The sequence below is a fragment of the Netta rufina genome (assembly GCF_964035555.1).
Source record: "Netta rufina genome assembly, chromosome: 6".
In the NCBI taxonomy this organism is placed as follows: Eukaryota; Metazoa; Chordata; class Aves; order Anseriformes; family Anatidae; genus Netta; species Netta rufina.
Genome location: NC_140129.1, coordinates 27,272,430 through 27,343,571, shown reverse-complemented (window position 1 = coordinate 27,343,571; position 71,142 = coordinate 27,272,430). Strand labels below are relative to the sequence as shown.

Below are 71,142 nucleotides of genomic sequence, written 5' to 3'. Positions count from 1 at the left end.
TGCTCTACAGAACTGATGTTTTCATTTGGATCTGCAAGAGAGATGCAAGGAAACAGTATTTTATTTTTTTTTTAATGTATGTTACCATTGTTAATGACCAGTCTTTATTCCACTGGCAATTTCAAGGATGTAGGGTGATGTTCTGCACAGTTGGCACTTGCAGTCTGGCTCTTGGCTTACACTAACTTCTGGAAAACTTTATCTAACTCTTCTCACTATGTAAATTATGGTAACATTAGTGAGGTTAATGAGGAGGCATACACCTAATGGCATTCGAACGTATTTTCTAAATTGCATTATGTTTTCAGGAGGCTCTACCAGGGAATAATCTGTCTCTCAGGCTTGAACCTGTACAGTTTATCCTGGTTTCCTGAAGAATAACAGTTTGCAGGAGTGTATCTCTACCATTCTTTCTTCTGTTTGAATTTCTTTGACACAGTAGAAGTTTCAAAGACCTCAAATTCCCATACATTTTGCAAAAATAAGAAAAGATCAGAGAGACTCTATTAGTGCTTTGACCCAGAATAAAGAGTGGAGCATAAACTCATCCTTGATTACACATCAAAGCATGTACTTGGGAGGGCAGCTGGAAGACATAAGTCCACAGAATCACCATCTCCTTTTGATGTGCTACTCACAAAATGACATGTTATTCTTCCCTATAAATGCAAAGACAAAGGGACAGAAAGTGAACATCACAGGTGGTTCTCACACTGCTGTAATTTCCTAACTTGAGTCATTTTTGAGTCATTGAGGGTCATGGCAATACCCTCAAATTGTTATGATGGAATCCTGGAAGAATCTGTGCTGCTTTTTAGATCTAGATGATTCTGTTATCATTTCTGTTTTACAGTTCATTGTAATGAGAAATTACAGACACTGAATACCTATGATTCTGTATTTATATTGTTATAAATATCCACAGAAAGAACTCTTCAGGATAATTAAATTGTTCATGTAAGGCCAAATAATGTTCCTAATGAAAAATAGCCTACCTAGTGAGTGGTTACAGTCAAGCCAGCTAAATAATTTTGGAACAAAATTGCCTATTACCTATAAGTAATAGAGAAATCTTAAAATCAATTCAGCAAAAAATGTATCCAAACAAAGAGCATGAGCAAAGCCATGTACCAGAAATAGATGTGATAGGCTACCAGAAGACTGGAAAAGGGGGCACCTGTATCAAATCATTCTTAGTTTTGATTCATTTTTATTAGTATTCAGATCTTTTCAATCATAGGTTTGTGAGTCATGAAATAACAGGATGAACATGCCCACACTATATGCAAGCCAAAATAGGTTATTTCTCTATAGCCATTCATGTTCTTCTTAGCTCATTTCACCTCTTCTCCCTACACTGATTGTCTTTATCAAGTCTTTCTTTAAGTCTCTGTTCTTTGGCATTTTTTTCAAGTAATAAGTGTCCAGGGTTTCCATATCAATTAGCAATTCAGTCAAATCCATCTAACTTCTTTTTTGCTTTTGGTTTTCTTTCTCTTCCCAATTTCATCTGCTTTTGATTACCTGAAACAACCCAGCTTAACTTGAAGATCTTTTTTCTTACTATTAATGCAATGGCTCATTAAATTAATCTCTGTTTAAAATTCATGTCCTTCTCTCTCACCTCTCAGAGACAAACACTGACAAGGAGACACTCTGATGTGTATTTGCTAGCTGCTGAAGGTCACTTTCTAAAAAACCCATTTCCTTCCACAAAAGTCAAAAGATTCAGGTTGAATGGATTATCCATTCCTCTTCATTTATAGTTTGTTGATTCATGTTTGAGGTGGTTTTTTTTTGTTGTTGTTGTTTTGTTTTTTGTTTTGTTTTTAATCAATAGAGACTTAGAAATGCTTGCTGGAGTTCAGTGTTTGTTATTCAAACTGTGCACGCCAATGTGTCATGACAAAGCAGCTGTGCTTTGAAAATGATGGCATTTCTACCCTCCTGGACTAGAAAAGGAAACTCCTGTCCAGGCTCTAAAGATCTCCAGTGACATTAAAAGAGATTTTCATGAAGTGGAAGGCAAACACTATTAAAAGCTGCAATTTTTGCTCTTAAGAAATTATGCATATTTAACAGGATGTCTTTGAACTCATGCCACCTAAGTAGAAAAACAAACAGCTTTTTTGAGAATTTGAGGATTATTTTACACGAGAATTTAATTTGTTTAAATGGAAATGAATATGGATGAGGATATTTGAATAGGTTCCGTGTGTTCCTCAGTCACAATTGCCAAGCAGGGACTAATCTTGGTGATTAGTAAGGGTAGTGATAAAAATATGCTTGTACCCTGTATGCCTCCTGATTGGCAGTTTATCGCTCTTAGAGGACCAGATGTCAAAAGCCATATGCTAATATTTAGCACAGAACAATCCTTTGGTTTATGCTCTGAAATGCACCAATGGCAGCGCTGTTGAACAGTGAGCTAACAACAGTCCCGAAAGACAATAACATGTTCAGGAGATAGGAGCATTTGCTGCAGCAGTTGGCAGAGAGGGAGCGATGGATTGAGGGGATGCTCTGGGCTCTGCTGCCAATTCCCATGATCCTATGACAATGATCAGGGAAGGGCAGATGCAGTATTTTACCTAAACTGCACTTTATACTATTTAGACTAGAAACTATTTTCCCTTTGTACAGTACCTGGCACAATGTGGTTCCACCACATTACTGGAGATGCAGCAATGAAGTTATTAAATCAGAATACAAGAGAAAAGTGCATTGTGCACAAAGTGCATTTAAAAAAAAAAAGAGAGAGAGAGAGAGAAAAGCAGATATCATCTACTTTAATTTTCTCGTGTTTATATAGGATTTCAGTCCTTGATTTTCTTGAGCTGAGAAAGTTTATTTTTTACTGAAATGGTGAGTTTAGAATACAAAATTAACAGGGGATTTTTTTTTTCTATCAACAGGAGCCTTTAAAGATAGTGCCAAGTGATGACCCAGGGGGAAAAAATAAAAAAAATAAAAAATAAAAAAATGGAGGGAGGGGAAATACAGCCTTGAATAAGTTAATTCATACAGAGGCAAAGCCAGTTTCTATCTTCAGTTAAACCTGGCCAAAGTCAAAGTTACACAAGGTATGGCTGAAGGCAGTATTAGGCTCTGCTTATTCCAGTACCATTCTAGTGGTACCTCTCCAGCACCATGTGCCCAACAGATTTATTATAACAGTTACTGGTAATGTTTAGCTATAACACCAAGGAGAAGAGTGCCAAAGCCATCAGCCTTCCACCTGATCAGAAAAATGGGGTAGCCAAGGGGGCTTCTCTTCCTACAGGAGGCAGTGGCAACCCAGAGAAGTAATGAGATTTCTTGTCTGCAGCCCCATCAGCCATTGCCAGTAATAAGCAAACCCACCAAGATGTTATTGAAGGCATTGGTGTTCTGCAACATGCCGCTGCAGTTTCCTTAGGGTTATCCTGATGTTTCAAGTCCTGGTTTCTGAAGAAAAAACTTTTCTCTTTCAAAGATCAGCTGGGCTGAACTGCATTCACTGTGGCTGTTCTTAAAGGCTGTTATCTTAATTTTATATTCCATTTTCTCGTACAGAGACTAAGATGAGCACAATTTTGTGCCTGCATAATTTCATCTGCAATTGCATCTACTGTTATATCATAAATGAGAAATATCTCTTTGATTCGTCTCCATTACAGGCTCTCTTTGATGCAATGCAAGAATAAAAGCCCTACACAAAAAAAATCACTCAAGTTCTTTTAAGGCAAATAGATGGGTTTCTGTATCTTGGAAGAAGCTTCAATTTCAAACTTGTTTTGGGCACTTGCTTTTGGGGAGTTGGTCTGGAACATATTTAAATTGCAAGAGGAGATACAGAGTTATTGTCCTGCTCTTGTACCAGTGTTGTACATCTGGAGTGAGCTTTCCCTTCTCACTAGGACTGCTTCATTATTCTTCCTTCTACAAGGTACTCCTGCACCAAAGAAAACTGTTAACATGCTCTGGGGGAAGGAGTTATTAATCCAGTTCTTATACTATCTCCCTCCCTCTTGCTTTTTTCAAAGCAGAAATACAGTGAGATCATATGTTTTTCTATAACATTCCTCTCATTTGCACCATTTTATTAAATTATTTTTGATGGCTTGTGTAATTCCACAGTAATTAAGGAGGGCTTAATAGACCATCACATCTCCATTAGCTTCACCTTTTGTTACTCTTGGAGGGTGTGTCACACCCAGGGAAGACTTAGAGGAAGAAGCTTGATGAGGGAAAACAAGCTCTCGGAGGAAAATGGTTCTGTACTTCTGCCAGGGACAGTTGCATTAGAGAACTTGGATATACTTGGATGATCGTAGTCCTTAGTATGTGGATTTTGCCTTTTTGATTATTATTTTTGGCTTTGTTTTAGTTATGTTGGGAGATGGTGTTGGAAGGATGTCATCAAGAAGTATCAATCAGTGTGGTGGTGTTTTTTGTGTTGTGGTGCTTGGGAAAAATACAAAGAATAATGCGTTGAAATATCTTGCAGGACTTTGAACCAGGGTTGGTTCAGGGCCTGACAGCTGGGAAATGCAGGCAGAGTTAGAATCCAGATCTTGTGCTAGACTGTGTACCCTGTCACGCTTCAGCTTTAATGTACTTCTTGAGAGCTTGTTTAATATTCTACTAAAAGCTTTGATAAGGTGAAACTTCAGTAAGCATGAAAAGATTTGCCTACTATCTCAGGCTGGTGAGCAGGATGTGCTCTCAGTTGGTCTAGCATGTTTGTAGGGACTGTTTCTGTTCTGCTTGAATCCTTCCAGTGTTTTTCTGCCTAGTAGTCTTATTAACTGCTTTTCTAATACTATAACTCCACCAACTGATTTGGTTCTGGCTGTAATATTGACTCAATGAGTGGTGTTCCACAGTCCTAGTTTTTAAGGATGGTAGTTAAAGAGTTGATTGAAAATACTAACATAATTGGTTTGTTTATGGGCAACGAGATTTCAAAAATGATTCAGTCTAAAAGTTTTCTTCCATGAAGTAGAACTACTTGTAGTTTGCTCTTCTGTTTTATGAGAGGGGAAAAAATAATTGTCCCCTGTTGAAACTTCATAAGGCTTTCTCTGTGATATAGACAAGAAACATTGAAGCTTTCTCCCAATGCATTAATACTAGTCCCTTAAAATTATTTATGTTTATGACAAGCTTTGTATAGGCACTAAAAGTCTGACTCTTCACAATGCTGTCTGGGTCAATAACTCTAATTCAGGCTGGTACAAGAACAAAGGTAACTCTGTCAAAGATGCAGTACATGAAAGCTCTGACTTGTGAATGGAGCCACTTGGGTTTTGTCCTGGAAATGGTTACCACAGCATGACTTCATCGCTCATTATACATTAATATCACAAGAATACAAGTGCTGTTAACTTTTCTTCTGAGCAGTCTTCAAAACCAGAACCCTGGTTATATCCCTTAATGCAGTTCTGTGGGATATAATTGTCATGGCCTGTGCAAAAGATGTGGGAAAACGAGTTCTTAAACAAAAAGAAAAAAAATATAGCAAATTCTCTTTAACTAGGGTAGTTATAGAAAGTAAATACCCCATGAGTTTTAATTCATGCAACAAATACTTATTTTAAAAATCAAGGTAATTTTGGAGAAATTCTCTTATTCAAGGCAATTTGCTCAGTGCTTACACTCACCACCATCCACGTGTTCCAATTAGTTCACTATGGAAAGCCTCTTCTGAAAATTTGGCAATGGAATCTGATCAAATGATCAAAAATCAATGACTTAAAAGGTCCAAATGCATTGCATCTTATTTGGCCTGGTCCCTGTATGTTATGTGAGAAGTTGCTTAAAATCTTGCTGCAAATCACAACTGGTTTGCCCTTCTAAGTACATGGATAACTAATCTAGTTGAAAATCATGAGCTAGCAAGCATCTAAATGTTTGAAGGACTCCTGAATTTATCCTACTACCAGGTTGGATGAAGCTTTTTAAAGATGTAGGACTATAGTTATGATTATAACTTTACACAGAGCTAATTATCTCTAGAGATGTTAATTAATTTCTGCCTGCTAAAAATCACTTGACTTTGAACTTAACAAGGATGAAACTTCCCTTTCATTTGTCACAAGGGTATATGTTCTGCAGCATTAACACTAGTATAATAGATATGTTTTATGTTTTTATACTCTAAGAGGTTATCTAATTTTAAAACATCTAATGCCTCCAAACATTAAGATTCTTGGGAAAGAGTCTCACAGGTTTGGGTCACTGAATCTTACCAAGTAATGCAGACACAAGAAGTCATGGCCCAGTAAGCCCTTAGTTTGCAAATCTTTTGAAGTCCCTTTCTTATGTCTGAGTCACCTTGTTAGCAAGTGCACTTGGTTGAGGGAGGATAGTACTTTCTAAGGGGTTATCCAGGGTCCATTTGTTAAGCTGACTTAGAATGACCCTGGCTAAGATTTTCTATATTTACTTGAAACCCCATTCTTTATCCTTGCTAAACTCAAAGCCTACTTCACAAACAGAAAAAGGCTTGCTTGTGTCACTTTGAGGGACCCAAAAGAGATTATTATTTAAATGGGAGCTGGGGAAGCTCTGTGTGCTACAAGAGTCATGGGTTGGAACACCTCCAGCAGCTCCAGAGATGCATTGGGCTGTAGTGGGCTGCCCAGGCTTCTGGCTATGTAAAGTGGCAGCAAATGAAGTCAAATGGTTGGGGCAGGAGAAAACTGAGCTTTGTGTGTTTTAATAAACATAGCTTTTGCTGTTGGAAACAGTACGCTGGTATTCTGAGGAATGCCTACTCAGGGTAAAACTGAGAGCATGGCTGGATATTGCTGGGCTTGGTTTCCAAAGGGATTGTTCTGAAAAAATCAACACTGGCCAGACAAGTTGTGGTCTCATCTTTCTCCTGACATCCTGCTGACATCTCTACCTTAAGGCCTTCTTTCCTGATCTCAACATAATTCCTCATGGGATCTTTTGAGAAGCAGCTGCCACCTTGGCCTAATTTTTCCTGTCACAGGTGACAGGCAAGTGGAAGTTCAGAGTTTATTTTCTTTTTAAATACCGTACATGAAGAAACTGATGGCTTCTGTGGCCAAGAGTGGCTTCTGGCCAGGCCAGAAGCCTAAACCTCTGTTTGCACTGCATGTAGCCCAAGTCCTAACCTTTAAGAAATGACCAGCAGCTCAAAGTACAAACACAGAAAGAGCTTGTTTGTGCTTTATGAGAAAGGTTTGGTGAGATGCTCAGCTGTAGGCAGGAGCTATGAGTGAGAGGTAGAGAGCTGGCTTTTGTGGGTGTCTTCAAGGTATTTTCTTCTCACCAAGTATTCTGTAGGGAGCCTTGGCAAACCTGGACAGCACTTCAGTCCCTATCTTCTTCTACATATTTAGCTCTAAATGTGTCAGAAAACCAAATCTTTTCTAATTTTCTTGATTTATTTTGCTGAATTTATTCTTGTAATCTGTGTCTCCTAATTATAATAGTAATTTAAATTTATTAAAAAAATGAGGAAAGGGGAGTCAGTTTATATATTGGCTCACTTTCTCTGATTTCCTCACATTGTCAGCAGAGGCAATAATTTTTCAAGCATAGCAATTACAAGGCTAGGGAAAAGTTAGAAACATAGCTGTACCACCAGAGTTCAACTGAATTGCTTGTGTTAAAACTGAGCTTTTCTAAGTGGACTCTGAAAATTAGCCCAATGCTCTTGCAAGGTGTTGTGAATCATCACACGACGGCCTTAATTTACTAGTGTAAGTACTTCTCATCTCTCAAGCCCTGCAAAGCTGCTTCTATGGCAATTCCTGCAGCTTTTGGAGAGTCAGAGTTGATACTGGAGTCAGAGCAGTCTTCTCCCCTTCCTGAGTTGTTCTTCCCTCATAAGGACAGAATCAGAAGCCAGCTAGATGAGAGTTTAAATTTTATTGCTTACTAATGCCAGATGTTTTCTCTAGCTCCAGCTAGGCTGTTTCCTCCTTGCCTGCAGTGGGAAGTGCTTGAAGTTAAAGCACTTGCACATTAGGTGGTGCTAAACTCTAATAAATGCATGCTAAGTGATTACTATTAAAGTGATCTCTTCCCATCTTACCTGGTGTATGTGGCAAGACCCTGCGCTCCTCTTCACGCTGCTTGTACTTTTCTGATGCACTGATAGCCAGTTCAGAGGCTTGCCAGTTTGGAGTTGAGCTTGCCGTCAAATACTGCTTGATTTAAAAAGCTTCCTGTCTAGGTATTCTTCTAAAATTACAGCCAATATTACCAAAATTAGAAAACTGATTTTCATAATTTTGGAACATGCCTACTCTCAGGGCTGCTCACAGGGTTGGGAATAGTTAGTTATATGGTGTACGGGATGTCATCTTCAATTTGTCAGAGCCTGACAGTGCTCTTCTCCCTTCCTAGAAAAGGTGGTCCTTTTGGCTGCTTCACTTAATAAACTGTCACCAGTCGTAACTAAAATTGACCTTGAAATTAAGCCCCAGCCAGGCAATGTTTTCCTAACCCAGATACAGGATTGAGGGGTTAGTCTTAGAGATGGCTCCTATAATTTCCGAAGTAGAATGTAATTACAACCTTCTTGTGCCTATTTAAGTCATTACAAGGTTGAAAAAGCAGACTGGGTTCCTAATTGAAAGTTTGGAATGGATAAGGGTGGTGGGGTGTGAAACTCTATTTAATTAATAGGAATATGAACATTGTTGAGTTGTTGGTCACAGGGAATCCTAGTTCAAAAAGCTGCTACTGAGCAAAATTTGCAACTTTCATCCACAAAACTATATTGACAGTTTCAAACAATCTACTTAGCTATCAGAGATGACTTAGAACTTCAATGGGAGCTGACAACTCTCAGAAACTACCTCGCACTTTTAAGTTATTTCTCCACGACTTCTCTCATAGGCATTGAATGGGACCTGAAAGCAAATCTGTCATGTCCCTTGAGTAACAAATCCTGTGTCTTCTTACTTTAAACTTCCCTAGATATTATTTGAATAAACCACCATTCCACATGTAACAGAGTCTAAGGGTAAGTTTTCTACTTCCCACACATAAGCAAAGTGGATGTTCTGTCTGGCTCTGAAAGTAGCAAGAAAAAGTCCAAAGACAATGTCTCTTGTTTGGTTCAAGCATGGCACTCATAAAAGATCTATTCTAATATCTGTGTTAGATGAGGAAGACTTTTGGAAGAGGTTGTATATGCTGTCATGTTTACATGACTAAGGGATACATGCTTGAATTCTCTTAGGTAAGATAACAGTAAACTGCCAGGTGGAGACCTGGTAGAGATAGAGACCATTCTGCAGAGCCTGAAGAGAGGAAGATATCCATGAGTCTCCCCACATCGAGCACCATTTTTTCATGCTTCGTGCAAACCTGAACAAGATTGTGAGTGCATGACAGGTAGTGGGACACAGTGATGGCTGGCATGGAACACACTGTACTTGCAGCCACCACTGTTTTACCAGCAAACTCTATCAGAGTTTGTTTCAGATAGAAGAATCACAGAAAGACTCCTTTGAGTTCTGTTGCATGCTTTGAGTTAGGCGATCAAGACCTTACAGGATAATCATAGAGAGCATTAGAAATGAAGGCATATAAAATAGCTGAAGAGACACTTTGAAACAAGCTGCCAAATAATGAATAATCACAGAGAATTTAAATGAGTCCCATAGTACAGCCTTTTGTTTATCAGTCAAGCTACCTCTTGGACTTTTTTCTTCCTCTGAGAACAAAAGGCAGAATCAATAAGCCAGTCAATGAGACTACTGGAAACCACTTTGAAGTTTGTGATGAAAGAGAATTTTTCTTCCTGTTTGAATTGCAGATTCCTTAGCACAAAACATGGCTGGTTCACTTCCATCTCACCAAATCCAACTGATGCATCTAAGCTCCCATCCTACCCTACTGCCCAACCCTTCAGAGTGCCATTCCATTGAGCAAGTTCAATCAGTTGTAGTCTATATTGCAGACATTGCTTTTCAAATAGGAGTTGGATCTGTTTCACTGACCTAGCTCTCACAAAGATTTGCTGTGGCCATTTTAAAATCTTTATATTTTATCAGGGAGATAAAAGGGAGGGGTAGATAAAGCTCTCCAGCTTTTAGATCTTTGCTTTTAGTTTTTGTCAAGCATCAAGAAAGGTGCAATAGCATTATAATCATTAGTGGTAAAGTAAATGTAAAGCCACATGTAAATTATAGCTTGATAGCCTCAAACAGCTAATGAGCTATCAGTTAGAAACTGCTAGGGGTAGGAAAAAGCATGATTCTTAAATATGAAAAAATCTGGATGCTGGGAACCATACCAGTCTTATATTTAGCTTTTTAACTATATAACAGGATAGGGATGGACCTCTTTAGGCTTTATAGCTCATACCTGGGTGAAAGTACCACTTTGCATCCGGTAGCAAGGGGAAGTTTGCCCCCTACTTTATGGTGCAGTTTCTCTTCAGCAATTTCAGAACTGTTCAGTGGCATAGCATCGGTGAAATAACTAGTTTATGGCTATCTATGATGGATTATATTTTAATTTACAAAGGGCAACTTTTTTCCTTCTTTGCTGTCATTAAGAGATATTACCGGAGATATGGGTCTTTACTACTGTAGAGTTACAGAATATGAGACTGTCCCTTACCAGGGCAGCTCTTGCTCCAAGTAGTCAAGACAGGGATATCTTCTGTCCTCAGCATGTTCGCAGTAGCTGGCTGTTTAATTCATGGTGAGGCTCTTTCATATAGTCACTAATTCATATTTTATCCCATTCAAAGATGAGTGCATGAGACGTTAAGCTTCTAGTTAGAGTAGAAATTGGTGGAGCACAATTTAGGTAAGATTTCTTACCCCCAAAAAATTATCTTGCTAACACTGGGTAGTCGATAAGTTCTTGCATCTTGCTGCACAATCATTCAACCTTCAACCCACCAGGGTCTGCTTTCTATCTGCAATGGTTTGTATGCTAATTTAGTGGGGCCTGGGAGACCCAGCCACATTCCACCTGGCAATTCCCTGTAGAGATCTTGGGTACTTCAACTAATCTCCCTTTTAAAGAGGAAAGGAAGAAAGACGAGCCTTCGTGCCTTATTCTACTTATGATAAGTAAAATGCACCCAGGATGAACAGCACTTCAGAAAGGCCTAAGAGAAGACACCTCCACCTTTCATCAGCCTCTCCCAAATGTACACCAAATGACCCAGGTATTCTCCAAGGTTCAATAGAAGACCCTTAGTGTCCCTGACATTGCTTCATTGTTCACGGAAATCTAATATCAACATTTGTGAAAGAAGTTCATCCAACAGAAGTGCTATGTTACTGTAAGGTGTCTTAAATACTCAGGTTCCCTCTCAACTGGGTAAAGCAGCAGGAATTCATCTTCAAGTGGAGGGTGAGGAAGAAAAGGGTAACCAGCTGACTGCAAAACAATTCACTTAACTGAAGGCAGGGAGGCACACTGCATTTTTTATGGTCTGGGAGAGAAAAGTGTACAGTATGTGACATTAATGCAGAGTAAATGTTTCATGAGTTGGCCTTCTAATGGACACACTCCTGAGAAGGGGTTGGCATGGCAGTGACAGCCCCGGTGCCTGCAGGAACATGCCATGAATTCTCTGATAGCTGGCACAGTTCCGTCAAAACCTAGTTTTTTATTTGTGTTTTTCCATTGAACTTCCATAGCTACTTGATAAATAAAACTGTAGCCTCTTCATAGCAGAAAGGTGGAATGCATCTGGCAGACAATGCATTGACAGATTTCTCCTGTGAAGAACGGCTGAGAGAGCTGGGCTGTTCAACCTGAAGAGAAAGCTCTAGAGTGACCTTATTGCAGCGTTTCAATACTTAAAGGGGGCTTATAAAAAAGATGGAGAGCAACTTTTTGCTCATGCAGACAATGACAGGACAAGTGGTCCTTTCATTGAAAACACAGTAATAGCATTGGGAAAAACCTGTGTGGGAGAGAGGAGAAAATTATTTGCTTTTATCAAACTTATTATTCTACCTTTTATGCTATCTCAGATATGTTGAAGAAACACAGGTGAGAGAAAAGTTGTTATCACACCTTGCAGTGAAAACAGCTGGTGTGGTGAAGGAATGGGGGAGAGAGGGGAGGGGAGAAAGGAACTTAAAAAATTATAATTCTGTAGGATACTTTGGCAAGTATTTAAAACTATTGGACCACCAGGGTATTGTTTCAGCTTCCTGGTATCTAATATGGATGTCTTTTTATCTAAATACATTTTTAGAGTTTAAAAAAAAAAAAAAAAAAAAAGTCAATTTCTCCATATTCTTCTCCCAGAAAACCACTTTTCTTCACTTCAGCAGGGAAGGATGAGGCATCATTTCCTCCAGCTGATGCTGATGAATAGGTCTTCTCCCACCACCAGAAGGTGCTAAAAGATCTTTTTACCGACAACAGCATAGTGATTATCACTACTTCTAGGATGTACAGGTCAACGATTTTAATGTCACACTGGGGTGACTCAGTGAATAAGCTGAAATATTAAGCTGGTCAGAGCACTGAGTTACAATGAAGAAACCAGGCTTGAAGCTTGGAAGGACATTGCTTTTACAATATGGCTGTGGGATTAAATTTTGTTATTTATTTTGTACAAAGCTTGAGCAGGATCTCAGTGTGCTTGTCTGGAGATCAGCGGTGTTACTGCTGCGCTTGTGAATACTTGTGCGACTGTTTTGCTATTTGGTCTTGTCCTTGGCAGCTCCAATGGCTGCTAAAATCAAGGTATTTGTTCCTGGCTTCCTACTGCTAAGGGGAGCTGCCTTTTACCAAGATCCACCTGGAAGCTGCCTCGGGCCGGAGGGTGTTATTATACAACTCTCCACTTAGTGTCCTCGCTTGCTTTGTTTTTGCACCAGCTAGGACAAGCAAGCGATCTCGCTTCAGGAAGGACAGGCCTAAGTACTAGAAGCCTAAATATCCACAGGCTTTGAATAACGATTTCAGCTTCAAAAAACCTTAGGGTTGGCAGCATCTGCCTTGATGCCCGAAATCTGTCAAGTTTGGCTTCAGGATGCAAGCCACACTTAGCAGGCAGTGTAATGCACATTCTAGGGCTTGGCCTAGCTCCTCTGAAGCCTGTGGAGTGCTGCAAACTAACTGGCAGGACCTGATAGAGAGTTGAGAATCCCTCCTGATCCACCGGCCCTGGTGACCCTGAGCACAGCTGACCCATTGTGGATTTCCACACCATATCTGCTAATGACTTACTGAGCAGACTGTAATAGTCTCATTTTGGGCCCTGGTTCTCTAAAATATGTGTGCACATCACACTAAAGGCAATTCCTCCTTCCACATTTCCTGTAACTAAATGGCCAATTGGGAAACCTCAGGTAGTTCTGTTTTCATTTCAAGCTGAAATAAATGAGAGCTATTTGTCTTTTTTTTTTTTTTTTTTTTTTTTCTTGACTGTCCTTGTTAAGCTAGTAATAGAGTATCTACCTTTAAGCTTCATATAACACGTTAATAAGATCTTATTTCCTAGATACCTAAAGCTGGAAAGAGTAAGGTCTGTGGCCACTAGGCCGTGTAGTGGAGGCACATCACAGGCCTCTTGACGCCATGTAGAACTGCAGAGGAAACTCCTCACACTCCACCCTCAGCCAACTCCTCAAAACTGAAATGGGTCTCTTTGTAATGGACATTATTTTAATAAACCCGATAAATGAATTTGTTGCTATTTAATAACTTCAGTATGATAACTATTGCCTTAAAGAAACTTCTTTGCAGCGTTTATATTATGCAAACAAGGAGGGCACCGAACAATGGGGCCTGATCCAAATGTTTTCACCAGCTTGGACAGAGAAGGGATTGATCCAGGACCCCATGTCGCAGATCAGCCCCAGGCTTCGGCCTACTAATTGTTGTGAGGAATCTTTCTTTTCTGTCTTTGGAACTGTGGAGTCCTGAAAGCTTTACTTCTGTAGCTGGGATGAAACAAAAACCTGTTTCAAAGCTGAAGCCTTTCATGAAGGAACAACATTGTATTACAGATGATCCTAATTTTACCAAGTTCCCCTATTTTAAGGTCAAAAACAGTGGGGTTTTTTTGAGATCTTATACAAAGGCATCTTGTCTCCATACAAAAGCACAAATGGGAGAAAATCCAGCCTTTCCATCAGGGATTTGTTCCAATGATAAACACTGACTTTGGTTTAGAATACTTTGCCTTATTTCTTCTTTGAAACTTATCTAGCTTCAGTTTGCAGCAAGTCACTCAAGCACTGCCATTCCTGCCAGGATAAACCCCAGAGAGATAAAATTTCCTGTTAATGGCGAATATTTGGACATGCCAATTCATGAGTCAGACTTTCACCCAATAATTCTACCAACAGTTTAGTAGCTTGATAAGATGATCGCCTCCTTCATTCTCATTTCTGCTTCCTTAACTCAATACCCATCAATAAAAATTCTTCCAATTATTTTCTAGGGCTTCCAATCTTTATTCAATTGATCATTGGCTTGTCCACTTATATGTTACAACAATTTAAACCTATTTAAATCCAGCTTAATTTGATCTTGCTCCTTTATTATAAAATTCTTGATTTCTTTCTTTTGTCCAGCCAAATCTCAGGACATGAACCTCTAATTTAGTCATTTTTCTTACGAATACTCAGGATCCAGCAGGCCATTGTGGCTATTGGGATCCAGCTGGCAGAGCTGTTTTTGTGTGGAAGGACAGGAGAAGATCTGGGGAAAGGAAAAAAAAAAAAAAAAAAAAAAAGCAAATATACTCTGAGAGCATCTGCGAGCAGCTGGAAGGTTTGGTGTGTCACTTGTGTATTAAGTGTTGGATGACTGCTATCTTTAACTAGGTGAATCTCTGACAGCAGAGCCTGTTATTGATGGTACCAGCAATAGGACTGCATCAGTGGCCCAATTTTCACTGTAACTGTAAATCACACTGCATTTCTTTGTGGAAGAGAAAGCCCACTGAGAGAACCAATTCTATTTAGGTGAGTTGTACTGAAGCAATACTGCTATTTTCGAAACAACCATTATTGGTTTTGATTTGATGTGGAATACAATAAAGCCCAAGCTGAATTATGCAAGGTTACTATAATTATTTTGAAAGCTCAGCATGGAAAAATTGGTAACAGCTCATGTGCTCACATCAGGAATCATTTCAATTTTACCCTCATGAGCAGTTGTTCATTCATTGCTGATTGCAACAATCTTTTAATCAAGAAAACAGCGTGGATATTTTATTCCAGCTGGTAATGGGTTGGGGGAAATGGTGAGATTAATTTTACAAGCTGAATTTGAGAACTGAATTTCTTCAAAGTAACAACACTTGCTAAAGAGAATGAAGTAGCTTTATAGCATCTTGAAAAGAATGATGGTGTCAAGTTCAGTCTTGACACCAGCAGTGAGCTGCAAGTGTGCTCTGATCCTAGAAGCAGCAGTGGGAAGGTCTGTGGCACAGTCAGTCTACAGAGGTGGCTTTTCCCATTGCTCTTCATGTGGCAGCAATGGACTGGAGCTCTGGTTTGCTTCCACTAGCAACAAATGATAAATCACTAAGTGAATGAGCCAGCACACGGCAAAACAGCTGGAAGCAAGGATCTCCCCGTTCATTCTCCTCGCTGCCCAAATTAGCTCATTTAGTGCCTGATTTCTCTTCAGTGCCCAAACCCAGCATCTTACTGAGTACCTTAAAGGCTGACATGCCAACAGAAAAGGTGGATGGATGCTGCAGCTGGATTCCCAGACAGGTCGATACAGGAAGGGGATCAGATAACTCTTTTCTGTATTTTCAAAATCCTGTTTCCTTTGCAAGTTACTTGCTATCACAACTGTCTGGGAAGGAACTTTCATTATTTTCCAACTCCTAATGTGAAAGGTGGGAGAAAGGCAGCCAGGTGGATCTCCTTAGCTGTTGTTAAAATGTTGGAGGGAAAAAGTATTGAAGGTGTCTAGTAAAAGCATGAGAATTCTTGGTGAAACCTATTGCATGTTTGTTTTGTGTGTGTGTTTTTGTTTGTGGTTTTTTGTTGTTGGTGGTGGTGGTTTTTTTTAATCAGGAAAATAGTACTTCTGTGTGAAAGAAAACCAGCTTTTCTGATCACTCTTTGACCAGCTCCAGGACTACAACAAGTCCTTCAAGTCATGTTTAAAGTCTGAGAGTGTTTTCCACCATCATTTTTAAGCAGGGTTCGTCCTGGTATGAATGACACAAGCAACAGTACTTGTGTTGCAGAATTGTCTTGAAGAAGCACCCATATGGGAGTCAGCAGTGCCAACTGAGTGTTCAACCTTGGATCGTCGCATGGCTTAGTTGCCTGATCATGCCTAATCTTGCTCTGACACGGACCAGATTGGGTCCATGCTTCCTCATGGGGACATGGAGACACCATTCTGAGAGTAGGATGCTAGTTATATTTCTAATCATGCAGCCCATCTGAGGAGACACAAGAGCAAATGAGAGTTTATCGCATGAACTTCACAACTGGTTTCACTTACCAAGTTTGGGAACATGTGAAGGAAATACCCAACCTGCAAGAATCTGGTCTTCAGACTACTGCAAATAGGCAGGTATGGAATAGGACCAAAGCCCTGCCAAGGTATGCAAATAACTATCTGACACTCAGGAGATGATTAAGTAGTCTATGCTGAAATTGGGTGCTTTGCTTTTATAAGGGATTCTTTAATCTACTTAGCAGAGGGAAAAACTGCATCAAAGATATGTTTTTAACAGTGAAGTGGCACAATTAAGTTATGTACAGTTTAGGAGCTTTTTCTTCAAGTATAAAAGGGAACAGGCAAGACATTTTTGTCCTTTCTAGGCACAAGTGGAGTGACTCCAGATATCCGAAGGTACAACTGAGAGTTTTCCCACCTTCCTGCCCCAGAATTCTCTTAGTGGTTTCTCTGGGAATCTTGCGTACCTGAAGAATTTGGGTTTGAGCGAGATTCTGTTAGTGCAAGAAGAATCAGAAGGGAAAACCCTATTTAGGTATGCCATTACTACCTGTTTTCCCACCTTACTCTTCAGATATATAGGGCATCAGGGGTTGGTTTTTTGATGTGTTTTGTTTGGTTGGGTGGTGGTGGTTGTTTTTTGTTTGTTTTGTTTTGTTTTTTAATATTGCAGCAAGCACCAAGGAATGCTTGTAGGGAGATGGAGACTTGACCCTATTCAGACTGATCCCTGGAAATTTCTCATACATTTGTATATTCAGATCATTCCATAATCAGAAAACATATGGATTTGTTACATAAAATCAAGCCAGTTTGATATGGCATGCTTTCCCGTTCCCCTTGCATTCTATATGGAGAGGGGATAAATTTACCTCTGTCATCGTCATATATTCTTTATCATTTTAGTAGCATAAACACAGGCAAGTAAATCTTCTGTGGAAGCTCCTAGCACAAAAATGAAGCAGAAATATTTAATTCCCATGGAAACAGCTTATCCTGGATGGAGGATTTTCCCCAAAATCAGATTTTGAGCTTCCAAGAACACATCCTGGAAACAGTGATTTCACATCAAAGATGAAAAAGACAGTGGGAGGAGGAAAGAGGAGCTTTTGGGGAAGGGGGGGTGCCCAACTGCTAGCCTTCACCCAGCCTGTGCAGTCTCAGCCTATGAGAGATAAATCCTGTGGATTTAGTGTACATGTGAGCACTTCCACAGATTTTAAGCACTCCAGGCAGAAGTGCCATTGTCAGGTATTTAATCTGAAAGCAAAGAGGATCGCCTTTCTTCCTTTCAAATCAAAATCCCTTGTTAGCTTAATTTCTTAGGAGAAAAACACAATCAGATCTTTCTCCCCTGAACATAATTGAGAGTCAGTCTTTTTTCTTCTTTTATTTCTTTTTAACTCCTGAAGAAAAAATAGTGGTCACAAAAGAATGCTTACTTTTTCTTGTAGATTTTTTCTGATCAAGTGCATGGGATGTGTCAGCTCCTTAAATCCCTTTATTCTGTGTCTGAGTCTGTATTCTTCCAAGCATTTTATTTTCAGTCACTGTTGCTTTCTGCTTTCCTCAGAGGTTCTTTTAATTACAACATTTTAAAACTTGACACCTGCATATTATCATGTCCAGACCATCTTCTCTGATCTTAGATTTCTCACTCCTGTTAGTAGATCTGTACTTCCATGAGTGAACTAGGATCCCCTGCCCGTGTGACTCAGCATTTATTTTCTTCCTGCAAATGACTGATTTTTTTTCTCATGCTTTGTTATGATATGTCCCCAAATGTCACTTGCACTTAATTTTTCTATAGTTTACCTGCTCGAAGAATGCTGCTTAGGCTCACAAATTATGTAATTCCTCATGATCTTTGCATAACTGATGGTGACTGCATACGTCCTGGTTAATAGCCCACTTCAGAGCCTTTTATTTCTGATCTTCCTGGTTTGGATCTTGGCTGGGTTCTGAAGAAAAAAAAAAAAAAAAAAAAAAAAAACATAATTGTTTGACAGAACACAATTTGTTTTCTAAAGGTGCATAGATGATATGGAGTACTGGAAATTTTTGGTGACACATCAGTAGAAAAGAGTCCAGGGACTCAATTAGCGTGCAATCTTATTTACAGGATCATGCTAAAGCATCCGTTCAGATCAAATAAACTTCTTATCAGGGCAAACAGCCTCCATGGGTTCATTCAAGACACCCTTTAGGTTGTTCCTTGGAACCCAGACTGTCACACAATTCAAAAGATTATGTTCTCGGATATCAAGACCCATGCAAGCAACATGCTTTATCCAAATGGATTTCAGAGTACCAGTATGCTAAAGTTGGAACCTTGATGCTACAAGCAACTTTTCATGCATCTGTGCAGCTATATACAAGCAGAGAGATTCCTAGAGCACTGGGAGCCTTCATCAGGAGACTACCATGAAAGTCCCATGACCCTCAGCATTATTTCTTGCAGAGAAATTTGTAAAAATAAACAGCCTTCCATAACCACCACCCAGCCTGGTGAGTGAGGCACTCGGGGGAGAAGGATTGAGTCCTTGTTCACTCAGGCAACATATCATTGATTTTCCTCTGAAAAGAATAATTTACTTTTATCAGAACTTGGCAGCAAAAAGAAACATGAGGAGTGGCAAAATCCAAGCAGCATCCCCATAAGATCTCCACGTGGTTTCTGGATGTGAGCAGTGACTCCTCAGGCTGAAATGATTAGTCTGTCTTTGAAACTATTCCAAATTCGACTCCCCTTCAGGAAGCACCAAAAAAAAAAAAAAAAAAAAAAAAAAAAAAGGAGCTAACTCATACCAACCACAATGCAATTTTAGTGACTTTCCATTTCAAGGCAGTCCCCCTTTGAATAAAGAGTCTACATTTGTTTGTGACCTGACCTTAATGCCTAGCAGATGCACTGAGCAGGTTGGCTCCTTCTAAAATTTGCTGTGTGTGAAGGTTTCCTATCAACCACCTTCAAAACTGCAGGGCAGAGCGCCTTTGTTTTCCTATTTGCCATACGTGAAATGAGGTAATAATTCCTACGAGGCATCATTTACTGATGTTAGTAAAGCTCATGGTAGTTTCAGCTTGGGGATTTCAAAGGGCTAAAGTTCTGTTTAGAGTAAGTACCCTGAGTTCAGCAAAGCTATGAACTAGATGAATATCTCCATCTTGTGCTAGTAACTCCTAACTAATCTTATTAAAACCTTTCCAGACCCAGATCAATATCTGAAATGCACTCTGTCCTGTAATTAATCTGATGAGACATGCTATCCATGTTTACAGGTCCCTTCAAGTTTTTCTTTAGAGTTTTTTATTTTAAAATTAAACTGGTTAAGTAGAAGCAGGGTCATGATCTCTGTTTCTCGGTAGCTTTTTCATGCACTTATTAAATATCCTGTACTGAGTGCACTCTAATTCAATGATCCTGCCCTGGTGAATACAGTTAGATACCAAGGTCTTAAAGACCTTGCATGGAGGCAAGTCTGTCAGTTTGATGGTTTGCATATGAAAGGCACCAGTCAGAGCAGCCTGACAGATGCATGGATATGTACCTCAAAGACACAGACATGTGATGAAGTGTGTGGAATGGCACAAGTTAGGGCAGCACCATGTCAGCAGTCCTGGCTCCCACCTTGTTCCCTCACTCCTCCTCTGCTATGTTTGGTCTGCTTCACTTCCTGAGGCCAGGGGCAATCTCTTAGGACAGTCTTCTGACACCTGGCTCTTTTGGAGTGAAGGACTATCCAACAACAGCACTGTTGATTAGTGATGGACTAAGGTACTACTGACTTTTGAGGGCATGAAAGCACCAGCCTTAAGTTTTATATGTCTTCCATAAAAAGGAGCATATGATCTTAATTAGGATTCAACTTAGAGAAAAGGAAGCCGAGGGGAGGCGTCATGGTGGCCTGCAGCTCCCTCAGGAGGAGAGCAGAGGGGCAGGCGCTGAGCTCTGCTCTCTGGGGACAGCGACAGGACCCGAGGGAACGGCATGGAGCTGGGACAGGGGAGGGTCAGGCTGGGGGTTAGGGAAAGGTTCTGCACCCAGAGGGTGGTCGGGCACTGGGACAGGCTCCCCAGGGCGGTGGTCATGGCACCAAGCCTGCCAGAGTGCAAGAAGCATTTGGACAATGCTCTCAGAAATATGGTTTGATTTTTGGGTGGTCCTGTGTGGAGCCAGGAGTTGGACTTGATGATTCTTGTGGGCCCCTTCCAGCTCAGGTTATTCTGTGATTCTGTGATCCCTGAATTCATTAATTGTATAGGTGGCAACAAGACTTGGATAAAAGTACGCTGTAAGAACAGAAGGAATTAATGGAATAATATTGTGACTCATTTTTGTTGCCATTGACCGATAGTCTCGTAGCTCACATATGGGAGAAACACTCCTCTTTCTCTTCCTTCTGCTCTGGGTTGGGATCCTGGGCTCAGTTTGGCCATACTTGTGAGCCTCATAAGGGGGTGACCCATGCACCCCCATTTCTGCAAGTGAATTGTAGGAGAGGCCTCTGCAAAGCTGGAATATCCCAGTGTGAAGTGGGGGAAAGGAGGCAGCTCTGGGTCTCTTCTCTCCCTTCCTCCTCATGGGAATTAAACATGAGAGCTAAGTGCTTGCTTTTCTGAAGCTATTATTGGCAACCAATACAAAATGTCCCTTTTCATGACAAGTAAATGACCTGCTAAGTACAAGCTATAAAAATTCAGGTCATGTTTTCTGTTTCATTAATATGCTGCCTAACAAAGCCATTGCCTGCTGGGGCTCTCCGCTGGGGAATGGGAGATAGAAAACCCTTAAGGATTTCTCACTGTCATTATGAGATAGAAAGGCAAACAGGCTTCTAAAGGAAAGAGGGCTCCCAAAAGACAGGCTGCCTTTGTGTCCTGATCTCATGAGCAACCACAGGAGGAGGGAAGTAATGCCATTTACACACACAGTCCCAGTAGTGTGGGGTCTGAATGCTTTTATGTTTCACTAATAGCTGGGCCTGACTGTCCCAGAAGTCAATAGAAAGGTTTTCCTTGATTGCAACAGGCAGTGAACCAAAAATGTTATTCAGCCAGAGAAATGTTTGTAAAGTTAGAAAGCAGGGGGAGAAGAGCAATATGAATCAGAATGAGAATCCAGGGGAGAATCTCTTTGAAATGCTTTTCTACAAAAATATTTGCTACTGTAGTGTTTGTCCCAGTTGCATCGAGAGACTTACTGGAGACTCTTGTTCTTTGCACATAAATCTGCCTTTCAGAAATCCAGGAAGCGTCTCCCTGCAAGGGACATCCAAAGTGAAATCAGAGGGTGCATCACTTCTAGGTAACTATACAGCTTCCCCATAAAAAAATGCAGGGAGGATGGGCTTGGCTAAGGCCATAATATAATTCTGCAGACGTTTGAATCCATGACACTTTTCCCTATATAGGAAGTTTGGGCTTGAAGGAGTTTGAAGAGCACTGGCTTTTGCTCTTGGCAGTGTTCAGTAGGATGTATCCTGCCCCCTTGATTGCTTTCTCTGGGCTCGTGTTCTCTGACATGCTGGCAGTGAGGACATGCTGCCCTGCCTAGGGCTGAGGTTTGGCTTTCCATCTCCGGATCAGCTCCCATTCCTCTCACCTGTCCTGCTTCCTCAGCTATGTACTGATAAGGTGAGTTTCACATGGAGGCTGAGATGCAGCAGAGAGATCTGGGATGTGACCTGACAGGTCAGTGCCGTTCAGAGGGTTATAAATATTTCTTCAAGCCAACAGGTATTTCCAGGTTTGGCATCCAGGTGTTCTGCTGAATTGCTTCCTACCAGAATTGGGTTTTAGGGATCAGGCTGCTTCCTTCCCCCTTCTGTGCTTTTCACCACCATGTACCTTGTTCTCAACAATGCTTTCACCGGCAACGCCAATGTTTTGGAGCAGCACCATCAGGCTCATTCCAGGGATACTCAGCCTGCAATGAATGCATTGATTCATAGCTTATTTTTAAAGCCAGAAGGAATTACTATGCTCATCTGCTCTGACCTCGAGTATGCAATGGGCACAGGAGTATTTATAGCTCTGTTTAGAGCATTGGGCTCTGTATACAAGCCAAGAAGGCCAAATAAAGAGCAAGGTCCCTGCCCCGCTGTAGGTCTGACAGCCATTACAAGCTCAACTGCTTTATTAAGGTATTGCCCTCAGTAAGTGGCAGGTCAGACTGGCCCTGCCAATTCCTGAGTGCATGGGCAGAGGGTTGCCTATGCACAGGGCTTGCTGCACATACATCTGTGGCCTGTTTGCAGCAGGAGCAGAAATAAGCTCCAGGTGCAAGGACAGCTATCTGGGAAATCCTGGGTTTGTGCGCTAGTGTTTCTTGGGCTCCATGCTGAGCCTGTCTCACATCTCTTGGGGGATCATCTCTCCTATGTTCAAACCGTACTGTGGCAGGCAAGAAGATGCATCAAAAAAGGTCATCAAATGAGATGGTTGAAATGAGACAGGGAAATAATAAATAATTTGCAGTGAGGTGCCTGAGAAGAGCAGGACAGAGTCACCACCAACTGCTTGCAGCTGCTACGACTCCCCCAGCAGAACACTGCTCAGTGAGTGTTCCCTGCTTGGTACTTGGAGTTGGAGGCAAAGACACGGTGTGTTCCCGAGTGCCTGCCATGATGCTGCGCCTCAGATGTGATGCTTGAACTGCCCTTTCTAAGGCTCAAGCACTCCAAGAAAATAAGCTCTCTTGTATGTATGCAATTGAGATCACTAAAACTGAAGTAATATTAATAGATAACCCCACTTCCCATGTGCCATGCTCTGTGTTCAGCACACAGCCTGTGTCCAGGCCACTTGTCTTTCTCCTATGCCTAATTCTGTTGCCTTGGCTCTTGACATGTGGTGAGTGTCTGGCCAGAAACTTGAGCACTAACTAGACAAATTAACTACACAGATTAGCCACTTTTGCTTCCTGATTTATGTTAGATCTCTGCAACTGCTGTTGCACTACCAGCAAAATGTAAGAAGCCGCCCTTGTCATTCTCTTTCCAGCTAAATGGCAACTGCAGTGTTTCTTAAAATAAGTTTTTAATAGCTAAGTTTTGTTAGTGTTCTGGTTGACATGTGCTCGTTCAGGTTCAAATTCCCCTGAGAGCCTGCGTTTTTCATGAGACTGTGTTTGTGAGTGAACACCCAACTGACTGTAACATTGCATATTGCTTGAAATTACTAAAAGGGAAAGTAATTGCCTTTTTACATGCTGAAACGGTAAAGTCAGCTGGAGCTAATTCTTTGATAGCTAAAGGAATTGGTTATTAATGTTTCTGTGTGAAGACAGCACAGCCACAGAGACCCTTGCAACTGTGAATGTCTCGGTCTTGCTCTTGGGCAAAGTGTATGCAGTCATCTCTAATCTGTTCCATCTCTCCACAAGCAGCTCACCCAGCAGTGTGAACAAATTGCCTGGAAATGTCGTCATCGGGCTTCATCTGGCACTATCTCCCTTTCTGTCTGGGTCATTGATTTCCTCATCTCCTCTGCCTTAAAACTCACATCATACATTAATTTGCGACTCTCCAGTGCTGAAGCAGCTGCACTGTGCCTTCCCTGCTCAACACCAGTAGCTTTCAGCCTCTGAAGTGTCCTTTACTGCTGCTCATCTGAAGACCTCCTGAATGTGTCTCAAGTGGCCTCCCTGCCTGCTACATAACAGCATGTGCTCTGCCAGCTTTTGTTTCATCACAAGAGAGCTTAGAGCTGTTCTGCTCTCGGAAATTGGGTAAGATTCGGTCTCCTTCCTACAATGACTCAGTGTGCTGGAGAAATGACTCCTGCCTTGTGTGAGCAGCTATCGCAGTGCACAGAGCTGTGCCAGCCTCTGCTAGCTACCAGCTCCCCTCAGGAGCGCCCCTGAGCCAGCAAGGAGCTGGGGCTGCTCCACACTCTGCTTTTATGATTGCTAAATATAGAGTCCATTGATAAATAAAACAAATCCATGAAGGGTGCAAGAACCAGCAGTTGCTACAGTGTTGTTTTAGCTAATACAGACTTTTCTTCTGTTCTCTTTGTGGCCTTTCCTTTGCAATTTGAGTGCAGATCTGCACTCCCAATTAATAATCTGCTCTCATTGAAAGGGTTTCCAGGATTAGGTTTACATTTTGCAATCGTTCCTGAAAAACGATTCTGTAAGAGAAAAAAACTCTTGTCTTACTACTCACTGAGGCTGTGGTTGCTCTGTGCTTGCACTGGGCAGAGCTTATTCCCAGTCCTGGTCTGCTGCCATCAATTGATAGCCAGGTACCACCCAGCTCCTGTATCAGGCCTGTTTGCTGAGCTGAAGCAAACCAAAGCAGATAAACTGCAAACTTTTGCTTATTGTAGGTTTGCACAGCTATTCCCAATGATCTAATCTGGCCTGCAGAAACTTACTTTTCTTGAGTTTTATTAGGAGTAACAAGGTTCCACCTGTCCCCAACACTTGTAAACTGGGTGCATCTGACATGGAAGTAAGTGCAAGATGGTAAAGCCTCAAATGTGAATCCCTTACTCCTAAATTAATGGTAATCTTAATGTGAATAATTCCATTCACAGGAAGTGTCACATGAAATGAGTCTATTTCCTTAGGGAAGTGTGTTCTTCTATAAAGCTCTGCTGATCCTTGTCTCTCTAGAAACCAAATTGTCAGTCTCTTTGTGTTGCAGCCAAATTCCTCATCCCAGGTCTGGAAAAAGTATGGAGAAATAATTCCAGAGAATCCCTTGTTATAAATAAACTGGGTGGGGGAAAGGACTCTGCAGATCCTTCCTAAAAAAAAAAAAAAAAAAAAAAAAAAAAAAAAAAAAAAAAAGGCAGCAGGCTGAAAAAGGGTATGGAGAAAGGTTTCACCTCTTGTACTAAGAGAGAAAAAAAAATCTTGATCGGGAGGCTGATGTTTGCAGTGTGTGTTCAGGGTGAGTCACATGAAAGGCAAATTGAGATAAGAGCAGAGTCCTGAAAGGAAACTACTGATTCTAATCTCTGTATCCCAGCTTGCAGGGTCTTTGCTGCAGAAATTAAAGAGCTGTGTTTCCTTGTGATGTCTCGTTAAAAGGTGCAGGATCACCAGCTTTCCAGAGCTTTCTGCTCCCTGTATGGCATATGTGCACATATATATATATATATTTACATGGTATATTATAAATATATATATATAAAACCTTTCTGGGGCTTTCCCCTCATGACCCGTTTATATTGGGTGCTGCATGGTCAGCTTGTCACAGCCCTCTTGCAGCTGTTACAGCCGTACTGTATCCTATCTTTAGCCAAGGCGTCTTTTAAGCAGTCACACATGAACTTTTACCGGGTTTATGTAGTTACATCTGAATATCACTAGATGTCCTCTACTGCTAAGTAGCTTTACCTCAGTCCATGCCAACAGCCACAGAGAAGTTTAGTGAAACGAATCTCAGCTGTTTAAGCTATGTTTTTTATAGTTCAGTTTTTCCAAGTCCATAGATGTACAGTGATATTCCTTGTCCATAGCCTGAAGGAGTGCTCCAATATCTCCTACCCACTGGACTTACAGTGAGAGCAAAGGTATTGTTTTGGTTTCATGCAGATTTGGAGCCATCTGACATGTCATAGGAGAACCTCAACTTTATCCTTTGCTCCTCATTTGAGACTGGACTATCAGGCAAGGCTCAGGCTTTGGCCTCCTTGTGCCCATCTCCACATTTAATGCCCAAGGCCAGGCCCATGGAGCTCTGTTCTAGCGCCATCTGATTCACTGTAGGATGGCACAGGAGTCTCTGCAGAGTGTAGTCAGGTACAGCCCCCTGCTCTGGCGCAACCCAGTTGGCCTCCAGGCAGCAATGCCTTGGGTTAGCTCATGAGAGTACCACCGCTAGCCCCTGGACCCTATCTCCATCCTCTGCCTTCTCTGCAGTGATCGCTTATCATAATATCATAGAATGGTTTGGGTTAGAAGGGACCTTAAAGACCATCTAATTCCAACCCCCCCGCCACAGGCAGGGACACTTCCCACCAGACCAGGTTGCTCAAAGCCCCATCCAACCTGGCCTTGAACACCTCCAGGGATGGGGCATTATCCCTGGCTGTGTGACAGTAAGGGCAGCACTACACTGGCAGGAACTTTTACAGACGAAATTTTATCCCTGCAGAGAAAACACTGCTTATTTTGTGCAAATAGCCCTGCTGTGCTGTGAATGCCACCCACTGTAGATTTCTGCTCAACATACAGGGTGCCAGGGGCGGGCAAGGGAAGTGTCCCCCAGCAGCCTGAAGGGCAGCCACCAGCAGAAGAAAGAAGCCGAGAGGCCATGTGTGGTTCACACAGCATTATCCCACTCAGTTGTAACGTAGGGCAGTAAAGAGCCACGCCATCTAGCCCTAAGAGTGAATGTTATGCTGTACAGATAATACGTCCTCTTAGAGACGGTTCGCCTGAGGTACAGGCTGACCCGAGCAGTTCAGAGACTGTACGATCACTTTAATCTATTAAGGGATGTTGAACCAGACTGGAAATGTCATGTGCTTAAAGCTGTATGGGGTAAAACGCTGGCTGAAATCTGAAGGAGCTTTTTTCTTTTAGCTTTGCATAAAGTTCCCAAGTTTGAAGTTTTGCCCATTCTGCACTCACGTCCTGCAGGGGAGGGCTGGTGCAGGAGGGCTCTTCGTGACAGCGCGTCTGCTGTCAAACCGAAGGCAACCCTTTGTTTGAGGGCTCCTTGGGGTGACTCAGCAGGATGCGAAAATGCACTTAAATAGGAGCTGTATTGTGTAAGCACCCAACCACAGCAGCATTTCCCCTGTAGCAAAATTGTTAACTAATACGCACTACAAGACATTTAATGCCGCTCCAGATACTGGCAGGAATTGAAAGAAAGATGAAATAGGAGTTTTTGGCTTTCCTCCTTACATAATTTCAACATTTCACATGGGCAGGAAGACTACTAAGAACTGAGGGATACCCAGGAGACCTAAGTGCAGGAACCTGGCCACGGGGCTTTTTTCTCAAATGCTGCTGAAGATGGTATAAAACACAGTAAAGATTTTCAGATTTGGGTGTCTGAATATTGTGCTACTCTTGATTTGGAAATAAAGGTACCTCCACATTAGCAGAAATTTGCCTGCTCTGAACTGAAATCTGTTTAAGATGCCTAAGTACAAAGCTGGATGCTCAGATTTAAAGATCTAAGTTGGAAACCTCTGGCCCACCGGTTCCAGGACTGCAGTGTCCCCAGCATTTAGTGACTTTTGTGACTCGCCAACAGGCACTGCTCACCTGCGGAGGGCACCACTCACAGGCAGGTTTGCCAGTGGTGCCCTCATTCCTGGCAACATGTGCTGATGGCAACAACGACAAAAAAAAATGTTTGCTCAAAGCTGGCCACCTCCATCATTGTACTGCACACATAAAAGGTCTGACAAAAGTCTGCCCTGAGAAAACTGAGACATTTTGTCCAGGAAGGAAAATCTGTGGCCAAAAAGCGGAGCTGAATTTTGCACCAAATTCACGCGCAAACCTGAGAGTGCTGTTGACAAACCCTTGCTTTGCAAGCCAAGCTGTTGATTCATGTGAACAAAATGTCTCAGTCCTGCGGTTCAGTCAGAAAAGCCTACAGGGGGTTCTTATGGACTCGTTTTCCGTGCCTTGAGATGGAGCGAGATTAGTGAAGAATTTACAGGCGAAGGAGGCAGCTCACTGCAGTATGTGTTTGTGGCTGCTCTGCTTCATAACAAAAGCCAACCAGTTCAGGCCCTCTTTAAATGAGCGGGGCTCACCCAGCTCACCTAGCACTGATGGACTTGAAGAGCTGAGGCTTTGTTCCTCGGGGAGCTCCAACAAGGCCAGGGCACAACACTGAGGCTACCCCAAGCCCTTGCCATCTCCCATCCGCGGAGGGCAGGGACCAGAGCTGCCAGGTGCTGGACTGCAGCCCCCCGAGATGCTCCAGAGGTGCCTGAGGATGGTGCCCAAGCTGCTCTGACACAGGGGCAGAGCTGTTGGACTCACACAAATTGCTTTCACACCGCTGTTGCCCACATCCCAGGTGTGAGCAGCGTGTGCGAGGAGGTGAGTGCTTGTGCAGGACTTCAGCTCCCTTCGGCCACCACCGGGAAGGTGCGAGGTGATGAAGGGACCTGCAGGTGAGGCACGGGTGCGAAGCTTTTGCCTCCCGGAGTCGAGGGCACGAAGAGGAGGTCAGGAAAGCAAACAGCAGCCCTGCACTGCCTTCAAGCCTCATCCCAGACAAATTCCGTGACCTGCCACAGGACGCTGCGAGGCCTCCTGCCTCCAGCACCAGCGAGCACGGCGACCCCGCGCCCACCCGGCGGCGCCGGGGCAAGGTCAGTCCTTCCCCAAACCTCCTTAATTTACCCCAGAACCCCCTTCCTGCCTCTTCCCAGCCTCTTTAAGGTCCCTCCGCCGCGATCCACCTTAAGGCGGGCGGGCCCACAGCGGGGCCGGGGGGTCTGGGCACTGCCGCCCGCTGCCCCCGATCCCCAAGCCGGAGCAGCCGCCCCAAATCAACCCCAAAATCCACTCCCCGGGAACCGCTGCCGGGGGATGCCGGGGCCCCGCCGCTACCCCGGAGCCCTCCCTCCGGTGCCTGGCGGCCCGGCTCGGCTCGGCCCGGCCCCCGGCGGCGGGGCCGCTCTATTTATAGCAGCCTCCGCGGCGATATAAGCCATGGCCGGCCAAGGGCTCCCCCGCCGCGGCAGCCGGGGCGGGAGCGGGCGGCGCTGCCCGGCCGCCTCCCGGCGGGCATGGGCGGGCTCTGAGGGCGCGGCGCGGCCCCGGTGAGCAGCGGGGAGGGGGTTTGGGGGGTTTTTTGGGGAACGGGACGGGCAGCCGGGGCGGTAGGAGGGGTGTCCGGGGGGGTGTCGCTCCCCGCCGGGGCCCTTTCCTTGCCCGGTGCTGGGGGAAAGGGGCGGGGGTGGCGGGGCCGCTGCGTGCCCCGGGGGGCTGCGTGCCCCGGGGGGTGAGGTTTGGGGAGTGGTGCCCATGGGGTTGGTGCTGGGGTTGGTGCTTCTTCTCCTCCCGAGCTTGTGGCGGGGAAGGAGGGGGCTCTGTGCAGTGAAACCTCGCTGTCGGTTGAGGGTTTGGTGCGTTTTGTTGGGTTTCTTTTCTCTCCCCCCCCCCCCGCTCCCCCTCCCTCCCCCAGCGGTTTCAGCTGCAAGCTTATCTTTTACTTTCCTCCCCTTCGCATGCTCTAATCTGGGGATTGCGAGATCTCTTATCTTGCATTAAAACTGCGTTTGGACCACTAAGTACTTTGTGAAAGCTTCCAGATTCATTTGTTCGAGCGTTTGCTAGGCTTCTCGGAGAGAGATGTAGATGCTATCTCCCCTTACAAAGAAAGAAGGAGAGGAGGAGATGTTTTCTCTTTCTTTCTTTCTTCTTTTTTTTTTTTTTTCTTCTTTTTATATTTCTTTGCTTTAAGAAAACCAGCTGAAACACAGCTGAAAGACTAGGCGTTTTCAGCTCATGTGTTTGGGATTGCAGGGGATTAGAAAGAAAGCTTGCAACTTTTTTTTTTTTCTTTTTCAATCCAACGACTCAAGATCTGGAAGCGGTGTTTGGAAACCCTGGTGCCCAGGCAGAGAAACTAAAAGCCAGGCTGGCCGAAAGTTGAGGAGCAAGCTAGAGTTAGGCTCTGGGCGGACCAGGCTCAGCATCCTGCACCTCGGCTCCCTGGGACCCCTCTCTGCGGATCTGATGACTTTACACAACGCATCGGGACCTTACCCCGTGGTGGCTCGGGGTGGAGGCTGGGGTTTTGTTAGAAGAGCAAAGCAGTGAGGAGCTGACCCCCGAGCGAGGCTGTCCCAGCACAGGTAATCGCAGCACTTCTGCACGCATCAGCTGGCACTTTTCTGCATCGGTTGCTTGATGTTATGGAAGTGTGAAAGGCTAAGGTATCAGCTCCTTAGTTATTGGGTGAGTCATCTAAAGTTAGGATTTTGGTGGCAGGCTTAAAGGGATGCTACTGACTAGAAGTATGTACACCTCATCTGGAAACTGTTGTTCATGCAGTAGTTGGCACTGATGCATCAACTTTGTAGTCATACCTGGGTATAGATGTGCTTTCTGTGTTTGTTTAGCTCAGGCCCTTTCTGCAGAAGAGAGATAAATTTCAAAGGCCTAAGTTTGCTTGGGTAAGCTGTCATGTTATTTTCCTTTACCAAGGTGCTTCTCTGTTGTTCAGAATCTGTTAGGGCCGTTGTAAAAATGGGGTTCTATTATTTTACGAAAAACTATGGGAAAGGTAAAAGAAATGACAGGGGTGTTTCAAGGAGATGATGGAGTAATAGCTTTTTTAAAAAAAAAAAAAAAAAAGCCCTCTCGGTGGCATGGCTTTGGACTGCCTAATAGAGATGGGAATTCATTCTGTATACTGCAGCCTGGAAACACAAAGGTGACAGCATCTCTTTAAAAATAATTGTGTAGCTAAAGAATGGGTGTGCTTCATATCATAGGTCTGCATCAGTTTGTTTGATTTGCTTTTATGTTGTTCCTCCATCCCAAGAGATACCTCATACAGTGCAGAGTGTAGCCCGGGTTGCAGAGGGCCAAGCACCCCACTAGCATGACTCCCAAATCAGAGCAGCTGTAGCAGGATCGGAGCTGGCCTAGCATTTGTTTTCAGAATTGATTCAAAAGGCGGTTACTGTTTACTGAAGTTTTTGGTGGGTGTTTTTTACCAGCTCAAGATTCTTTGTAGAGGAACTAAGAATTACAGAAACAAAGCTTGCATTTTTCATGGGGAGAGTTCTTTGAGGTTTGTGTGTGTGTTTGTGTGTTGGGTTGGGTGGTGGCTTTTCTTTTTTTGTCCTTTGTTGGTTGTTTTTTTTTTTTGTTTTGTTTTTTTTTTTTCTTGAACTGAGGCTAACAAGAAGGAGGAATAAAACTGCATATTCTGATAATCGAGAGTACTTCTTTCCTTCTCCCACACCACCTTTGGCACATGATAGAGACCTGCTGGTATTTCAGGACTGGAAGCAGCAGCAGCAGGAGGAGGAGCAGCCCTGTACCTGAGCTCGTGTTGTCATTGGCAAAGCAGTACATGAGGGCACTGTGAGGATAAGTGAGTACAGGACAAATGATGATGAGCCATTATCATCGCTGCCATCGTGCTGTGGTTCCTTAGTGCTCTTCTTTAGCTGGTACTGGCATCGTGTCCTGTACTGAGACCTGTGTGGCTCTTCAGCTTGCATCATGTGCTGTCGCTGGCTGCCTGGGGGTGTTTCACTGTCGGGACCAGCACAGCACAAGCTCTAAGCTCTGTTCTGCTCTTAAGTTTGCAGGGCTTCTTAAGGAAAGCTGTTTGGCTTTGTTTCTGCCCTTTATTTTTTTTGTCTTCCCTCTTTGGGTGTGAAATTCCTCTGCATGGCTGGATTCAAGCCAGGAGTCTCTACGCACCTCTCCTGCTTGCAAAGCCACGTTCCCCTGCTGACCTGTTGCATGCAGGTCAGGCAATTCGTTAGGATGAGTTAGTCTGCTCTATGAAAGCTTTAGGATCTAGACTTCAACTGGACTAGTCTTTATCTGGATTTGGCTGGTTTATTTGCTCTGCAATGCTGTCACTCCTGTCTTGCTCAGTCCCTGTGTCTGTGCTGGGGCTGTGGTGTGGTGTGCTGCCACTGTGTGTGGGAGCTGCTCTTGTCCTTGCCTCAGTGTTGTAACTTGTGTGCAACTGCACCTCCCTTTACATCCCTTACCTGTGTAGGCTGGAGGAGGGAGGGATTGCACCTTAGTGTGGCAATGTGCAGCCCTGAGCGCACAGGGGACTCGAGCTCTGGCTAGTAACATTGGTCCACAAGAACAAAGAGGCACAAGAGACTGGTATTTGCATAAGCCTCACTGCCACAAATAAGTAGATCAGGGCTGAGGGGACAGACTGAATATGGAAAATACGGAATTCATTTTCAGGCTTTCAAGATACTGCCATAGACAGGGTTGAGGAAGAGAAGTGGTCTTAACAGATATGGAAATGTGCCTTGAAAGTGACCTTTCAAAAAATCAATGATATTATTCTTGGTGTGCGAGACATCCAAATTTAATAAAATGTAAAGCATAAGGGGCTGGGAGGATTTGGTCCAAGTAAAAACAGAACAAGCGTGGGACTGGCAGATGGGAGGAACATTAGCCTGCTCCTTGGTGGAGTTGTTGCGTCTTCCTGTTGCCTACAGAAGGGACTTGATAGAAGTTAGTGGGGAGAAGTATACTGGCTGTTTACTCCATTTGAATGTCACTGGATGTATATTTTTGCATAGGGAAGTGAAAGTCCAACAGTGCAGTGGGTCGTATCCTGAGTGTTCCTAATGTAAATCCAGAGCAAGTCCATCAACTTCAGTGACATCTGCAGTAAGCCACGACTGGCTCTTTCTGAACAGAGGGAAGAAATGAGCAGCTGTATCTTAGGAGGCTGGATTTCTTGGCTTGGATTATTTTTTTTTTTGAGATTTATGACTCTTATTTTCTGTTTGAAAATGTAGCGGAGCAATTGCTGATCCATGCATGTATGTATGAGAAAATGTCAGCGGAGGAGTAATGCATATGGAAATCTTGCACAGAGAGATGGCAAACTGGCCACCTGCTCCTAGATGATGAAATAATTATACAAAAATATATCTACTGAAGTAATCATTGAGGGAAGAGGTGGGGGTAGGTTTGGGGAACTTTTTTTTTTAAGCAGTTTGTAGTACTTACTGCTGACCCTCCAACCAGCTTCACTGCTTCAGACACTGCTTCTTCAGTAAGTGGTGGCTAATGCTGTACAGGTTTCATCAGAGAGAGCAGTCCCTTGGTTCAGAGCTAGGTGGGGAGGTGGGAAACCTGCCTCCAGATGCCTTCTCTGTCACAGACTGCCTTTGGGCAGGTAGGCTGAGATCTCGTACCCTTGTACATGGATATCTGGAACTGTGAATCTGCCTCTCATTGAACCCACTTTTCTTCTTTATAATGCAGTAGTTTTGTTCTTTGTGGGGTGTTTTGGGAGCATAAATGTAGCAAACGCTGAGATACTAAAGAAGGCATCTCTGTATCTGAGATACTCTGGGACTGAAATCTCCATTCTGCTGCTTATATTCCGGCCAGAAATGGTCAGCAGAATTGCTTCTACAAATAAAGCTGCTTATTAATTTTTTTGGCTAAATACTGACCTTCTTTGTTTGTGTTTGTCTCTGAGAATTTGCTGTTGATGGGCTCGAGATTGAAATCTCAAACTACTTTTTTTTTTTACTTTTTTTTACAACTACTGTAGAGCAACTTGAAAAGTATGCTGACACCCCTTCACCTTCTCCCAGATAACATACTGCTTGTCTTGCCATGCCTGTTCTTTTTCTGAAGGTCTGCTTCTGGAAAGAATGTTGTACCAAATACATAACTTTATGTGGTGTGGTAGAAATGGTTTTATCTTTCTTCACCATCTCACCCTTCACCCTCCTCCACTGTCTGCCCCTTCTTTGTGGCTCCAAATTCCACATAATTTCATAAAAAGCTAATCTTTTGAATGTACAACAGTTCCTATATTAACTTGCTAAGCTTAAAGTTGTAAAAAAAAAAAAAAAAGTGGGCATCTTATTTTGTGGAGGGGAAAACTGATGTGTTTTCCCAAATATGGGGGGAATACCCCCAACTGGCTTGCTGAGCAGTTCTCTCCATGTTTGGTTATTGCTCTGTCTCCCAGCCAGCTCCTGAATGCATCTGCCTAGCTCAGGGTCCAGAGATGAGTGTTGCTGGGGACTGTTTCACATCTGAATGGTAACTAGTAATGATCGGACATGCTGGACCAGCTTGCTGGTTGATGTAGTGACTGATGTCTGGCCACTGAAGGCTAGGCAACTACTGCAAGCTTCCATCATCTACAGCAAAAAATGAGTAAAAACTGCATCAGCTCAGAAACAGTTGGCCATAAACCTGCTCCCTGAGTGTGGGTTAACCTCACTGTGTCCTGGAGTCAAGTCTGCTGCTCTTGTATGTTAAAGTAAGTCTTGGTTTGCTTTCTGATTTACTGGAGTGTAAATAAAGCAAGAAGGTCTTTCACATACAAGCTCACTCATCGGCATATATTAGTAACGCTCATCAGCTTTTGACTGGAACTTTGATCGCATAATTACTCTAAAAGGGTAACATATTCAAAACTACCTGTGTGACTTTGGGAGTTGGATTCCTGAGAGTCTTAGTCATTATTTTAAATAGGAATCAGTTTTCTAAGCCACACATACTCCTGAAAGTTTAAGAAAGGGCTTCTGTTATCATGTCTTTGAAAACGTCAGTTTCTGGTACAAGTGTGGCAGCTCTGCCACTCTACTTATTTCAGATATTAACTAAGGAGCTTGAAGTAAGGATTAGATTACTGAGGAAAATAAATTCTCATGGGTAATCTTATATTTTTGCAAATTGGACTTCTCTTGTATGTTCTGTCACCTGACAGCAGGATGGATAAAGATATATATTTTCTGATGCGTCTTTAGGACAGCTAAAAGGATGGCAGATATCTTGGCTATTGCTGTAGACAGAGTAAAGCATGCATTTCTTCAGATGCTACTTGGTGCACCGAATTCAAACAGCATGCAATAGAAACAGTTCAAGTCACCAGGATAAACACAGTTATCAGAGCAACAGATAAACTGAGAAAACAGTCTTCCGTGCTCTAGTATTTATGTTTGCGTTGTTAAGACTTAATTTGCTTTCAGCCTTAGGTTTCTTTTTCAGCAGTGATGGATTACTCTTGGTACTTGTGGTGCAGTTTTTTAAAGCATTCCTGGAACACTAGTAACAAAATCTATTTATTTTTGCAACATACCTGTGAGATAGAGACCTGCTATTTATCTCACTTCTGCAGCTGGGGAACTGGAGCATTTGCTGAAGCTAAACACAGCGCACAGGATCGTACACAGGAGTCTGCAGGAGGGTGCTGAGACTGGGTCTCAATTCCACTGAAAACCACCAAGCTTTGGTCCATACTCTACCCATTTGATTCTTCCTTGATGCTTCTGAGGCAGTCTGGGACGTTTCCTCAGCTGGACAAGGTGGGGTTTGTCTCCTCTAAGGAGGAAAGGTCAAGCCTGGCAGGCAGGGAGGGAGAAGATGTGTGTCTGGGGCAAGGTGGGGAGCGGGGAACATCCCCTAGCTGGAGCTGTCACCTGCTTCAGTGAGCCCAGCTTCTCTGATTCTGGCACAAGCTGCCTCACAGCTATTAAAACTTTGTTCCTCTGGACAAATCAATTTTTCCTGTGCTCAGGGCCAATTCTGCTGGTGTCCCCTTTTGGATAGAGTTGATGTAAGCGGCTGGGCTGGCTTTGAAGCCGTCTGCCCAGCTGCTGCCACAGTGCTGTGTCCCTGGGCTCCTAGGCAGAGGACGTCTGCCTTCACTCCATCTTAGCCTTGCAAGGAGCTCCAAAGTGTTTTGTGGGGGGGGAAGGAAGCTGATGTAAAGCTGGAATCTTCTGTTTTGGTTGCATGGTGAACAGTAACAATATGAGTTTTAATTCTCTGAATGCATTCACATTTATAGGAGGCTATATTTAAAAAGGAGAAAAGAATGAGTCATGGAGAGCTGTGCTGATGCTCAGTATTTGTCGTCTAGTTGTGAGGCTGAAGGCAGCAGGAGTTGAGTAACAGTCTTGTGAAGTACCTAGAGGATTTAAGTATCAAGCTGAAGCCTGATGAAGTCAGCCTTAAGTCATGCAGTGTCTTGCTCTGGGGCCCTATCACATACCTGGTGCTGCTTACAGTGAAGCACTCTCCTTGAAAACTCTGGAAGCGCTCGGTGCTGTCAGCTTCCCTGCACTTGGGTGTGAGTTGCAGGGCTGTGCCTGGAGCAGCTGAGCAGAGGTTGCTGCTCCTCTGCTGGGAAGTCATGGTTGTGGTCAGCAGTGGGATGCCCATGTGTGTCTCAGGCCATGCCTATGGCACAAGCTGGAACCTGGACCCTGAGTGGGAGCAGGCAGAGCCTGGGCACATCTTGGCCGCTGCCTACACCTTTAGAAGAGCTGGAATGCCAAAGCAATAAGGCTGGGTTCTGCTGCAGCACAGGCTGCTCTCCTCTCAGAGCCTGCTGGGGGCACAGGGGTGCCAGGGCTCAGATGCTTTCCTTTATGCATGCCTGTCATGACACTAATTCAGTTAGCTTACATTTAATTATGAAGTGCATGGGTTCTTTCTTTTTTAACAACAACAAAAAAAGCCTCTTAATCTTAATGAAATACTGCTCTGTTGGAGAGTGCCACTAAATTCAGCTTTCCAAGAGTGTGCCTGCCAGTATGGCTCAGCTCCAGCTGCAGGTAGAGGGGACTCAGGGACTGAGACTTCTGTTCTTGGCCTACCCAGAACAGAAAATAGGGTTACTCGCTGCACCAAACAGTGTGAACAAACCCAGGCAGCATGGTGTGCCTAGAAAATGCAGATTTGGTAACAACAAGGTGCTCTGCAGCTCCTCTGGTTTACTCTCTTATTTGAGAGGAAGAGTTGCAGAACTGAGCAGAAAACAACACTTGAAGTGAAATCTTTTTGGATTTACTGGGCTTTTTGTTTTGCTTTTTTAAAATCTGTCATATCAGTGTCAAAATGTTTAAGCTTCCTTCAGTACATTTTTGAGGGTTATGCTGGAAAAGAGAGAAGGCTGTAATGGCATAAGGCTGGTTCTGGTTTGTGGAAAAATCCTTGCTCATCCTGCAATGGAAAGAAATTTTGAAAAGTTTTTGAGTAGGGAGCTGTCATTTGCACGGCTGGTAGCAGTAGTGAATGTGATATATGGTGGCTGGAACACAGACCCACCCAACCCAATTTAAAAGGATGACAATGGATGCTGGTGCAGTGGGAACCCCATTCATTTTTTTCTTGAACTGACCTCCCCACTCCAAGGGCTACCCAAGCATCCGTTGTAGTGTATCTCAAGGCACCTGGTCACACCAAAAGAGCATTTAGAGAATTTTCTTCTGCAAGTTGTGAACCAGTGATAAAAGCTCCTTTAACAGTTAGTTGTGACACGGATTCAAAAAAAGGTATGGAATGAGAAAAAGTACATAAAATTTAAAAAGCACATAGAATTTAATCTTTTAGGCACATCCAGGCACTGTTATCAGATCTGTCATCTGCACTTAATGTATCCGGATAACTCATGAGTAGTCTGCATAGGCAGCTGGTAACTAGGTAGAGATTGTGATCTTCAGAAAGCATGCAACTGATGTCTTGTGTAATACTTGGTATTAGTGCCCCCAGTGCAAGTGCAAGACTGGAGGGGTGGGGGACATCTACTGTGAAGTGGGACTTAAAGGAAAAGTTACCCAGTACCCAGTGCTCCATCCCAGGAGGAGTCCTTGGGGGTACTCAGAGCCAGTGATAAACCAGGAAGGGGCAAATTGCTGAAGGAATTCCTTTGGTTCAGGATTGGTCACTGCTGATATGCAGACTGGAGGTTGGTTTGATGTCTGCTGGCTTCTGGTGGGAGCAAGAATCTACAGTGAACCTCAGAAGAGGAGGGGGAGACATGCCCCAGTGCTCTGGAAAACCCCAAACTGTTGAAAATTGTTCTTGTGAAACAGCAATGCAACATCAACAATTGGCATCCTAGCTCTCAGAGTAGCATATGATCTCACAGGTACATCTGTAACCAGAATTTGTATCAGATGTAATCATCCTTGGAAAAAAATCAGGTATCACCTCAGCCCATTCTTTGTACACCGCGCTTCTCTTCTACCTGAAGAGACCTTGCTGGTAATTGGTGAAGGATTGTAGCTCTAGGTGAAAGGTCTGAAGATTATGATGAGCCATAGTGATGAGATGGACTCGAATGAGTACTTGCAGATCTTCCCTCAGAAAATGCTTCGTAGCTCAAGGGCAGAATACTGGGAGAGACTTCTGTCTTCTCCACGTGCTTAAAAGCTGTGAATGTTTTCAAATTCGATCTGCAAGCAGGCACAGATGCAAGCATAAGGAGCTGAATGGACCATTTGCTTTTCTGGATTTTGATCCAGTCTGAAAAGATGTGTAACACTGTGGTAAAATGTTCTGTGCATTGTTTCCTCTGCACAATCTGCAAAATGGCATAGTGTGGCACCGAGATGCTGATAGGATGCTGCATCGTCTCTCTTCTGTGAGTATTTTGTTATGAGACTTACCTATGGAGTATTAAGACCGTTCTCAAAAGTCTGACTTGCACTGAATATATGTGGGACATAGCAAACTTCACTGATGAACATGAAAGACTTTGTAAGGGAATACATAATTTCTTATTCTTTTTGCAGTATAGCAAGTCTGTCTAATTAAGCACCTGGGATTTGAATAATTAAATAACAGAAGTTTCAATCCACTTCTGTGTTAGTAAAGATCTCCGGCAAGACGCTTTCATTCCTTGGATTTTTAAATTAGGGACCTCAAACTGTCTGAACCTCAGGAGGGTGACTTACTGGGTCCAGGCGGGCAGAGAAATACAACTCTTTTTCCAAGGCCTCCAGAGCACAGCAAATCACTCCCTGTTGTTTACATACCAGCCTCGCAAGGATATGGGAATCAGTGCTAGGTTGGCAAAGCGGCGGAGAAAAGCTGTGTTTTCGGTTGTACGCTGCGTTGAAGCATCTGTTTGCTTTTGTGCTGTGTCAGAAGAAATCCTTTCGCTGCACGAAGCGCTGGGAGCAATTCTCTGGTGTGGAGGTCAGATTGCCTCATCCATTTCCGGTGGTGGGGGAAAGAAAAGGAGGGAAAATAACAGTAGTTACAGTTCTTGTGGGCTCGGGAAGGCTTGTAAAGAGATGGACAGATCTAGCTGAGAGGTGGGAGGGAGCTGGGCTGGCAGCTGTGGAAATGGCTGAGGTGGTGTGGGGACAGTGGCAGGCGGCCCTACACAGGGTGCCCCTGCTTGCAGTGGTGGGGAGCCTTGCTGACAAAACCTCATGTCCCCAATAAGCTCCCTAAATGCCCCTGACCTTATGCCCTGCAGGCTGTCCTGACCCCAGACTGCTGTGCCCTCGGTCCTGTGTCAGACCCATGCTCTTCGAAAGCTCTGTCGATTGGGGCGGGTGGAGCTGATGACCCAAAATATCGTTTCCCCTTCCTAAGGCTGGGTGTGTACCAAGCTTGTGTCTCTGTGTGGTAAAAGGATACAAACCAAAAGTGCTGAGAGATGCAGTGGTTAAATTGAAACATGCTGTGGCAGGATGAAAGTAATCTTGTCCCTTACCAGCCCTTAATGCTTTGGGGCTGTTTTTTTTTCCCCTCCAAGTGGCTGTGATCTATGCTGTCTCTATCTATGCTTCTGTGTAGAGATAATTTTATATGCAGGAACATGTCAAGGCACCGTCAGGGTAACCCATCTCGTTATGTTATAGCTCACGAGGTCAAGATAAGACATAGGATATCTACGGTTATCTTTCTGATCAAGTTTTTTTTCTTCTCCAGTGTCCTTGAATGTACTGGAGCATATGAAAACAACCCCTTTGTGGAGCAAATCTCCTGTAGGGAGAATCCAACCCTTCAAGAAAGGGTCAAATCCCAATTTCTTGTTCTTTCTTTGAGCTTGATATTTAAAATGTGGTGCACAAGAGCTGTGCTTGAGTTGCCAAGACTTAGGCTGTCAATCTCTTATCTTGGTGTTCACAAATAGTGGCGCTGTGCAGGCACAGGAATGGCACATCTTGCGTCTAGACTCAAACTTTGTCCAGTTACTTTGGTTTGTTCATGGTTTTGCTTGTGAAATGACTCTTCCTAATGCGTGGGTAAAGCAGAAATCCTCTATGCTTGTGGGAGTTAGTGCTCTGTATGTTGCAACTATAGCTGCACGTAGAGCCACTTGCATTTAAAGAAAAATGAATGTGTCCAGCCCCAGTAAATGAGAAGTGTGATGGTATCAGTTTTATCCTATTGTCCCATCACAGGTCCTTTTCCTCCCCTTTGCCAACACTGAATGCTGTTTGCTCTCTGGCTCCCTGTGGGGAGGGAGTGTAGCCCTGCACGTCTCATCCCTCCAGGACAGCGGCCCCATCAGGGGGTCTGACTGAAGTTTCTGGAAATCTGCTATTTCTGACTAGACAGAAGACATCGTCTTTGGCATGGGGTGCTGGCAGGGTTGCAAACCCTGGAGGCTGACTTCTGAAATGGGCCTGACCACATGTGCTGTTTCCTTGATGCAAATGCTAGAACCCGAACCTGTTTGTAGTGCAGAAGCAAATGTTACTGTTTGTGTGTGAAAGATGCTTTGTGGCGATGGCAGCAGAGGGTGTGTCTCTCCCTTTTCCTTTAGCTGGGGAGAGATTCTGTTCTTGCTTTTTGGTTTTATCTTTTTTTTTTTTTTTTTTTTTTTTACATCCAAATGGCAATTGATTTTTGAGCCGAGTTATCTTTTCCTTAGATTGCAAGTGAGTTTCTGATGTGATTGCACAGAGGTGGTGGTGGAGTCCTGCTGTTGCCTTGCTCATCTGAGGTGCTTCAAGAGAGTACAGAACACATTTGAGGTACAATTTTCCATAGCGTGCTAATCCAGTGAAGTGCTGTAGACTCGCTTGCTGGCACAGTTTAAATCCATAATGCAGCACCACCTGCCAAACCACGGGGCATAATGGAAGTGTTAATGAATGTACATATAAACCCTCCCACACTGCAGCAAATTGAATAACTTAAAACTCGAGGCAGAGACTTTAGGCTGAGCATAGAAGGAACAGGCTTAAAGTGCCCTTATGCAGGTTTTCGCTGGAACTGGGGGTGGCCATAGGAGTCTGAAGCTGGGTCAGCTGCCCCGTAGGGTGTTCTCAAAGCTATGTTGGTTTTTGGCTACTGCTCTCCAATATGTGGAATTGTCCGCTCAATGATACTTGAAACTTGAATGCCCAACAGGAAAGTACAACTGAGCAGCACAGGCTGGGACCATGGCATTTCTTTTCCAAAGGGCTGATGGTGCTGCTGCCCTGCATCCCTACGTTTGCACCCACAGCATTGGAGGCCAGTCCCAAGGTCTGCCCACACCCCTCCAAACAAGCCCACTGGATTTGTGAAGTACGGAGTTGCCTCCTAAGCGTACTGTATGTAAATAAGAGGTACCTGCTCTGGGTGCACATTATAATAGGCCTGGAAAAAAAAAATGTTCTAATGGATTTGGGATCTCATTTCTGGACCATAAGTTTGTATGAGTGGCAGAGTAATGACACAGACCTGGGAAATGCCTAGCAAATAGTCATGCATGTGGTTCTGGGGTCTATAGTCATTAAAATCTGTCTGAAATCTGCCAACTGCCTATTTGTATAAACCTGGGAGGTGATAGGAGGTGGCTGCTCCTTCATCTTCTGAAGTCTGTTGGCAAAGCCCTTCTCTACCTTCCTCATCACAGACCAATGCATGCCATGCTCTTCTCTACCTATAAATGAGTGATAAATGAGCTGTGGGGAACCAGTAGGGCCATCCACAATCCAGGAGCTTGAGACAATGGATGGAGCCCTCCCTACACAGCCTGCCCTGTGGTATAGAAGTGGTGCAGCCAAATCTGCACTGCTCTGTAGCTCACAGCTAGTTCTGAGGAGCAGAGGGAGGACAGGCCAAGGCCATCTGTCAAGCACCCCTTGTTTTGGCAGAGGGCTGCAGGACCGTGGTGAGGAATGCAGGGTGGAGCAGCAAAGACTGTCCATGCTGGGCAGTTTCTGGCACTGCTCAGGGTTTCTACACAGTCCTGATGTATGAACTTTTGGCACCAGAGCTGTTTCCGCCAGCCCGGGTCGTGCACCTCTGGCTGCATCACCTGGTTCGCTGCAAGCCGCGTGTGGGCAGCAGAGAAACTGAGAGCTGCCGTGCTGCACGGGCTATTGCTTGGGAAACCTCGCCGAGCAGTGAAACCATCCAGGGCAGTGGATTTGGGGTCTTTTTATTGGTGTGTCAGCAGGCTGGGATGTGTAAGAGGGAAGCTGCCCATTTCCAGGGATTGTGCTAGCAGGAAGGGCAGCTATTGGAATTTGAAGCAGCTTCCTCCACTGCAAATTTGTTCTTTTGTGTTATCTCTAGCTGGGCAGGGCAGGGTAACATCTTGGCTATCTGATTTTTTTTGCTACAGTATGTTTAGGTCAGCTTCATCGTTTCCATGATAACATAGGAGAGGCATTCCTGGCCTCACTAGCAAAGAATTTTCAAGAGTAGTACAGGAATCTGTCATCCCCCAATGTCTCCCGAGAGCTTTGGAAATAAGAGTAAGGAAAGGGATGCTGGACTTAAATACCCAAGAAGTGATGGAAGTAAAAGCAGCTGAGCCATCCGCTTCGTCAGGCCCCAGCCTGATGGGCAGGGATGCGCTCATCTCACAGCTGAAGGGTTGGAACAGCCTCAGGTGGACACCTCTAGACTGGAAACTGTGTAGTGTTAATCCTGGTCTGAGAGAAGAGGGAATGGCTCACACCTCACATATCTGGGTTCTCCTACAGAACTGGTGGCGGCAGTGCTGCAACTGTAGAGATGACCCAAATCCAACTTGTGGTCTTATTTATTTATATGGAATATGAATCTGGCCTCTTCGTCTGACTGCTGACTTGTCAGAGTGACAGGAATCTTCTAACGTGCTTTGAAAAGGGCACTAAATCACCAAGAGGAACATGCTGAAGGTTAATGGAGTTGTTGTGGGAGGTGGAGGAGGAGCTGGGGGAGGGAAGTGGAGCTGTTTGGGTTGACATTCATCAATGTGACTGACGTGTGCTGTGCGGCATTTGCATACAGAACAGCAGCAAGCACATGCTTAAAGGTAAATACGAGTGAGCCCCGAGCCCAGCCTGGCCAAGGGAAGGCTGCTGCCATTTGTCAGAGCTCAGCGTTACTGCAAGGGCTCCTTCTTATTGCTCAAGAATTTCTGGAGGGGGGGAACAGAGGGGGCCGCCTACGACCCAAGCAATTTCCAGTGACGTGGCTTTTTATTATTATTATTTGTTCAGGCTATAATTCCACGTTTCCTGAAATAACTACTAAGTATTCATCAGACAGCTACTGCCTTTAGCTGCTTTTTGTGTGAATCTCAAGTGGTTCATTACTCCCCCGGTGAGTTTTCTTTCTCTTACAGTAAATCTGAGCAGCATCTGTGCAGTGGGGGAGGTGATGTGATCTTGGGTTGAAAAAGAGAAAGGTCTAGTTGACAGGGAAAGCCAGTGAGGAGTTCAGGGAGTGCAGCCCTCAGGGTACAACATAGTTTTTGCACTGGAGGAGAATCCGGGAGGCCATTGCAGGGCTGCAGCTACATCCCCCAAATCAAAATTCAACATGTGATGTGATTGGGTGGGTTGAGGATTTTATTTTTAAACAACAGTTGGTTTATGACTTTTTTTTTTCACTCTTCTTTAATAGCAATCTGATAACGCTTTGATCACTGATCCAAAAGGAAATGCCTGTAATTTCCTGTGCAGGTCTTGCCAGGTGCTGGGCTCCATCCGATCTCCTGGAAGCTGGTAGGAGTAGAGAGCGCTCTTACCTGGCATGATCCTTCTTAGAAAACCTCCAAGAGTTGAAATATAACTTGGGCTTTGAGCAACTTGATGCTAAAGGGTGTCAAGCTTTGGCTTCCCACACAGTTGGTCTGTTCTGTAGTAACTTCCCACTGAAGACTTATCTTTTTGGAGGCATTGACTGGGCAGGAAATCTGCAAGGCTGGAGGAAACCTAGCTAGGAGTTAAGCATCTTTATTTAATAACGATTGGTGGTGATTATTCATACACCTGAAAGTCCTCTGGCTCTTAAAGGTTTGGGTTCAAGCCAATTTGAGGGAGAATTTCCTAAAACTCACCCAGTCCTGATCAGCATGACTATAGGGAGACAGCTACCTCCGAAAAGGGCACGTCCCATGTTTCAAGGGTTCTCAGTAGCTTCCAGTCCGGGGGATCGCATCCAACATGCAAAGCTGAACTATTTTGGTACCTGGCTAGCGTCTCTGGGTGTGTCATGGTGGTTGTGCGGCTGCAGCCTGCGAGAGGAACAGAGAGGGAAGTGTTCAGATCTTGCAGAGTTTCAGCCCTGGAGGCATTCCATGGAGCTGCTACTGCTTGCAAAGTGACTGGGTAAAAGGGTGTAAGCGAGTAAGCTGTGGCTAGAGGAAGAGTTATTAATTGCAACCGTAGGAGTAGCTGGCTGCATCAGCGGCTGATAGCCTTCCTTGGCCCCAGGTGAAGTTGGTGTCTTCAGGTACACAGAACTCTTGCAGGGCCTATGTGAAAAGTTACCCGTGGACCAAAGCAAACCAGTGACAGATTCCTTTGGCAATGGGCTGGTCGCGTTGGTCAACAAATATATACACAGAAGTGAAATCTCAGCCTATAGCAGCTGCAAGCTCCCTGAAGTTGTTCTGGGGGAGCTGCAGCGAGGAGGAGGGAGCTGGCCGTTCCCACACAGACCCTGCTGCAGCTTTTTTGAGATTTCATAACAGAATTAAGTAATTTGTCGCGTGTTGCCATGGAGACTGTAAATCACTGTCATGCTGGGCTTCTCTGTCAGGGAGCTGATGTCTTTAATTGCACCAAGCTCTGCTGCGAAGCCAGGGCTTGATTCTGAGCTCGTTGACCTGGTGTCGTGGCTTTGCCCCGGGAGCTCTGCCTCCAGGAGAGCAGAGCTGGAGCCAGGGACAGGAGCACTTGCACACTGACTGTCAAACATCTGGGGTAGATTTCACTGTTGTGGTACATGGCCACACCTCTGCTCCAATGAGCAGGAAATTAGGACGATCTGCACAAGCTGAGATCTGCCCTTCTTACATTCAGGGCAAGTCTCCCCATGGGGATGGGGGTTAGGTGTGCTGCATCCATGGGGTGGTGACCCAGTGGGGCTGGGTGGCCCAGCTGCACAAGTGAAGCTGAATTTCTCTTACCAATATTCACGTATCCCTTGGCTTCTCCAAGACATCCAGACAGGTAAATGGGGTTTTACACCCCGTGTCTGTACCTAACAAAAAAATCCTTCTTGCAAAAGAGAGCACCATCAACCTCAGTGGCACTATGGGGTCACCATTTCTCCTCCTCCTTGCCATCCAACCCAGCAGTGGCCACGTTTCCAACTCCCTCAGCGTTATGGGCTCGTGCTGGCAGGACATGGTTCTTGCTGGTGTTTGTGTGAGGGCAGCCATGTAAATCGGCCTCCTTCCAGTGACTTGCACAGAGCCCTGCCAGTGTTTGTCTGCGTAGGGTATGGATCGTTCTCTTGGCTCCTTCAAAATAAACAACTGTAGAAATTGTAAGATGATTATCATCAGAGCTTATTAGTGTATTACCACATGCTGCTTTGTATTCAGACAATAGATAAAAATGTCTGCGCTTCATTTTTCTCCATCAGATATATAGCAAACGCGTTTATCCTTGCTCCCTTCTGAGGAGGACTGTGTCAGTACTCTTGCCAAAAATGCATGAAAATCAGCCCAAGCCTTGTACACTTGCCTGTAGCCATGTAACCAGCCAGCATGAAGCTCTGTGCACCTTTGTGAGTGTTTAATGCTTTCCAGGAGCATTAACATGACATATGTTGTTTTCAAGGTTTGATTTATTGGATGGTTGAGATTATAATCTTGTCAAGGCATGAGCTGTCTTCTTGCTTTGATTTTTCAGGGCAGATGGAGGTACAGAGGGGTGGAAGTACTTGGATTTTGGAGGTTTTGTGTTACGTACTTGTATGTACTTATGAGCATGGGACTTCTATGTCTTTATTGCATTATGTACTTAGGAGCATGGTACATGCTATCTCAGTAGAAAGAAGAGTATTTTTGTGAGCATTGCTGGTGTCTGGTGAGACGTGACTATCAGGCTTCAGACATGAGTGTGTCTTTTGGGTTCGGAGTGCACAAGGACACTCCATAGCAAATACTTGAGGGATTAGGGCAGTTTGGCTGTCATCACCTCAGGGGACCTTCCTCAGTGCACTGAGGATGGCATGTCTGGGCAGCATGTGATGGGGCCCTGCTGTGCTACTGGATGCTGATGCAGTAGAAACAGCTATGTGGAAACATTCACTCTTGCTGCCTTTTGTCATTACGGTAGAAGTTTTTTGTCTGTTTATGCTGACATCACCTAAAATACGTCTTTTGTGCTCAACAAACTAGATTGCAGTGCCTGATACTTTTTGGGTTTTATTTTTCTAGTTCCATTCTTGCTTGTTCTCCACAGGCTGCCTTCTACTCAGGTAACTTAGACATGCAGTATAACAAAACTTCTGGAAACAACTGGAAGCAAATGCCCTGATTCAACCCTTTTGAGTGTTGGACAAAGCCCAACAATGGGGCTACAGTGGACTAAATATTATCATGGTACTTTGGGAAGTGTTTCATTCAAGATAAGCTCAAGGCTTCTTAGGAGGGAGTTAAAGGGGCTGGTACTGAATGTCAGTGGAAAAGTAATGCTTGTCTGCTGAGCAGTAGCTTGTGGTTTTGTGATGAGGTCAAAATTGTGCACAAACCGAGTATGGTTTTCACATCTGTGGCCTGTCCTCTGCCATGTGAGTAACAATTGGTCTTTCATACAGCCCATCCTGAGACGCGCAGGGTGACTGACTCCTAGGCACTCCAGTGTAAATAAAGAAGGGGTGAAGTCTTGGCCACAGGCAAAGCAAAAACATTGTTTTAAAATGTGAGGGGGAAGGGGATGGACAGTTTTTCAGACAAGGTCTCAGTCCTAAGGATCATTTGACCCTAGCAGGATGATGCTAAAAGAAAGCTTGGTCTTCCAAGCCAAAATGAGACACCTAGTTGAAAATTCATAGATTCCTGCAAACATGCAGCCAAGCATACTGCTTGTTGATGGTGTGATCTTGTAAACATGAGAAAAATCACTTGCTCCTTCTAAAACAAGGGTAAGAAACTTTCACTTAAGATTATGGTGAGGAGCTGAAATTAGAGTGGGTGAGAGCTCAGCTGGTGCTTGGTGTCCTTCTCCCCGTCCAGCTGCTGTTGCTTGTGGCAGAAATGCTATTCTCAAGAATTTCTCCAAAGATAGTTCAGAAACAAGCTGACTTGGTCATGTTTCTTCTTGCTCTGAAAATGTTGGCTTGTCTCAGCTTGGACAAGAGGTCTTTGTACTTCCTTCTAGCCTCAGCAATCTCACCTCTGTGATAACCCTCTTTGTCCCTCTGGCAGGGTTTCTTTTTAGAGGAGAAACTAAAATGGTTCCTACGCATTTGATTCAAGGAGAAATGTCCAGTACGTGACCTTAATTAGAGGCCAAGGCATTCTACTTGCACAACATACAGTTTATGCGTATGACAAGTTATTTTTATATTTGCAGAAGCCACCCCGGCATAAGGGGTACCTATCATACATAACAGGGTGTTGAGGAGAAAGGAGAAGGGAATTTTCTCTCACTTAAAAAATGGGGGGAGGTTCTCTTTTGGTGTTGAGCCGTGACTGTAGCTGGTAATGCAACTCCCAGAACTGTGTCCTGCTGGCAATAGTTGGATCATAGTGTGGTAGTCAGAGGCAAGAAATAGCAAAGAAACCTTGTTCTCATGTCTACTTTGTGGACAAAAAATGCATACGTGTACAGCACAGTGAATCATTGATGTTTCATTGTGTTTGGACACTGCTATGATTTGAACAGTGGTATCACTGCATGCTTCAGGGTTGCCTGCTGATGCTGTTATGTTTTCGGGGATATATTTTAGATTACAGCTTGAATTTCACAAGCTTCTTTGGCCTGAGAATCTCTTTCCCATAAGTAAAACAAACTCAAACTTGAATGTTCACAACTGTTTTCATTTTGCCTCCTTTCCTGTGATTGCCTGCACACATGTGAAGTTAGATATGTAATGGAGGGAAAAGCTTGCTAACAGAGCTATGAAGTGACTGTGAAAAGCCCTTTGTTAAAGGGTAGGGTCTCCACTATACGATAAGGAATATGGGGATCCTCAAGCACTCTGGGTGAAAAGTGCCTTTACTGTTCAATAACTTGAATTAAATTGAAATAATGCTTTTGCGGAAGAGGACTAGAGAAACAAGGAACTAAACTTGGAGGTTAGATACCTTCTTCAGTGTGATATCAAACCATTTGGGGATTATCTTCTTAACTGTTTGAAAAATAGTCCAAGTTGGTTTTTGACCCTGTTCGCAAATGAAGAATCAGTGTTTTGTTTGAAAAAAATATGAAATTGAAAGGACTTCCAGAAGTTTCTTTTCCTATACTATAGGTTGAAATAAAACATTACTGGCTGGTGGCTCAGTTTGTGCCGTGCGATCTCAGCTCCTGAGCATGAGCCAGGCCAGCCTGCAGCAACGAGTGCATCAGCACCGCTCTGTGATCTCAGAATGAAAAAGCTGGGCAGTACTCTTCTTAATTCAGAACCCCCCCCCCCGCAGTTATTGAGACACAAGCTTTTGGAGGCTTAGCATCCAGATCTGTATCCCCACTGACAGTTTATGGGGCTGTGAAGCACTCTGTCCAGCACAGTCAATTCTGACTGTTATTATTTTTTCCCCATTATCCCATTTAACATGTTAATGAGTTGCACACTCCTTCAAAGAGCAGTGAGGGCCAGGGACCGGGCAGCTCACTCTAAGCAAGCACTTGCTTTTGCAGTGCACCCAGAGAGGCTGAGTTTCGCAGCTGGGCCCTGCTCTGTTCAGGCATGCCATGTCACAAGGGCTGGGTGTCTGAAATAGTCCTTGTCCAGCCCCCTCAGTCATCCCTGACCCATGTGAGAGCCGGCAGTGCAAAGCCAAGGGTGACAAAGCAAGGCCAAATGGATCGGAGCAGGTGCCGGTGGTTGGCTTCGTCTTGCAGATGCCTCATCCAAAGCGGCTGCCGTGCTGTGCGAGTGTTACAGCAGGCAGTGCAGCAGGTGGCTGCCTCTTCTCCTTTCTCCGCACAGTTGCGCACACATGAGTGTGCTGTTGTCCAGTTGCACCCAGTGAATTTGCCTTCTGTCTTGAAGAATCAGTTCCTCTGCGGTCGCCCCAGGGGACAGGAGCAGTGCGGCCGCACAGCAGGGGAAGCTGATCTCCTGACTCCCATGGCTGTGTCATAGCCACAAAACCAGCCTTCCTGCCAGGGCAGTTTTTTTAAAAAGAGCAAAACAAAAAACACCTGTAGTTCCTGGCCTGCTGCCCTCTGTGTGTGTTTCTTGTTTTTATTTCTCAGACTTGAGGCTGAGAGAGAAGAGAGCAGCATTTTTCTGTCAGCGGGGCCAGGCCTCTAACCCTTGCTTCCTTCACTACCACAGTTCTGTGAGCTCTGGCTGGTGGCTGCTGTGCCATGGCTTAAGCAGTGAAGAAGAGCACAGCCCTAGTTTCTCAGTGGGATTTGGTCACTGGCAACTGGAAATTATCTGAAACTTGTCATCTGCGTTGACCCAGGGTGATTTTGGCACAGGTATGTGGGCCTGGGCCCTATAGGAAAGGTACTCAGATGATAAAAACTTGCATACAGGTGTTTGGTGGCAATTAGTCATCCCTTTAGACAGGAGAAGGAGTAACCGAGCCACAGCAGTGGGGCTGTCTGCATGTCTGGGGTATGACAAAGCTGCTGGGGAGGGCAGGTGCCCTGCTCAGGGCCAAAAGGACCTTGAATTTGGATTTGGGTATGGAGGAGATAATGCTGAGAAGATCCCCTGGTGCCCTGTTGTGGAGTTCATCCTCACTTCTCAGGTACCAGGTGAAAGTTGCCTTGTGCATGTTTCCCTCTTTGTTGCTAATGAGTGATCAGAGGTGTTCTCTTTCTCCAGCAGGTTTAGCACACTGGAAGCATGGCTACAAGTGCCGTTCCCAGCGAAAACCTCCCCACGTACAAGCTGGTGGTGGTTGGAGATGGTGGTGTGGGGAAGAGCGCTCTCACCATTCAATTTTTCCAGAAGATTTTTGTGCCAGACTACGACCCAACTATTGAAGACTCCTACCTGAAGCACACAGAAATAGATGGCCAGTGGGCAATCCTTGATGGTGAGCAAGCCACTCTCATGGCTCCTTTTCCATTCTAGCTGAATATGGGCACAGGTAGACCTCAGTGTCTTCCACAGCAATTGTACTTTTGTGTCCCTCCCATGCTGTGGGCTGCCAGGAATCTTATTGCCAGCTCTCCTGTGAGCAGCAGTAACTGACCTTCAGCGAAGCTTCTGGTTCCAGTAGTGTGCAGAAATGTTTTTTGAAGAGCATGAAAACCTTGTGTTTCTTACATGTGTGTAGATCATTTTGTATGGTGGTTTTCAGGCTACTTGGATTTGTGGTATATTGGCAGCCTTCAGAATGACAAAGGGGTGCCTATTTCAGTCCTCTGCATTTAGCAAGGAGTGTTTAATAGGGCTGTGTGGACAGGCTGTGAGCCACTGTGGCAACCTCCTAGTGTAGTTGGCCTACACAGTCTTTAAGGAGGATGCTATGCTTCAACAGCACTAGGAAGAAGAAAAGTAGCATATCACTTCTAGTTAAATCTGTTTCCTCTTGAGTAATGCTGAACTGCTGCACCTGTCTGCTGAGAAACGCCCCCCCTTTCCTGTTAACATAGTGTCTACTCTGTTTGCATGAAGATGTGCTGTAGCTGGCTATGCCACTCAAAGACAACCTCCCCACAGCTCTGCCAACTGTGAACTCCACAACATGGAGCTGTAAGGTGTCAATGCATGGTTACACTATGCTGCAAATGGCATTTGGGGTAGGCATCCCAGGTGGCAGAATTATACCACAGGGATATTGATGTTTTGTTGTGGCTAGGCTCATCCCCTGGGAAATACCAGTAAGAGGGTATCTGAATGAGGGTTATAACCAGAAGGAGCACTTAATCAAAACTGTCATCTGTTGACAGTGAAGAATTGTAGCACCTCTCAATTCCCGTCATTCAGGCATGATGTTTTCATATCTAGTTACCTGTTTCATTTAAATACACGTTGGGTAGCAGATAGAACTGATGTAACCAAGATTTTCTAGTTCTTTGAAGAAAAGGGGGTGGGGGGCGGGAAAGATGAAACAAAACACCTTGATTTTGTAGGTGAGAAAGAAGCTCTGTATTACCTAAAACTGCAACTCTTCAGTCTGTCATGCAAGAGACAGACTGACCAGAGCTCTAAGGGCAATCTTAATGCTACAAGTTTTGTTTGGCTTTATACATGTATGATGATTAGGTTGTACATAAAGCAAGCAAATATTTTGTACATTAGTTTCCTAAGCTCATGTATATGGCCACTGACAGAACTGAACCAAATTCAGTCTGACTTGTAGTAAGCTCCTACCTCTGGCCTCTTGTCATGAAAGCATTCAAGATCTTTGGTGTCTCAGCATTTACAAAATTGATGTACAGGGTAAAAAATTGGAAGTTGGCATCCATGATGGAACATGGAGGGTTTCGGGCTTTACCATGAAGGCCATAAGTTTGGTCTGACTGAGGTCTTAGTTCTAAGGAAATATCACATGCAATTTAGGAAGTACAGATGGCCCCAAGGTCTTAAAAAAAAAAAAAAAAAAAAAAAAAAAAAAGCTTTACCTCAGTATTTCTAAACATACTTTAATCTTGCCAACTTTTGTCATGGTGTCACTTGTATTAGAGATACTTGAGATACTTGCTTTCAGGTATCTGTCCCATAATGTACCTGTGTAAATTTGTGTTTTAAATACCAGTGTTACATTAAAAAAGTTAAAGATTCTGTTGTAAATGAAATTCATTCTCTCCCATGTATTGCTTGTTAGTCCATAGTCCAACCCTCTAAAATGAGCAGCCTTTATCTTTGCTGGTATTTGCCATGGTCTGATATAATAGTATCAGCTGTTGTGCACATTGATGTTGTCTGAAACAGTCTGGTTTTTTGTAAATTATTTGGAAGACAAAGAATCATTCACTAAACACTTGATATTGTTGTTTATTCAAAAAGAAAATCAAAATCTGACCAGGGGAAAGAGGTGGTTTTCCAACAAGTAGGAACTTAACCATATGTTTTCATGTAACATATGTTTTCATGTAAAAGCCTTTTTATATTTGCTCAAATGAGGTTCAGTGGCTGTACTTGGGCTCAACCAAATTCATCTGTGCCTTTTGATGGCATGCAGGGAATCCCTGAATTTCAGAGTTCTTGCACTCACGGAAGTGAAGCTGCAGCTTCTCTCTCTTTCCTGTCTCTTGAAATTTTTTGAACAATCAGAATTTTAGAAGAACAGCAATATTCTTGTATGGAAACACGTGAGCCTTTACCATCTTCACAGTAGAAATGGGACATAAAGACTGACTATCACGTGTCTTATGCCACAGCTTTGTGTCATGGGCTTTTTGGATCTAGGACATTCTCAGAGATTGCCATATACTTGAACAGCTGCTCTTGTTGTGGTAACACATGGTTGCATGAATCACTTAAGGCATGAAATTAGGGACAGACGTGATAGGAAGGGTAAAGATGCATCATGATAAATTCTGGACTTCTAGTTGTCTTTTATGGCTAAATTCTTTACAAGCTGATGTGTGGGGCAGCTTTTTTTTTTTTCCCCAGTGCTTGTTGGTGGGGGGAGTAAGGGGATAAACAAAAGCCTGTTTGCCTCACCCTGCCTACCTCCAAAATAAGAACTAGTTCTAGAAGTTGAGACTACCAACTGTGTGAGGGGCTTCGTAAGTTTAAGTGCACAGAAATTGTTTAAAAATAAAATATATGTTGGCACCCAACAACTTAATAAAAATAAAGCCCACCCTCTTCCAGGCTGTTGCCTGAGCAGTTCTGTACAAAGCATCTGTAGCATGTAATATCCGCACCAGCATTATGTCTAGAAAAAAAATATATATATATACTTGTGCTAGCCAGCTTGCATAAAGCATTTGGCTTCCCTCCATGAAGACCTCCACCCACATTTATTTGATAGCACTAACTGGCAGTGTGATGTAGTGCTTGACTGTTTTTTTTTTGTTTTCCCTTTGCCGAAAATTCTCACTGAAAGTAGATGTAATTGCTTTTATTTCAGATCTTAGACATTGGAGACAAGCCTGAGTCCAAGCTCTTCTTTTATGTATTTGCTTTCTGGCATGGGCAGGCCTCTGTATATATGTTCTTATTAAAGAAGAGTCAATGATTGTGAGATGTATACTTGATGTGTTCAAGTCCAACAGTACCCTGGGTGCTGAGTGCCAAAATACTTTAATGGTGGCCTTATGCCAGTTTTCTGAGATCCAGTGTTTGGAGGACAAGTGTCATGGAGTAGAAGAGGGCAGTTAACTTGGATAAGGGATGCACCATTTGTGGCTAGCCCCTGTTTTTAGGTTGCTGCCTCCCCAGTGAGGCTTTCAGATCAGCCTCCAATTTTCTCTGCATGTGTTATCTTCATTTACTCCCTGCTGTTCATACTGAAATCAGCACGGTGATGTGCTTGGTTAAATGCATTCACACGCAGGTGCTGTGTAGACACATCAGGTCAAAATTAAGTGGGGACCAGGGTTAATCTGCTTTGATTAACTGTTGCTCCAATCGAGTTGCTATCATTAATTTTGCATGCTTCTTTCTGCATGCAGGCTAACGTGGCAATTAGCAGAGGATTCTTTTTTGACGTGGCTGTAAAGTGCCAGTCTGGAATTATTAATCTGGGTGTGAAACCAAAAGTGGTGTCTCAGTACGGCAAAACTTCCCAGTGGTTCAAAATTCCTTATAGCTCATAAACCAAACACAGATTTTAAAAATGGTGGTGAAGAGAAGAGGAAGAGGTTACCACAAACACATGGCTTAGACATGGTGATGAATTGGGCTAACCCCTTAGCTGTCAGTAGCCCGTTGATACCAGTGAAGGAAGGAATTGTGCCCATGTAGTAGGCAAAATGAGGTTGTGGTCTCTTCTGTCCTTCCACCAGCATCACTGAGATGAAACTCCCACTGCCCGTAAGTTGTATTCCTACTGCTGAGTGTTTGTTTTACTTTTTACTTCTCGGTTTTATTTCTCCTCCTTCTCACAGTTCTCCATCTCAACCCCTGGATGTTCTTGCATCAGGCTGGACTTGTCCAGTCCTGGTGCATCGCTGTGGAATAGCAGCAAGTGGGCTCCTGCTGGGCTCTCACTCCCTGCTCACTGCCCAGCATGGCAAGAGCCACGTCTCCCATGCATTTCTTTCTGCAGAGGGTTTTTGCTGCTACTCATCTCAAGACAGGCCGTCTGCTTTTCTCTTCAGGAAGCTTGGGAACAATTCAGCCAGGAGACCGAAGGGAGATCAAAGGTCACTTGAGACTTGCAGGCATAATGGTTGCTTTGCAGCTCTTCTTTTTTCTTCTTTTTTTTTTTTTTTTTTTTTAACTTTGGGTAGTGTCATTGAAATAAATTGTTTATACTTTCATTCTTTTTAATTCTGCGTGTGTACAGTATTTTCCCTCCCTTAATAGCTTGGATTTTGCAACCTTGAAAGAGGGTTTTTGTTTTTGTTTTTTGTCTTGGGTTGTGGGGATTTTTTTCCTGCCAGGAAAATTTTGATGTTGCAACACAGAAAACAGAAAGCTTTGAATAATTGCCCTTTGTTAGAAAATGAGCTCCTTTAAGAGTTCACATCTTTATTTTGTGTATTGATGTGGAAGCCTGTCGTCTGAAGGCTCTTCTTTTTCCTTAAAGAAAGGGCAAGAATTCAAGTACTCGGGTTTTCCGTGTTATAACATCTGTGTATTTAGGTAGGGCACAGAAGGGCTTGCAAAGCCCCATTGTTTCCCCATCACGTGTTTTTCCCTGTGAAAAGCTTTTATGCCAGGGGCAGTGTGGCCATATCTGGGCAGGCCAGTGGCAGAGTGACCAAGCAAAGCACTTGCCTCTTCTTGCTCACAGCGTGGGCACCTTCCATATCTCTGCAGGGTGATTTGGGGTGTAGGAATACAAAATGCAAGCTGGTCCCTGTGCTCCATCTGCTCAACACCCAAAATACCAGTTCCTCAGCTGAAGTAAATGGGGTCATGGGGGCTGCCCATATCCTGCTGATGGAGGGAGGATGAAGACTGGACGTGGTTTTCCTCAGCCTGAGACTGTCTGGTTTGCCTTGTCAATTCAAGTTAGGCTTTCCCTTGACCTTAACTATGAAGCCATGGGGTAGCTGGGAATGGAGCCTCTCTCTGGCCCCACCTTTGAAGCAGAGCTGCTGTGCAGAGAAAAAAGCAAGACTCAGAAGTGCCAAGAGGAGTCTGGCTCCGTAGCCCATGATGACAGCACTCCCCTGACAGTGCCACATTCCTAGCTCTGCTCTCTGCTCCAGGGACTTTCTGTATTTTGCATTAAGAAGTTGAAGAGGCACAAAATGCCTGGAGTCAGCCTTCTTGTTGCTGCTTTTCTCCCTGGCGCTGTGAACCCAGGTTCCTGTCTGCCTGCAGATCTGTCTAGCCTCTTCAGGGCTTGCACACATGCTGCATGTAGGTAGCCAAAGGGATGTCACTGCGGACTGCTTGCAAAAATCAGGTCATACACATTGTGCTTGCCTTTCTGAGCAAGAAATGAATGTGAGCACAAACAGAGGTGAGCTTTGTGGTGCCTTTTTGTGGAAGGCAAGGTGCTGTGAGAGCTGCTCTCAGGTCTGACTGCAGCAATGTGCAGATGCCATTGGTGTCTGATTTGGGATGAAGGGTAGAAAATGGTTTTAACCTGCTTGTCTGGTCATCTTCCACTCCCTGAGATGCCACAGAGTGGAGAAATTCTTGTGTTGATCTGTCTACCTGACTGCCTGGTAATATGCAGGTAAAGGCGTAGGAGACAGTTCTGCCTAGGCATGGAAAAAGAAGAGCTCTCTCTCACAACCAGGTCTGGGCTCCCTCAAGGCTGGGAATGCTGTTTTTGAGTCTGCAGTGAATCTAGCCTAGGTTCTCGAAAAAGCAGTGCCATATCTTGGATTTCACATAGTCCATATGTCTCTGCCCTTGGCTTAGGTGTACGTGCCTGTGTCTCTGGATGGGGACTCGGAGCACACCTGGTTATAGAGGTGCGGCCACACAGAAGACACCTGGACTCACCGAATGCTTTTATTTTGGGCCATAGAGCCTCCCAGACTCCCAAGTCTGCTCAGAAGTGGTTTCTCTGAGCAGCCACCCTCTTGCCTAATCCATCAGGACTCACAGGAAAATGGTGTGTAAAGCTCTAAGGACCCCGTTAACGCAGAGCTCATCCTAACAGTTGTGGTCACATCCACTGGAAGGCAGAGAAGGCCATCTCTTTGCTTAGCAACCTCTCATCCTCAAAGCAAGGAGACCTCATGCTGGGCTCTCACAGCCTCATTGCTCTTAGTTTATTCTCCAGCTCATTTGCATGGTAGGTCTGTGAAATGCCTTTTGCACAGCCGCCTTTGGATGTCCCTTCCTACTTCCGACACAGTTGTTGGCTTCTCCTCACTGCTCACCCCGAGGCTTTCGTTAGTGCTCCTCCTTGCTTCCTCTTTGGTCAAGTTTGTGGGAACTACACCAAGTTTGTGCAGCACCGGGAGAGGGACTTCCGACAGCAATCTATGAATTTGACTTCAGTTCTTGGAAGAATGAGGTAGGGGAAACCCGCAGAGCTTTCTTCCAGCCTTATTTCCACATTGGCTTTTATGTGCTGCCAGGGTGGCAACTGCCAGTAAGAGGCAACTGCTGATTTTAAAGAGTACCAGGGGAAGAGAGCTCACAGTTCTCCTCTGTTCACGATTATTTCTGGGTCTTTTGGGCATCCTGTTTGCAGAAACTGGGATTATAAGGATGTGAATGCTCCTCGCCCAGCTGGGAAGCTGCCAAATCACCTTCGCAGTTTCACCTTTCCAAGACTTCTGCTTGTTTCCTCATTTCTGTATGTAGTGGTCCTGCTGAAGCTTTTGTGCCAAGACATTGCACTAGAGGCAAAGCTGCTTGCATCTGGCCCTTATTTGGAGCTGGTGCTTTCCAGGATGTGTCCCAGTTCTGCCTACAAAAGGATGCCAATCAGACTCTCACTCTGTTTCTTCACAATTTGTGCAGCACAGACCCATTAGGATAGGGTGGCTGTCTCTAAGAACATCACATTTAAAGTTAAAACAAGGACTTGTGGCCAACCACGTGACCCTTGACTTCATATGAAAAACCCATTGCTGTGTCTTGCTTGGATTTCCGAAGTGCCATTTTAAATGCTGCCTGGACTTGCTCTTCTTTCTATGAATGCTGCAAGTGAATTCCCTGTAAATAGCAGCTGCTGACACAGCAGCCCTGCCTATGTTTAGTGTGATGCCATGGCCAAGATCCAGGAGAGGTAGGAGTGGCAGGAGCGTAACCCCTGGCTGCTCACTGGGGATCCCCACAGCCACCAGGGCTCCATCCCTGCCCTCTCCTGGGGGACAGCAGGGCTTTGGAGGGGCCAGCAGCTGGGCATGGATCAGTGGGTACAACAGCAAGAGGGGGGCTGGATGCTCCTCACAGGAGGTTTGCAAATGTGTCAGGGCGAGGGGAAGTCTCTAAGCAAATTGCCATGCAGGATGTGGCACATCCCTCTCCACCTTCTTGCCCTCGGCTTCTGCTTGGGCACCTGTCCTGTGCCAGGGGGAGGACGGGCAGGAGAGCCCAGCCCGCTGCACCCCACAGGTTGGGTGTGTGGGAGGGGAAGGGAGTGAGTGAGTGAGTGTGTGTGTGTGTGTGTGTGTGTGTGTGTGTTTGTGCATACGTACATGGGCTGTCAGCTCTCAGCCTTGCCCTGACATCGCTTCCAGGTGGTGCAGAAGTCAGCTGAGGGCAGCCCAACCTCTCCTTACAGGTCGGGTGGATAGGAAGGATTAATTTCCTTTTCTGTCCCAGCCACACAGTCCTGGCCTTATTCCACAGAAGCTCTTCTGCCCAGGGCATAGAAATTCACCAGTGCATGCAGTGTCATTGGGTTGTTTTTCTTTTTTTTTTTTTTTTTATTTTATCTTTATTTTCCTTCTTTCTTGTCTTTCCTTTTTTTGTATGGTCCTTACAAATAGCCTGGCCGCCTTTGAGCTGAGACCCTTGTTTCCTAGACTCAGGGGAGGGAGGTGGGATAAAAGGCTATGAAAGGACACCCGTGACTTTCTAGCAAGTTCCAGCTTCTCAGCAAGCAAGCCTAAATCTGAGAGTCTCTGCAAGAGCCTAGAAGCTCTTTTCGTCATACAGGTTTCTGGAAACAGCCAGTCAAGACCAGGGAGGGGAGGCAAATGAATATGGCTGAGGATCTTTAAAGGGTCTGCTATCAACAAATATCTCCTCCAGCACAGCTGCCTTTCCTCCAGCCACAGAAGAAAGGGGTGGGCAGGTCTTGGGGCATGCTGTATCGAGCGTGTCCCTGTGTGGCCACCCCTGCTGATTCAGCAAGTAATGCTGGCAGTGAAGTGGGCTTTATCCTAGCTTCATCTGGAAATCGGGACAGCTGGAGTGCTTACCCTGCAGGGAGCATCTTACTGGGACTGTGGGCCTGCTTGGACTAGAAAAACCCGTATCGAGCCCTGCTGCTCTGTCAGCAATATCAGCAATATGAACCTGCCACTGTCTCCATCCACCAGTGCCCAGGGCTTTCCCTGTCACTTGTGGGCAGCAGATGCTAACGCTGTGGCTGTACAGCGGAGGTGGAAACAGTTTTCCCACCCTGCACAGTTGGCTGGGACGTGAAAACATTCCTAATCTTCACAAAGGTCTTACGTTTGCCTCTAAGGTACAGCGATGCACGTGGACAATGACTTCAGAGCAGCCAAAGCATTTTGAACTCACCCCTGGTTTGTGTTGGTAGCCTAAACTGCTGAACCCCTTTCATACCCTTCTTCTGCCAGCCAAAATCATGGCAGCGTACTGAGCTGGAGCCTGAGAATTGGCAGTGCTAATGTGCATCACTGTGGGGTGTTTACCCAGAAGGCAGGTGTAGGGCTTCTAGATGTGGTTCAAGAAGTAGCTGATGGGGCAGCCTGGGAGGCAAAGTGCCAGAGAGCCAGTAGGTTCTGGCCACACGGGAGATGGGATTACTCTTGGGGAGCAGCAGCTGGGTTGCTGCCACAGCCAGAGATGTTTTAGGGGATTTGAGCGTGGATCTAAGCATTGTCACTGGCTGCCCTGGAATGCAAGCCCACACACAGCAACATGACTGCTGAGTATGATGCACAAATCACTTAAAGCTTTTTTGCCTGTTATAACTCTTCTGAATATCAAAACATGACTTGCGACGATGTCTGTAGGGGAGTTCAAGGCTGTACCATCCTGCTCCAAAAGCGCGTAATTGTGTACAAATAATATCCAGGCACTGAGAGAGGGAAGATACTTACAGCTATCACTCTGGGTTATCTCCCAGCTCTGCTGCACCACAGTCTGCAAATTGTCCCTGACATTTAAATTGCCATTTACTTGCTCTTCCAGTCTTGGATTTTTCCATGCAGGGATCTGAGAGATCTGGAAGAGGAGGAGGAGATGGAGCTCTTCAAAATGTGTTGAGCCATGTCTTGGCAGAGGAGAATCTCCCTAGGTTCAATAACGTTTGATATTTTGAAGGAAAATAAATTCCCTATAGTCTTCTCCATCCCCTTGTCCCTCCAACTTGCTTTCTTGAAATCTCGCAGCCTTTGGGAGGACCAAGCCCAGCAGAGGTGGAAGGGCTGGACACACAGCAGCGATAGCTGTAGTTTCACACAGTAACTAAAAACCTTCATCTCTTTTGTCCTAGTTCTGGATACCGCAGGCCAAGAGGAGTTCAGTGCGATGCGGGAGCAGTACATGAGGACTGGAGATGGCTTCCTTATAGTCTACTCTGTGACAGACAAGGCCAGCTTCGAGCACGTGGACCGCTTCCACCAGCTGATCCTCAGAGTCAAAGACAGGTGGGTGCTGGTGCTCCCCGCCTCCGCTGCAGGCTGTGCCAGGGGTGGCTGCATGTCCTCCCCACTTGTGACCTCCTGCATGTCCCAGAGTCATTCCTTGTGTGCTCCGTGTAGGTTTGTAGATCTGCATGAGGGGAATGAGAAATAATTTACCTCTTCTGATAAACATGTAGTTGGTATTTTCAATGTGGAAAAGCTCAGTGAGTCCTATGATGAAGTGAAAATGGTTTTGGAAGGGAGAGAAGCTCCAGTCAGAATGGAGCTAACAAACCCTAAAAGGTCTTACATGATAAGGGCCTGGAAGAAAGTGTCTTGAAGGGGAAAACACCTCGGGTTGGAAAGAACTCTATTTCTTAAAAAGGCTTTAATGCAGTTAACTCATCTTACTATGCAGCAATGAATAAAACATCTCTGTGTGAGTGGGTAAAAGCAAGACAGGTTGCCTGCTCCTCTCCTTATGCGCGCGTGGGAGAAGGTAGCGCTGAGGGCTTAATCGTGGTGAGCGATTGCATCCTGGCAGACTTAAAGGAAGCTGCCAGGGCTTTATCTTGCAGATAACTCCCTCTTCCCGTCCCGCTTTGAGAGATGATGAGTCCTTTCGCACTGGGTGGAGTGTGAATTAAGCTCTTATATGTCTGCAGCTTTGAAACACTTATTTTTTTCCACTCATAATGGCTTTTAATTATGGAAGTCATCAAGAAAAGCCACCAGAGGGTTCAGGCCTCGTTGCTGGCTTCCTTTTGCAGTTCTGAATAACTTCCCCACAGGAAGGGTGGACGCATATCATGTGAGGTTCACAGCTGACAGCTCTTCCAGTAAAGCATCCAAAGCAGAGCCCACGAGAGTGAAAAGTAAAGGAAAATCCACCCTTTGATTTCATCTAAATGAACAAAAACATCAGTCACTCAGCCTGCCTCCCAGATAACAACGGCGTTTCCTTCACTGCCAACTTAGCTTAGGGCAAATTCAGCCTGTTTCGGAGAGCTGAGGAAGATAGGACTGTGTTTCCTCTAACCTGCTATGAACAGACATTGGTTTTATTTAATTTAGCTTCATGAAAATAAGATGTGGCGTTCATTGTTTTGCTCTGGACTGAAACTTCTACCCCTTCTTGTGCCGTACGAACACAGCGGCAGCGTGTGAGAACCAGGAAGTGAAACTGCTTTTGTTTCCCCACGCTGGAGTGCATAACACCAGGAGTAACACTTCATCCAGAGCCTGAGATTGTTCATATTGCTGTGATTTGCTAAACAGCACAAAAAAAAGAAACTGTCTTGCCAGGCCTGTGCTTAGCTAGGAGCAGGACATCACCCAATTTTCAAACCAGCAGCCAGTTTTGAGGGTTCAAAATCCAAAGGAATAGCAGGCTGCTGCTTTAGCAGAGCTGTTCAAAGCCTCTGTCCCCTTTCTTTGCATAACCTTAATTACAGTAAAACTTCCAACTATAGTAGCTTTGTTGATCTAGCAATCGTACAGCTCACAACAGGGAACAAAGTCCCCACAGAGTTTTATGCTTGATGTAAACAAGGCAAATGAGATGCTGTCCAAACGTAATCCCTCTCTTATCAATGTGCCACAAGCTAAAAGGAATCAAATAATTCAGACGAGCAAGCATTTTGCTCCAGAATAATCAGACTGAAGATGTATCAGTGCTCAGGTATTAATGTTAAATCAAATCCGCATTATCAGAATGAGTAACGGTAAGAACCATTTAAAATGCAGAGTGCAGTACAGTGTATTTCCAGCCAGAGCAACGGGGCAGCGTGCCAGGGAGAAGATGGAGCCCTTATCGTCTCAATGAAAAATGACACAGAAACTCTGTTTGAAAATCCAGGAAAGTCTTTTATGCAGCAGTGAGTGCGGCCAGCTGCTCCTTACCCCAGTAAAATCAGCTCTGTTACAGCAGAGAACATTGGAACTATTTTAAGAGAGTTTAAAGCTAAATAATGCTGCAGTAAACATCAGTGATCAGAAGTTACCTCCTCCTTCCTAGCAGTGGGTAGAAGCCATGCAGCACAGCTTTGCTCTGTGTAATGCAGCTGGGGGAGAGGCTCTTGTGTGGAAGGTGGGGTGGGATGGAACTGCACTGCCAGCACCTCCCAAAGCATGAACTGGCTCAGTTCAGTCACCAGAGCTACGAGGACTCTGCCAGGGTAGAGGATGACCCACACGCCTCGTCAGGAAACTCTCACGTGGGGCATGCTGTGGATGAATGGGTCTCTTCACTTGTGATGTCTGAAGACAGTCACTTACACACCTGGCAAAGTTCAAGAAATAACAAGCAGTATTGCAGAGTGAGATGTTCTTGGTACAAAAGGACGGTTGTTCACCAGGCTTTTGCTCTGGGATTAGAAGCAGGAGATGGTAGGTAACAGCATCTGGAAACACAGCGAAGCTCTTTGTTTCACTCCAGCCTCCTCCCAGCTACCCCTGCCAGTCTTTCAGTTGGTGTTGGGGTAACAAGAGTCATTTGGCCTCAGTTATTTTCTTCCCAATATGATGTGTCCCTAAGTGCCACCTTCGCAAGTCTGTCTTTTCTTCGTCATAGGTGCTTTCAGTGAATGAGCATTGTTCTGTCCACTACCAGGACATGAACTAATTCCTCCAACCTCTTTACCTGGCAATGACTAGTAGCTGCTAAGATATGCAGTTATGAGATGCCTTAACTGTTATAAAAGAGTCCTATTTTCCTGTTCAAGATCTGCTTCCATGCCTTAGTTAATTTCCTTCTACAGCAGCAGACTAATTTTGTAGTTCTTTAGCTAGTTGGATCTTCAGTCTATTATCAAGTATTGCAGTAATGATGGCACTTAAGTCCCTGAAGTGCCTGCAAATAAGGGTGGATGCGTGCAAAATATCAAGATAAATTTTTATGATATGAACGTGCATAGTATGCGTAGCTCAGTCTGGTGGTTGATGCCTGGATGATCTTTCTTTATATGTTATGTGGTATGTCGTAGCCAAAAATGCTCGATGATATCAGTATTAGAAAGAGAAACTCATATTCAGTGTTTTGTATTGTAGTCTGCTATTAATTGTTCTTGTTGTTTGTTTGTTTTTCCCCAGAGAGTCCTTTCCAATGATTTTGGTGGCGAACAAAGTTGATCTAATGCATTTACGGAAAATTACAAGAGAACAGGGAAGAGAAATGGCAACAAAACATAATGTAAGTTTGCAGGATTGTGTAATTGCTCATTGTAAGTCCCATTACAGGCATTCAAAATGGAATTCTCTGCTCATTTGGAGCTGAATTAAAGTATTTTTCTTACAATCGAACATTTACAATTGCACTTCCGACTACCACAAAGCAGTAGCTATAGAGTTCCCTTTGGGTGGGGTCAGTTCATCATTGAAACTAGAAGAACTGCAGCACAACCGGCTATAGCAGATCTGGGGCCATCATGAAACCAGGTGCACAAGCTGTCTGCAAGTGATGAGAAATGTGAATGTTCAAAATGAGGGAAGAAAGTGCACCCTCTTGGGGTGGAAAAGCAGTCAGGAATTAGGAATTATACCCAGGTGTCCATAAGAAGTAGGCTTGTTAAAGATAATGAAGTTACAGGGCTGTAAAGCCTATATAAATCTGGCCTACCATCTTAGATCTGCATTATTCATACTGTAGTTTAGCCTGAGAAATTGGTCTTGGATTGGTGTAGATCACGTGGTACTCCACTAATCACCTCTAAATGCCAGAACATACCCAGGGGGAAGCAGCAACTCCCATAGGAGGAACTTAATGGAAAGGTAGAGGCAAACAAGCCTGAGACCTTTTGGCAGCTTGCTGTGCCTAGATGGCAAACTGTGCTGTGTTTCTAAACAAGGCACAATGGGAGTTTGTCAGGGCAGGTCCATCCCATGCCCCTTCCTCAAGGAAGCTCACTTCTATAGGAACAACTACACCTTGGCCTTATGACACAACACGATGTACTCATCTGTAGGTACACACTTTGGAAAAGGATGTGTATGCAAAAACTTTATCAGAAGGCAATTTTATAAATCTGCCAGAGTGCTGGACAAGCGCTCTAGGAGGACCCATCTGTCTGTCAGACTTTGAAGATCATTTTAAACTGAGGGGGAATTGTAGTCATGAAATATTCATGCAGTAGTCCTAATAAAACGTGGCAACCAAGACTTCCTGGCAAGTGCTCATCTTTCAACAACCCTTGTCTATTTTCATGTCTGCAAGCACAACTTAGGGGGAGAGAACATCTGACTACATGAAGTCTATGATTACTCTTCCCCAAATCTGAGCTTTCTGTGAGCATGAATGTGTTGATAGCAGTGTCATGACAGCAGTTTGTTTAGTGGTATTTCTCCAGTCTCTTAGGCACCCAATTTCTCTAGCCTGTAGGGTTTTTCATTTTGAAACTACTTTGCTCCCAACATATTAGCTGTTACAAATCTCTTTTGTCATGTACTTCTCTCCTTCAGATTCCATATATAGAAACTAGTGCCAAGGACCCACCTCTAAATGTTGACAAGGCCTTCCACGATCTCGTTAGGGTAATAAGGTAAGCTGCAAACACTTGGCTCAGTTAGTGCCTGTAGATGGGACACGCAGAAGTCCTGGTCTTGGAAGGCAGGAGATGACTTTTGAGGGCTAGAGTGTGGTGGTTTGGTTGGAGGTGGGGGATTTCTGGGTTTTATTAAGCTTCCTTGTTTTGTATGTGCATATAGATGTTACTAACCAGTAGTTTGCCTTTGCAAAATATCAGTATTAGGCAGTTTGACAACTAGTTGTGGCCATGACAAAAATATGTTAGTCACTCAGCAATGCAAAACTTGCTGTAATAATCGGCTTTAAAAGGCCAGCATTAAAAGCTTTGGGCTAGTAATGTGGGTTTTCATAGCATTGTCATCTCAGGGTCCCATGTTGCTCTAAGTTAAAGGGACTGGCTCTAATTTTATAGGTAACTTTTTGCTCATTAAATGGAAAAAATTAAGCCATTTTATATGAGAAACAGCATGACCTAATGGCTAAGCCACAGGTTTCCTCCTCAGACAGCAGAGGTTTATTCCCAATTTTGGCACGAGCTGCTTTTGTTCGCTTTGGCGAATGCCTGCTCTCTGGGCGAACCCGGCTCCTGCTGCTGTCGGCAGGGTGCTGCCATCCAAAATCCTGGCTGCCCCGCAGGAAAAGAGCTGTATGCACATCTCAGCATCTCAGCTGATAACCTCACATCTCTGAGAAGATTTGTTTTTTTTCTGACATGGGTTGTCTGCCAGATTTTTTGGGGCCTTAGTTTCTCATGTTTTGGGAGGGTGCTGAGCTGAGATAATGCTCCTCCCTGCCATGCAGTCAAATGCCTTGCTCGGCAATTAAACCATGAGGCATTTATTCACAACGTCTCTGTACTTGTGAACATCTTAGCATAGCACAGCCTCGAGTCAGCCTCCATCAAAAGCAGATGGTACTGCCCACTCTTCCCACATATCTGAAAAGCAGGGGGCAGAAAATCTTTGGAGAGCTGCAGAGCTGAGTTGGAAATGTCCCAAGCTGTTTCCCAACTGTTCTGGAACTCAGCATTAGTTGGCCAGATACTCCTTTTTGTTACAGTGAGCTCTTACCACAATCTATTCTATTCTGAAAAGAAAAAAAAAAAAAAAAAAAAAAAAAAGGAAAGAAAGAGACACAGCAAAAATAAGATGGTAAGGCTGTTTGCTTTCTCTATGTAATGTGGCTTCAGACAGGCACAGGCTGGATGGAGCATTTTAATGATCCAGCACTAGTTTTTAGCCCTGAAAATGCACTCCATAACATCACAAATAGGTGATCTATTCCTCAGTTCCCGAGTAGTTACAAAGAGTTGTTGCCAGCCATATGAGACACTTCTGAACGTGTATGTTCACAAGAGCTCGAACTGTGGTTGAGACTTACAAGGAGCAGCTGAGGCCCCTTGGTGTGTTCAGAGCAGAGCAGGCCTCATGGCGGCCTGCAGCTCCCTCAGGAGGGGAGCGGAGGGGCAGACGCTGAGCTCTGCTCTCTGGGGACAGCGACAGGACCCGAGGGCACGGCATGGACCTGGGACAGGGGAGGGTCAGGCTGGGGGTTAGGGAAAGGTTCTGCACCCAGAGGGTGGTCGGGCACTGGGACAGGCCCCACAGGGCTGCGTTCATGACACCAACCCTACTGGAGTTCCAGAAGTGTTTGGACAACGCTCTCAGAAATATGGTTTGATTTTTGGGTGGTGCTGTGCAGAGCCAGGAGTTGAACTCAATGATCCCAGTGGGTCCCTTCCAGCTCAAGCTATTCCTTGATTCTATGGTTCTAAGATGGAGAGCAGAGAGACATTGTGTGATCTGGTTATTTGCCACAATGCAACTTTTCCTGGTCTTTGGACATTGCAAACCGTCTGCAGCCATACGATGCTATCGCCCACCAAGCACCACTTTTCCTAAGTGAGCTTTACCAAATAAAATGTAAATGTACAACTCCCCAATAAATATGCTATTCCTGGAGTGCTTTAAGAATTCACAAGCTCTTGAGAGCCCATGTTAGTTTGCAGGGTGAGGACTCATTCAGGGTTAGCACACTTTGTGCTCCTTGCGCTTGGCTGATACCCACTTCATGTAATTTTTTATTATTTTTTTTTTGCAATAAACTATTGTCTGAAAGTAATCCAGAAAGGATTGGGTGACAGAGCTTGCCCAACAGATCTTTAAAAATTCCTAATACATCTTTCGTGCTCCAGCAGAGTATACACAAGCACCATCACAGCAGAAATCTTGAATGGGTGCAGTACGTGGTTTTCTGGATCTCTAAAACCATTCAAGAATGCTTGTGGCTGCTCAGTGTTTATTCAAATTGAAGTATTTTCTTATTTCTGCTTTCTTACTCTGAGCTTTTAAGTTTCATGTTTTTCGTGCCAGCAGCCTTCATACTTGCTGAAAACAAGTCTTGCTAGTCAAAGTTGAGTTGATTTTTTTCAGATTGTTGCAAACATTTGAGAGTTGAGGCTGTAAGAAAAACATCAAATAAAGCAACAATGATTTGTCTCCAAACTTTGTCTCATTCTGCTCCAGATAATGTGGTCTAAACACTCAGCTTAGTGCCTGACATATTACACAGCAAAAGAGGCTGGTGTTGAGCTATTCAAGCTCTTAGGTTTATTATTTAGGCTCAGAGTCTGTGGAAGCTGCCTATGTTCATATGGCTTATCTTGCTATGAAATCCAAGTCTACAGCCTGCCTGTCAGGTGTTTGAACTACAAAGCCTTCTTCTGTTGAATTTGCAATGCTGGGCTGACTTGAGTGGCTGGTGCAAACAGGTACAGCTCCCCTGAAGCCAGTGCACTTTTTGTCACTATTGCAGCGTGACAAGACTGGGTATAGCTGATGGCGCAGAAGTGTCTGTATAGCACCAGGTGAGGATCTGAGTCATCATTTAACCATCAAGCCTCTTTTAAACAATATGACTGAGCAATATCTCATCTTTAATGAAAAGGGAGAAGCCATCAGCAGAACATCAGATGAGATGGCAATAGTATTTTAGAGGTTGCTCACAACCCACCTGACTGATGGGGGCTGCTGCAGCACAGTGCAGGAGGGCTGGCAGCTGTGTGTTGCTGATGGCTGATTTCAGGCAGCCAGGAGCATCTTCCTGGGGCCAGCCCCAGACAAAGGCTTAGGGCTTGCATCCTGCTCCCGGTGCACTGGTGCTCATCACAACTTCCAGGAGAAGGCCAAAACCTTTTTGGCAGCATACACTATTTTTTGGAGAAGGGGAAAAAAAAATTATGAAGTCGACATCAGTGCAGTTGGCTGGGGGCAATTCTACGTGAAAGTAAATCTTTCCAGGAAGGTCTGTTTCTTTGTATGCCCTCTATCAATTTTGCCACCTTACCATAATGAGCACTAGCAGCAGTGTGGTGGATGAGCTCTGTTTCCCAGGTGAGCATCCCTACCTCCCAGGTGAACTGAGCAGCACTCTGGCAGGGGAGGAGAGGCAGCAGTTCTCCCAGGACAGCTGGACTCATAGTCCCCTCTCAGGACATACGTCCTGCCGTTAGCCTTGATGTTTGGTTATGGCTTCTTTCCTCACAAAGGGCGGTGGTTGCTGCTACCTGTGTGGTTTGAGAAACCAGGTGGTGGTGGAAGGGTGTATGGAGATGAGTATACATGCTAATATAGCGAGTCATAGAATGTCCTGAGTTGGAAGGGACCCCTAAGGATCATCAAGTCCAACCCCTGGCTCCACACAGGTCTACCCAAAAATTCCGACTAAGTGCATGGTCCAAGCACTTCTTGAACTCTGACAGGCTTGGTGCTGTGACTACATCCCTGGGGAGCCTGTCCCAGTGAGTGACAACCCTCTCAGTGAAGAACCACAGCTATGTATATATGCACCCTAAGGTGCCTTTCTGCTGGCTGCCCAGGGTTCTGGATGGCAACACCTGAGCCAGCCTGCTGGCTGCTTGTGTCTCACCTTATTTTCTTTCCTCCCTCCCTCCCAAAACAGGCAACAAATCCCGGAGAAAAGCCAGAAGAAGAAGAAAAAGACCAAATGGCGAGGGGACCGAGCCACAGGCTCCCACAAACTCCAGTGTGCCATTTTGTGACGGGAGCGCCCAGGAGCGCCTTGGACGTCTCCCTCCTCCCCCCGACCCACGGCGAGGCGCAGCGTGAGGCCCCGCTGGGCTCCCAGCGGCAGCTCTGGCTCGGAGGAGGCGGCTCGAGGGGTCCGGACCCCGGGGTGATCGGCCGGAGGGGGCTGCGCCTGGGGCGCCGCAGGAGCCGCGCTAACAGGAGGCGGAAGGGAGCGGCAGGACCTCGACGCTCGAACATCCCCAGCTCCTTCCAGAGGCCTCCATGGTGTTTGTTTAAAAAAGAAAAAAAAAAAAAAAGAAAAAAAAAAGTGTTGGTTTTATCTGCAAACATTTCTCCTTGTGACCCGTTTATGAACAGCCATGAATAGCCCCCTGTTTGGTACAGTCGTGAGTGTATGTGTGGGGGAAGGGAAAGGGCTTTTCTCTTTTTTTTTTTTTTTTCCCTTGTCCTCTTCTCCTTTTTCGTTGTTTGCTCAGCAAGCATTGGGTTGCAGAGAAACATGGCTGGGGTTAGATTTTTTGCACTGAACTCTCTCCTATGCGGCAGTGCCAAAACACGACTTCATATGAAAGTGCATAGATTTGAAGGAAGAAAATGAATTCCAGCTGCTCTGGGTGCTCCAGACATTGTGTCAGACTCTGGAGGGCAGCCAGCTCACAGACCATAAACTCCAGCTTAGGAAAGGAGGTTTGGGCTTGGATATTTTTTTTTCTTACCCTTTGTCAAGAGGTTTTGTTTCTGTTTTGTAACTTGGGGCATGTCAAAGTTAAGATGTTTTGTTAACCTGGAAGTATTTAAATTAAAGTAATTTACAAATGGAAGGGTATGTCATCTTTGGGGGAGGGGGAGAAACAAAAATTGAACTGAATTTGTTTTCTGGGTGTTGAATTTCTCCCTCATAAATGTGTGTAAAGTGGTGTGATCTAAATCCCTCGTTAATATTCCTTAACCTTTCCCTGCAAAGCCACTCTTGGGTAGATGGATTGTTTTGCTTTTCCCAGGCTCATCTCGTGCAGAGACAAAAAAAAAAAAAAAAAAAAATCTGTTTATGGGCTTTGGCTCAATGTTTCTTCATTTCTTCTCCCCTTCCTTGAGAGTTGATGACTTGAAAGGAAGAGGTGTTTTTAATATGGCTCAAGTGGGATGTGTCTCTTCATAAGCTTCGTGTATCTAAAACTTTTCACTGAAAACAGCAGAGACTAAATATCTTTATGCTTTGTGAAGAGGAAAGGCAAAAAAAAAAAATAAATCTGCAGCAATTCAAGCTGCCAGAAATATGATTGTGCACATCCTGGAGGGAGCACATCTTTTTTCACACCTTTACTGGCACCAAGAATTGTAATGGCAATTTTTTTCTTTAATTTAATGGATTGTCATCTGCTGGACTGAAGCCATCAGTTCCATTCCCGGGGTCACCAACCTCCTTTGAAAGTAACGACTTGCTTTTCATCAGCTTGAATCCTGTTCAAATATGCTTTATGGGCATGACTTAAAATATTGGCAGAGTATAAATACTTGAGAGTTGTGTGTCTGAGCACAGAAAATCATAGCACTGGCTATTGAGGAGCCATACAAGATGGTGGATCATCACAAACTTAATTGTGTGTGTTTGTCTTTGCAATCTGTTTGCTGCTGGACTTCGTTTCTTGCCTCTTTGCCAGGTCACCTTGTAAAGTGGGAGTTGGCTGCTGATTATGTTTCAGGTGAGTGCAGCTAATGAAAACATTTTCCTCATTTGTCCAGTCTTCATCACGGCCAAAATACAGCAAACGTCTGCAGCCATCTCAGCAAGCTGCTTAGCATCGTGCTGGCTCACCTGCCTCTGCCCTTTTCTCTGTGATGACAGATGCTGGGGATGGATTAGCGAGGGAGATATTGGAAGGAAATGTTTTTCCTGGTAAAGTTGCAACACCCTGTGTCAACTAAGACCTGGCTTCAGACCATCGCAGTGTTTCTCCCGCTGTAGTTTCCTCATTGGCTGAATTGTGGTGGCTGAAACCTTCTGGGCCAAATCCTGGCTCTTGAGACTTGCTATTATCTTTGGGGGGGGGGGGTGAAGATCTCCCTGTAGGCATCTCTCTCATTTGTTCCGCCTTCACACGGTGTCTGATGCTTACAACCAAAACAATTTGCTGTAAACCCATTGTTGCATTCCTGCCTGAATCCCTGTCTAGTCTGACTACAGGCTTTTTTTTTTTTTTTTTTTAATTACAAACAAGTAATGCCATGGGATCCCACACACAAGAAGATGATGGCATTTTCAGGGAGCTCTGCTAATACCCCCCAGGGTGCTTCCACTTAAAAATAACCTGATTTCTGCTGAAACCCCTCATCCTTATTATTTTTATCTAAACCCTTGGGAATGCTTGCCTGAAAACAGCATGTGTGCATCTTGAGTCACATCTGCTGGGTACTCGGCACTGCATGCAAGAAATTATCTGCTTTTTCTGAAAGCATCTTAATTGTTTCTTCAGCTTCTTTAGCAACTAACAGCTACTGCAGAATAACATGGGTAGGAGGGGAAAGGAACAGATTAACAACTAAATATGCATAATGATAAAAGGAGGAGAGCATGCTTCGTTTTTTTTATGTTAA

General features: G+C 44.5%; 1 protein-coding gene across 16 annotated transcripts; it reads left to right on the top strand.

Moving 5' to 3' along the window:
- Positions 1 to 29,017: 29,017 nt before the first annotated feature.
- MRAS (muscle RAS oncogene homolog) lies at positions 29,018 to 69,368 on the top strand. Of its 16 annotated transcripts, none has more exons than XM_084289341.1 (10): positions 29,018 to 29,148; positions 29,914 to 30,186; positions 31,343 to 31,436; positions 35,199 to 35,385; positions 40,701 to 40,803; positions 49,997 to 50,210; positions 59,847 to 60,000; positions 63,067 to 63,166; positions 64,432 to 64,511; positions 68,459 to 69,368. In XM_084289341.1, exons 6-10 carry the CDS (start codon positions 50,018 to 50,020, stop codon positions 68,556 to 68,558), a joined length of 627 nt encoding a protein of 208 aa, XP_084145467.1. In that variant the 5' UTR covers positions 29,018 to 29,148; positions 29,914 to 30,186; positions 31,343 to 31,436; positions 35,199 to 35,385; positions 40,701 to 40,803; positions 49,997 to 50,017; the 3' UTR covers positions 68,559 to 69,368. The 16 variants fall into 16 exon arrangements, with proteins under 16 accessions (XP_084145467.1, XP_084145468.1, XP_084145462.1 ...); XM_084289342.1 differs by having other exon boundaries at positions 31,324 to 31,436; positions 50,000 to 50,210; XM_084289336.1 differs by having other exon boundaries at positions 31,324 to 31,436.
- The last annotated feature ends 1,774 nt before the right edge of the window (positions 69,369 to 71,142 follow it).

Excerpts from the sequence above, each read along its gene's own strand:
- MRAS (XM_084289334.1), top strand. The coding sequence starts at position 50,018 with ATGGCTACAAGTGCCGTTCCCAGCGAAAACCTCCCCACGTACAAGCTG. Across the intron at positions 50,211-59,846 it reads CCAGTGGGCAATCCTTGATG|TTCTGGATACCGCAGGCCAA; the intron begins GTGAGCAAGCCA and ends CTTTTGTCCTAG. Across the intron at positions 64,512-68,458 it reads GATCTCGTTAGGGTAATAAG|GCAACAAATCCCGGAGAAAA; the intron begins GTAAGCTGCAAA and ends CTCCCAAAACAG.